This window comes from Nicotiana tabacum, chromosome 12, assembly GCF_000715075.1.
Source record: "Nicotiana tabacum cultivar K326 chromosome 12, ASM71507v2, whole genome shotgun sequence".
Taxonomy (NCBI): domain Eukaryota; kingdom Viridiplantae; phylum Streptophyta; class Magnoliopsida; order Solanales; family Solanaceae; genus Nicotiana; species Nicotiana tabacum.
In genome coordinates this window covers 1083719-1155807 of record NC_134091.1, presented here as the reverse complement: position 1 = coordinate 1155807, position 72089 = coordinate 1083719, and the positions used below count along the sequence as shown (strand labels likewise).

General features: G+C 36.8%; 2 protein-coding genes across 2 annotated transcripts; both read right to left on the bottom strand.

Annotated features, from left to right (window-relative positions):
* Positions 1–35616: 35616 nt before the first annotated feature.
* LOC107797579 (monosaccharide-sensing protein 2) lies at positions 35617–42411 on the bottom strand. The gene is made up of 6 exons (XM_075226011.1): positions 41916–42411; positions 41631–41752; positions 40508–41068; positions 38404–39347; positions 37407–37594; positions 35617–36287 (listed from the first exon to the last, which is right to left on the bottom strand). Exons 2-6 carry the CDS (start codon positions 41707–41709, stop codon positions 35843–35845), a joined length of 2217 nt encoding a protein of 738 aa, XP_075082112.1. The 5' UTR covers positions 41710–41752; positions 41916–42411; the 3' UTR covers positions 35617–35842.
* Positions 42412–61747: 19336 nt separating this feature from the next.
* LOC107786347 (uncharacterized) lies at positions 61748–65660 on the bottom strand. The gene is made up of 3 exons (XM_016607813.2): positions 64994–65660; positions 63656–63930; positions 61748–62705 (listed from the first exon to the last, which is right to left on the bottom strand). The coding sequence occupies exons 1-3, from the start codon at positions 65433–65435 to the stop codon at positions 61983–61985; spliced, it is 1440 nt and encodes a 479-aa protein (XP_016463299.1). The 5' UTR covers positions 65436–65660; the 3' UTR covers positions 61748–61982.
* Between the last annotated feature and the right edge of the window lie 6429 nt (positions 65661–72089).

The following is a 72089-nucleotide window of genomic DNA, read 5'->3' as shown; positions in this document are numbered from 1 at the left end:
TATTGTAAAGTGGCTTGTAATAGGTAAGATTACAAGTTAGTAAAGTTAAAAGCCTACAGGTGTAGGTCGTGGTTTTTGATTCCCTTGTGCGGGATTTTTCCACGTAAAAATCCTCTGCCTCATTTACTTACTGTTTTACTAAGTGATCTCAGCAGAAACTTGTAGAGGACCAGGTACTCTAAGACTTGGTGGACCCATCCAAACTATCAGTTAGCATATTTATGCTATTTATAACAAGCAATAACTGCCATGAAGGAAATGGTACACGAATTAAAAAAATGAGTTTTGTTGAAGGTTGTCGAATTTGGATAAAATATGGTCCGAGCTATAATACCCGATACTTATGGAATAGTACCATACAAGGTACCATATGACCACAATAGTATGATGTATAAGGTGTATTAAAAATAAGTAGTATTTTAAGTAAGTTGAGATAATTTTTAATTATGTGTGTAATTGGTTAATTATTGGGTAATGAGATATTACCTTATTAGGGATATATGTGATAATGACTAAATATGGTAGCCCCTCCACTTAAAATAAGTGACTAATGATCTTAATTGAAAGGTGGCATCATAAGTGAATACGTGTAAGTCATGTAGTATTTGGCTTCACAGGAATTAAAGAAACAAAGTAAGAGATCTTATAACAATTTTCCTAATTCAACCATTTCAAACAGACGTCCCTCAATCTAGTAAGTTTCTGTAAGAAATCTTATAACACCTTCCTAATTCAAACATTCAAACAGACGCTATAATCTAGCAAGTGTCAACAAAATTTCTTGCAACAAAACAATTCCAACAAGAATTATTGAAATTATAGAAACGTAGAATTTTGCGGTTCTAAAGGAGTACGGTGCAACCTTTTCCAAGAATATCATACGGATTTTTCCCTACTCCAGGTACGTTAAGGCTAAGCCCTTTTTTCATTTTGGCATGATCTCGTAATTACGCGAGTTTGATAATGAGACATAAAGAAAAATTCATATCCCAAAATTTACGTATATTTTCCTAGTCTTGTAAGTTATAATATTCTCCTTATTGGGACTTCATATTCAATTGAGTATTTCTTTTTTTTCAGTCATGAGAGTAGAGAATTTATTTATACAGTATTACAGTATTTTCATTACCATCGAGCTATAATCGATGGGCATTCCCCTATTGGGCAACCTCTGATCAGATGGTAAGTTATATACCGAGCCTACTATGGCTGAGCACCTATGAGAGAGCCCAGTTGATCGAGATACAGAGCCTAATATGGTTGAGCGCCTATGAGCGAGCCTACTATGGCAGAGCAGTTATATATATATATATAGGGCCAAACAACTATTTTACTTACTATATTGAGAGAGTTGAGTTAGTATCAGCAGGTAAGCAGATGTTCAGATTATCATTCAGTTTCAGCTTTCTATATATTGCCTTACATACTCGGTACATTATTTCGTACTGACGTCCCTTTCTGGGGGCGCTACATTTCATATGTGCAGGTTCAGACAGACAGATGGGTAGACCTCCTCAGTAGGTGTTTCCCGAGTTCAGCTTTATCGGTAAGCTCTCTGTCCTTCGGAGTTGCCGGATCTAGAAGTTTTGTGTACATCTTGTGTATGTATGTAGATAGGTTATGGGTAGGTTGGGGCCCTATTCCGATCACAGTACATCCATCAGTAGAGGCTTGTAGACATATCCTGTCAGTTAGTGTAGTATGTTGGGCTTGTAGGCCCTGTACGTATATTTTGTTGGCTTGTTAGCTATAGTAGTTATGATGGCCTTGCCGACCCAGCTTTATGTTGACATTTAGTCAGCATTAGTCTCTATTCAGTTTTATATTTTGCTTCGCAAATTGTCTTGTAATATGGACCCTAGCCAAAGTATGACATTATATGTCTAGAATTCTTGAGCCGCAAGTTGGTACACAAGAATAGAGAGGCACCGGGTGCCGGTCTCTCCCCCAGGCTCGGGGCGTGACACATTACTAGTTGCCTCATTAAAAACCTTGCTCGGAAAACCCAGTGGGATAAAATCTTAGCTAAGGAAAAAAGAGTACAACGTGTATTTGCCCCCTGATGAAAATATCACTTTATTTTCGAAGGCGATGAATTCCAAGCTTGTATAACTTCTCTAATATTGAGATCGACAATGACTTGTGAAGGAGTTTATCAAATTATCACTTGAACAAATTTGTTGAACAATGACCATGTCTGAAATAGAACTTTGGTGAAATATGTTTACTTTGTCTCCTTCGATAGTCCTTTCAATTGAGCTATGCATGTAGTATCGTCTTCAATGTAATTGAAATCTTATTGAATATCATAATATGGCATATTGAAATCTTATTGAATATCAGAATATGGCATTACCCCCACAGACAAATAGATTATTTGAACAACAAACTATGCCCTGCATTTGTATAACCAACAAAACCTTGACAATATATGTTAGAATAAATAAATTTATATCAAAGATTCCTTTTGTAATATAACACTAATCATATTTCAATATCTCCACATAGGAGTAAAACTTTATCTCGCTAGCATATTGTTATACTCATGGTTATAGCAAGATACATTAGTGAGCCTATTGCATTAGATACAATAACAAATCATGTATGCCATGATTGCTCTAATCCACATAGGATTTGCTGAAGTATTATTTAATAAGTTTCATGGGAACCTTAATATGCTTCAGAACAATTTAAATCCTTCAAGGATTTTCATTATACGTATATTAAATGTAGTGTCTGACCAAAATCTGAAATGACTGTATCCACCTCAGGAGAATATGTCTCCATATAATCAATGTCAGGATATATACAAATCTTCTTGTGCCGCAAGTCATCTTTATGCCTATCGACTTGATTTTTTATTTAACTTTTCACACAAGAACATATTTATACCTTCACTGGCTTTATACTTTCAGGTTTTGGGACTATCCGTCTAACTTCATGTTTTTCAGGTAAAGTCAATCTTTCTTGCGTATTTTTCATTTGGTCAATCATTTATCTGTCCACATTTCATGACAGATTTGAGCTCAAGATGCTCGTCAATATTAATAATATTGAGCGCTACATTATATCAATAATATCGTCGACGATCACTTTATAGCAGTTCCATCGTTACCCAATAAAGACATAACTTATTGAGATCTCTTTAACTCATTATTTTCAGGTACCTGAACCTCTCCCATGAGGTCTTATGAAGTGCTATGTCGTGGTGTTCTTCTAGAGCATTTGCCTCCTTATTCTGACCATCTTGATCATTTGCTCCTCTCCTTCTTCAAGGAGTTTTATCTTTGGAACCGATTAGTCTATTACGCTTCATGTGTGCCATAGACGCTGTTCATCAAGACTCTACTCTATTTGGGGCATTAGCAGCTGAAATATGATATTTAGCTTTGGGTCAGCAAATTTGCCTGGCAATATTTTGCAAATAAATTATCACTTGAACTTCAAGTTCACATTTTCTTGTACGAAGATCTAGGTATACTCATAATAATTCATTTCATGTATTACTTTTTCAGCTGCCCATTTTCTCCCCCTAATGTTGGGATCACCAACAAATATCTCCAACCTTCTGTGTGGACCTTGTCACACCTCCTTTTTCACCCGCGCCGCCGCAAAGGGGCGCAGAGGGAGTTTTTTCCAATTAAAGGACAATCGAAACGGGATTTATTATTAAAGGATCAGAGTCGCCACTTGGGAGATTTATGGTGTCCTAAGTCATCGGTTGAATCCCGAATCGAGGAAAATATTGACTCTGTTTAACAGTCCGCGCACCAGAAATCCGAGTAAGGAATTCTGTTAACCCGGGAGAAGGTGTTAAGCATTCCCGAGTTCTGTGGTTCTAGCACAGTCGCTCAACTATCATATTCGGCTTAATTATCTGATTTTATACAATTATGAACCTATGTGCAAATTTTAGCTTGTAACCGCTTTTATTATTATTACTATTATTTTAACAGAGAATTGCAACGTTGTGAAAACGTATCTCGAACCACGTCACATCAATGTACCCGTGGTTATCGACACATTTCGATTCCGTTGAGATTTGGATTTGGGTCACATAAATGTGCACCCGAATTTGAGAAGGTAAGATTATTAAAATGCGCGCCTAAAGCGATTAACATATTATTATTTTGGGGAAGGCCGTGAAGTTTGGCTAAACGGGCCATCCCACATTCTAAATATTTAAAATAACCAATTGTTGAGGGCCCCGCCGTTTGTACGTTTCATTTGGCGAGGCTCGTCTCATATTTTATTTAAAGGATATCCTGAAGCGACTAAGATTTTCCTATATTTTTCTCTAAAGATAAAGAAAGGTCCTAATTGGTTAATTTTAAGAGCTACTTCCCCATTTAAGAAAGAAACTTATGATTAATCCACTTCGGGCCTCCAAGGCCTACCCGTGGGACAGCTAGCATTCATCTCCAAATCCAAACACCGCTCTTCCGGTCAGTTAACTAATTAGCAATGATTACAATTATTAGCTTAGTAGCACATTACCATTAATTTCTAATCTCGTTTTAACTATTGACAATGGTCTATTACTATCAGATTGAAAACATATACCATAACATTATTATTACAACTAAAATATGTTACTTGTCTAAACTACAACACTCACTAATGACAACATTGTCTAAACTTACATAGATATACACGTTATAAAATATATAAAAGAGAATTTCATAAGAATACTTAGATATAAGCTTGATTCTTAACAAGATATGAATAACGAATGCGCTCTTAATCAACAACCACATTTAAACCCATACTTACTGATTTCAGCTCAATTTTATTAGTACAAGTGAAACTCATGAATTCCAAAACACTTTACTGTTTCATCTTGCAGCTTGCTTTTAATTTCAAAATTATACTGCAAAACAAAACTAAACCCATATGACTATTACATAATCACATTCCAAAGTCCAAATAGTCCCGGAATAGAACAGTCCAAACAACTTATAAATATCCCTAATTATACAGTCGTTTATTGTTCATGTAACAGGAAACACACAATTAATATCAAGTAGAATACAAGCATTTTATAGTTTGAACATTAAATCCTCTAGCCATTTCATTTCAGCTTCAATGAGCATACACCAAGATGATTCAAAGTAGTGTACCTGGAATCGAGAATAGCAGCAGCAGAAGAAGAAAGGCAGGTCAGCAGCAGCAAATAGCACAGCACAACAGCAACAGTAGTAGTCAATGCCCAGTAATATAGAACAACGAGCAGACCCAAGTGATAAACCAGAAATCCAGAAGTGTTTAAAGCCAAACAGAATCACCAGAACTGACTCAAAACCGGCCTGAATAAACCCACTAGAAAATCAACCAGGAAACCTCTGAAACTCTCATAATCAGAAATCAAGCTAGGAACATGCAACTCATCAATTGGAATTCTAATTTGACTTCGGGAGCACTAATGCAACATTAGGTTTTCTCAATCTTTATCAAGGTCAGGGAGTGTGTGACTCTCAAGCTCTCTCCCTTATTTTTTGTCTCTCAATGTCTATTTTTCTCTCTATATGTATGTCTATCTTTTGACCCCTTTCTATGTGTTTTTGACTCTAAACCCTTACTGCTCGTTCAAAAAAAAGTCCTCCTAATGTCTCTACTAATCTCTATATTTAAACCCAAAACCTCAGCCCATTTTCCAGCTCTAAGGAGCACTTAGTAAAGTATTTATGCCTATGATATTCCCTGCCAGCCCATTATCAAGTGTCTTATGTCCAAAGGCATGGGCAACTTATAATATTCAACTAATCCACCATGCTATTATGTTTACCAAGCCACTACTATTAGACAAAGTATTAGTTTAATGGTCAATTAAGTACCCTTACGGTCAGACCACTAACACTAAACATTTCAAGCCTTTTAAAACCCCAAAACACCCTCCTAGGGTCCCTGAAACTACTGTCCTAACCAATCCCCAGTACCTCATCAGCTATAACCAATCTCCTTAAATAGATACCTAAGCTGATTCCTAATTAATCACCAAACTACAACAGCTATAACCAATCCAGCCTATCAAATTCCAACAGTGATTCAATTAGAATTGAAGCAACATGAGTCAAATCAGGTTATTCTAACATTCTAGCATGTAAAACTAATCGACGACACTTATCTAATCGACTACACGAATTACAACACATACAATCAATAGCAAATAAGAACCGAATAGGCACACAGGTGATTCGAATTGTATTGATAGAAACAGGGATTCATAATAAAACTTAACTAATCGACGACACTCATTCAAATCTATTATATAGTTTTATCACATTCATTGACCATGACCAGAAAAAGTTTGACCAAATAAAAGGTCATTGAAGAAGGACAAAATCAATCGACAAACAGAATTGAAAAATCAATAAAACTAAACTAAACAAATAAACAGATATAAACACATACAAATGGGACCAACAGAAAAAGTAAAATACCTCAAGAACTCGGAGACTAAACGATCCTGACTTGGACTCTGACTCAGATCTTTTTGAGGTCGAACGGACCTTAATCGAGTGTTCTCAACTGAGAACACTTCGACTAAGGTCCACTGGACACCCAAATTCTTTTTCTTCGGACAAACTTCAACCTTTGGTTTTCTAGGGTTCTTAGGGGTTCGATTTGGGGTTCGAATGGTTATGGTCTGATTCGAACCAAACCAACAGTGTTTTGGTGACGAGGGAGGTCAAGGAGATGTCTGGTATGAGTTTGGGGCCGGTTGGGGTAGGTTTAGATTTTGCTCGAATCTTCGATTGAAGATTCGAGGAGCTGGAAGTTGATTCGAGGCAAGGGGTCAACGGATCCGTAACGAGGGTGGTCAGGGGGTGCCTTGGTGTGAGTTTGGGACTGGTTGTGGTGGGTTTCAAGTTTTGCTCGAATTTTCGATTGAATATTCGAGAAGCTACAGTCTAATTCGAGCAAAACGGGTAAGGGATTCGTGGAGAGTGTGGTTAGGTGCTCTAGGGGTGTTAGTTTCATGGTCATCGGCGTTGTTGCCGCCGGCTTTCAGGCGAAGGGGTTTCAGGGCGGCTAGGGTTTGGAGGGTTGTTTGGTTTGTCTTTGAAAGAGACGATGAACAGGGGTATGGCTTAGGGGGTGCGAGGTGAGGGGTTAGATTTATATACGGAGGGGGTGGTTTAATCCTGGCCGTTGGATCAAGCACGATCAATGGCCTGGATCAGTTCACTTAAAGGAAACAGTGACGTTTGGCCATTCCTCGAGACTGAGTCGACCTGGGTTGAAATGGACCGGATTATGGGGGAAGCCTGGGACCGTTAGATCAGAACAAATCAATGGCTTGAATTTATTAGCCAGATACGACGTCGTTTGGATATATCTGGAGATTGACGTTCGATCGAGTGAGATCAACGGCCCAGATTTTTCACGCCTGAACGGCATCGTTCCATCCGCCCCCAAGGCTGGCTGGGTTGGACCGGGCAAGAGGGTATTTGGACTGGGCCTAGACTGTCTTTTAAAATTGGCCCAGTCCGATTTTCTTCTCTTGTTTCTTCTTTTTCTTCTATTTTCTTTTTAATTCCTAATTACCAACTAAAAATCCTAATTAAATTATAAAGTTGACAATTAACTAAAACATTAACTCTTAATAATCTATCACACGAGATTAAACAACAAATAAGGATAAAATTACACAATTCAAACATTAAATGCAAAGTACATATTTTTTTGTGATTTTCCCATTTTGTAAAACAAACTTATTTGTTCAATTAATTCCTAAATTGTAAAATTAAATCCTAAATATACATGCAACCCATATTTTGTATTTTATTAATTAAAGTAGAAATAAACATGCACAGACAAAAATACAAATAAACCACAAACAACACAAAACCATTTATTTGAATTTTTTGGGAATAGTTCTCATAGGGCAAAAATCACGTGCTCACAGCTGCCCCTCTTTGTCTGAAAACACAACGAGTTTTCGTGCAAAGATAAAATGAGCGGATACGAGCGATTTTTGCCCGTTGGAATATTTCGTGTGAACCGAACCTTTGGTTCAAAGGTTTCCTACATATCCCTGGCTAGGAGGGAATCAGGTTAATGTAGTTCGGGAAGTCTTGGTAGCTGGGACTACCATGTGACCGCATTTTTGTTGTTACTGTTGCTGCATGCTGTTGCTACTGCTTTTCGATCTCCTTATTACACCGTGCTAAAAGAAAGCAAGAAGCTAGACTTAAACTAATGATTACAGAGTCTTATCTATCTTTGACTTGCTCTTGTAGTCTTCTTTCTGATTTCTGAAATGGGATTCGTGCTGGGGGTATTTTTTGTTGTAACCCTCCGCATTACTGACTTCTGGCTTGATCTTGAAATGTATTCCTCTTTTCTGCAGGCGGGCTCCTGACTTCAACTTGCATGTGTACTCCTTCAACTTAAAATTTAACAACCTCTGTTCTACAGGCGGGCTCCTGACCCCAACTACGAACCAAAACGTAATACCTCCATCCTCCAGGCGGGCTCCTGACCTCAACTACGAGCCAAAACGTAATACCTCCATTCTCCAGGCGGGCACCTGACTTCAACTACAACTTGAAAATATAACACCTCCATTCTCCAGGCGGGCTCCTGACTTCAATAAACCTTAAAATATAACACCTCCATTCTCCAGGCGGGCTCCTGACTTCAACAACCTCTTAAAATTATAACACCTCCATTCTCCAGGCGGGCTCCTGACTCCTTCAATGACTTAAAAATATAACACCTCCATTCTACAGGCGGGCTCCTGACTTCAACAGCTTCTTAAAATGTAACACCTCCGTTCTCCAGGCGGGCTCCTGACTTCAACAACTTCTTAAAATTATAACACCTCCATTCTCTAGGCGGGCTCCTGACTCCTTCAATGACTTAAAAATATAACACCTCCATTCTACAGGCGGGCTCCTGACTTCAACAGCTTCTTAAAATGTAACACCTCCGTTCTCCAGGCGGGCTCCTGACTTCAATAAACCTTAAAATATAACACCTCCATTCTCCAGGCGGGCTCCTGACTTCAATAACTTCTTAAAATTATAACACCTACATTCTCTAGGCGGGCTCCTGACTCCTTCAACGGCTTAAAAATATAACACCTCCATTCTCCAGGCGGGCTCCTGACTCCTTCAACGACTTAAAAATATAACACCTCCATTCTACAGACGGGCTCTTGACTTCAACAGCTTCTTAAAATGTAACACCTTTGTTCTCCAGGCGGGCTCCTGACTTCAATAAACCTTAAAATATAACACTTCCATTCTCCAGGCGGGCTCCTGACTTCAACAACTTCTTAAAATTATAACACCTCCATTCTCCAGGCGGGCTCCTGACTTCAAAAACTTCTTAAAATTATAACACCTCTATTCTACAGGCGGGCTCCTGACTTCAACAGTTTCTAAAAAATGTAACACCTCCATTCTCCAGGCGGGCTCCTGTCTTCAACAACTTCTTAAAATGTAACACCTCCATTCTCCAGGCGGGCTCCTGACTTCAACTACTTCTTAAAATGTAACACCTCCGTTCTCCAAGCGGGCTCCTGACTTCAACTACTTCTTAAAAATGTGTTTTATTGATGTTGTTCCTTCCTGCCTCCTGAACCATTTTCCTTTTATCTTGAATCATCTTCTTTTAGAAATGTTTCCCTCAAAACTGGTGTTTCATTCCTCTGAAAACTACTGGGGATAACACCGGTGTTTTATTCAAAAATATGTTATTTTCCTCCTTCAAAGACTACTTCCCTTAAAGCTAGTATTTTCACTTCTCTGAAACCTGCCGGGGATAACACTACTGGGGAATTATCTTTCTTCTATAAGACTAGCTACTCTCCTCATTTTAACAATGGTAGGGATGATACTGATTCAAAGGCCACTACCTTTAAAACTTTGGGTTATCTTGATTCTTCCAAGATTGCTTTCTTTAAAACTTGTATTGCCTTCTCCCGTAAACTGCTGGGTATTCCACTTCCTTCAAAACTTGTGTTATCTTTCATCTTCCCCAATGGGTATCTGATTTCAAGAAAATATTCGCAATGAGAGAAAATTTTCTGCCCCAGTTTGATAATCTTCTTTGTGGCCATGTCTTCCCGCTGTAAATAACATTTCCTTTCCCTGCTTCAAATCAAAGAAAAATTTGTTAGTTTAAAACGTGGTGAGTGGTCATGCCACTCCTGCTGGGGATGGTTTTTCCCTTTTTCCTTTCCCTGCTTTGCGTTTTATTGCAAAACTTGCTGGGAATGATATTATTTGCTGGGGATGGTTTTCTTTTTCTCTTCCTTCCCCGCTCTGTGTTGTCCGACCATCGCGGAACTTGGTCGATAAACTGTCGGAGTTGTTCCTGCATCTCGCAAATCTGCTGGGGATCCTCTTGGAGTTTGATCCATAACTTTTCCACTGTTGTTTTTTCTGTTTTTCTCCAACTTCCCTTGGAAATTTGGTCCTCTTGGAATCTAAACCCATTTATCATTTGGTCTTGCGACAAACTTCTTTTCGCTTCGTCGCCTTATCTTTGGCCTGTCCTATTCACATTTTGCTTTGCACCGTTTTGGCAACTAGTAGTAAGCTCTGAAAAATCCTTTTCAAAAACAAACTGCTGGGGAGGTAAAGTCTTTAAACCAAGAAATGAAAAAGTGATGATTTCAAAAGATAGAAAAAGAAGAAGTCTTTCTGAACAAATGCTGGGGAAAAGGGAAAGAAAAGAACTTATTTGAATGATATAACTGATCCTAACGATCATGTCGTGCATTCCTGATTAATCAACCCAGTCTATTTGTATCAATCAACCTCTCGGGCGGCCTCATGTTGCTGGGGATAAACAGGCACTCGACTCTTTGCCAAATGCGGATCCTTTCCGCCAATCTTGTCTTGTCGCCTCATAGTGCCCTTCGAGGGGTTTTCACTAATAAGACCCTTTCATTTCTCTCAACTCCCGTTGCCTTATGGTGCCTGTGAAGGTTTTCACCGATAAGACTCTCTCATTTTATTTTTCTCAACTTCCGTCGCCTTATGGTGCCTGTGAAGGTTTTCACCGATAAGACTCTCTCATTTTATTTTATTTTTTTAGCTGGGGATTGGAGTGTTACCTATGTGACTCTCTCTGCTGGGGATTCTTGCGGCTATCAATTCATTTCCAGTTTATGATCCTCTTCTCTACTGGGGATCAGAGTGTTATTTTCGACTTCCGTTTGCATGCCTTGGCACTTCTCGGAAACTGATCGGGAGGTCTTTTTTGGACATCAATATGGGTTTTTGTGTTTGGCTAAAAGAAAAAAGGGTAAAAGGTTCAAAAATAATTTTGATGGGTAAAACATTACAACTCTTGGAATCAACTCTCTTTCCCAAAATTATAAACACAACTTCTGCCCCAGTTTTTCTTGCTTGGGGGTTTTTTTTTGTTACACTATGACCGAGCCGTGAGGCGCCTACATATCCTTCTTTGAGGAATCAGGTCAAACGTAGTTCCCAATTCCTTTGTTTTTCTTGTGACTTTTCTTTTGTCTTTATTATCATTATTTTTCTCTTCTCTTTTTCTTTCGTTTTCATTATTGATTCCAAAGGAGGGGTATGAAGGAATAAATAAGGCTCAAAAGGGGAAGCAAAGGTTAAAGTGTTTGGATAGAAGAAAGAATTGCCTCCATCATTTCATTCTCCGATAAATGCCAAGTACAAACAAACAACAATAATCAAAAGAAATCGTACATAATATCTCTTAACTGCGTCCGAATTGATAGCCATGTCGACGCATTTCCCTGCGATATCTGTTAAGCATAAAGCGTCATTGGATAACACTCTGGTTACAATGAATGGCCCTTGCCAATTCGGGGCGAACTTGCCTTTTGCTTCGGCCTGATGCGGCAGGATTCGTTTCAACACCTGCTGCCCCACTTCGAACTTTCGGGGACACACCTTCTTATTATATGCTCTTGCAATCCTCTTTTGATACAACTGGCCACGATATACTGCTGCCAATCTCTTTTCATCAATCAAGTTCAACTGCTCCAAACGGGTTTTGACCCACTCGTCATCATCAATCTTAGCTTTAGCGACAATCCGAAGGGATGGAATTTCAACTTTCGCCAGTATTACTGCTTCAGTTCCATATACCAACAAATAAGGAGTTGCCCCTACTGAAGTACGGACAGTAGTCCGATAACCCAACAATGCAAATGGTAATTTTTCATGCCATTGCCTTGAACCTTCTACCATTTTCCGAAGTATCTTCTTTATGTTTTTGTTGGCTGCTTCAACTGCTCCATTCGCCTTGGGACGATATGGGGTGGAATTGCGGTGTGTAATCTTGAACTGCTGACATATTTCTTTCATCAAACCGCTGTTAAGATTAGCACCATTATCCGTGATGATCACTTTGGGGATCCCAAATCTACAGATGATATGGGAATGAATAAAATCTACCACTGCCTTCTTGGTTAGTGACTTGAAAGTTTTAGCTTCAACCCACTTAGTGAAATAATCAATGGTCACCAGAATGAACCTATGACCGTTGGTAGCTGTCGGCTCAATAGGTCCAATGACATCCATGCCCTAGGCAACAAATGGCCATGGTGCTGACATTGTATGCAATTCTGTCGGCGGAGAATGAATCAGATCTCCATGTATCTGACACTGATGGCATTTCCGCACGAAACTGATACAATTACGCTCCATAGTGAGCCAATAGTACCTTGCTCGAAGAATCTTCTTCGCCAATACATATCCGCTCATATGTGGCCCACAAACTCCAGCATGTACCTCTGTCATCACTGTCGTGGCTTGACCAGCATCTATACATCTCAGCAATCCCAAATCTGGTGTTCTTTTGTATAACACTCCTCCACTAAGGAAAAATCCATTTGCCAATCGCCGAATGGCTCTCTTTTGATCTCTGGTGTCCTGCTCCGGCTATATCCCCATCCTGAGGTATTCCTTGACATCATAAAACCATGGCTCGCTATCCATTTCTTCCTTTATCCTGTTGCAATAAGCATGCTGATCCCGAACCTAGATATGCAACGGGTCAACATGAATTTTGTCTGGGTGGTGCAACATCGATGCTAAAGTGGTCAAAGCATCGGCAACCTCATTATGAACTCTTAGGACGTGTCTGAACTCCACTGATCGAAATCGCTTGCTCAGATCGTGAAAACATTGTCGATATGGTATGAGCTTCAAATCCCTTGTTTCCCATTCACTCTGAATCTGATGCACCAAGAGGTCTAAGTCTCCCAAGACCAAGACGTCCTGGACATCCATGTCTGCAGCTAACCGTAAGCCCAAAATGCATGCCTCATATTCATCCATGTTATTGGTACAATAGAAACGTAGCTATGCCGTAACAGGATAATGATGTCCTGTTTCAGAAATAAGTACCGCTCCTATTCCAACTCCCTTCGCATTTGCGGCTCCATCAAAGAAGAGCTTCCAACCTAGTTCCTTGGTCATTTCCAACTCATCTATATGCACCACTTCTTCATCAGGAAAATACGTCCTCAAGGGCTCGTATTCTTCATCAACAGGGTTTTTAGCCAAGTGATCCGCCAATGCTTGGGCCTTCATGGCTGTCCTCGTCATATAGACGATGTCGAATTCTGTGAGTAATATCTGCCATTTCGCCAATCTCCCTGTGGGCATAGGCTTCTGGAAAATATACTTCAGTGTTTCCAAGCGTGAAATGAGATACGTAGTATATAATGACAGATAATGCTTCAATTTCTGGGCCACCCAAGTTAGGGCGCAACATGTCTTCTCGAGTTTAGTGTACTTAACCTCATATCCTGTAAACTTCTTGCTGAGATAATCGATGGCTTGCTCCTTCCTTCCTGTAATGTCGTGTTGCCCCAGTACACAGCCAACCGAATTCTCCAGTACCATTAGATAAAGAATTAACGGTCTTCCCGGCTCAGGTGGAACCAACACAGGTGGATTTGATAAATATCCTTTGATTTGGTCAAATGCTTCCTAACATTCTGTCATCCATTCTACTGCAACATCTTTCTTCAGTAGTCGAAAAATGGGTTCACAAGTTGCTGTGAGTTGAGCAATAAACCTGCTGATGTAATTCAACCTTCCCAACAGACTCATTACTTCTGTCTTGTTCTTCGGCGGCGACAAATCTTAGATGGATTTGATCTTTGACGGGTCCAACTCAATGCCTCGCCGACTGACGATGAATCCCAACAGTTTTCCAGATGGAACACCAAATGCACATTTTGCCGGGTTGAGCTTAATATCATACCTTCGAAGTCTTTGGAAAAACTTCCTCAGGTTTGCTACGTGGTCTTCCTGATGCTTGGATTTTATGATCACATCGTCCACGTATACCTCAATCTCTTTGTGTATCATGTCATGAAACACAGTAGTCATTGCTCTCATGTACGTTTCCCTAGCATTCTTCAACCCAAATGGCATTACCCGGTAGTAATAAGTCCCCCATGGCGTAATGAAAGCCGTCTTTTTCGCATCTTCTTCATCTATCAGAATCTGATGATACCCAACATAGCAATCCACAAAAGACCCTATCTCACGTCCGGCACAATTATCGATCAAGGTATGGATGTTGGGTAATGTAAAGTTATCCTTTGGGCTAGGTAATCGACACACACCCTGATCTTCTCATCTTTCTTCGGCACTGGCACCACATTAGCCAACCAATCAGGATATCGAGTGACCCGAATAACCTTTGCTTGTAGCTGCTTGGTTACTTCCTCTTTAATCTTCACACTTATGTCTGCTTTGAACTTCCTCAATTTCTGCTTGACGGGAGGACACGCCGAGTCAGTAGACAATTTGTGAACCACTAAATCCATGCTTAACCCCGGCATGTCATCATAAGACCATGCAAAAACATCTTTGAACTCAATAAGTGCTTTGACTAGTTCTTTCCTGATATTTGGTGCAATGTGGATGCTTATTTTAGTTTCCCTGATGTCATCTGCATCCCCTAAATTGACGGCTTCTGTGTCATTTAAGTTTGGCTTGGATTTCTCTTCAAACTGGCTTAACTCTCTGTTTATCTCTTCGAAGGCTTCATCCTCATCGTATTCCGATTCATCATCACAATCGACCTCTTGTACAATTAGTTCGGAATCAGATTGATTTTTTAGACTGGGTTGAAGATCCGTTGTGCATGCCATGTCATTAGAACCAATATAAAGAGAACTGTTCAGAAAGAGAAAAAAAAAAGAACAAAATTAGAACAAAATAAGAAAAGAAAAGCTTTCACTTCATTAAAAATACGGGATAACAGAGTTTCACACTTTTCCGAATACAAAACAAAACTGGATTACAACCCTGGAATAATCCAAAAACAAGAAAGAAAGTCCAGAGCCTACTACCAAGACTCCCTCCGGGTAGGAAGAGGAGTAGCTGTCCAATTGTTGATATTGGCCCTAGGCCCCACAAATTGTATGTCTGCCTTACTGGAACCTTCTCCAGCTTCTATCATGTTGACATCAGCGAACAGCCTTTTAAAGCCCTCATTCAAATCTCCATCTGGCCCAATCAGTGGTCCGAGAATTTTCGGGACCGACAACTTTCTGATACCTGCTCTGACAAATGATCTGGATAGGCGCGGGATTGGCTTGGGAAGGACCCAGACTCTTTTCTTCAACTTGCGGGCCCGCCTCACATCCGCCGTTATAGGCTTGAACCCCAACCCAAAAGTATCTAGATTTTTGGGCAAAGAAATCGGATGAACAATACCCTGAAGATCAGCCCCTAAACCTTTGCCTGGCACAAACCCGTTCTTTAGCATCTCCGAGGCTACCATGACAGTTCCAGCTGCGATTCTGGGAAGTGGAAGGTCCTCGCCTTCAGAAATTTTATCCACTGGAATCGTATCAAAAACTTGGTAAACCCACGGTCCCTTATCATCATCAGTCTCTATGAAGGGCACGATGGCATCACTTATGGCGCTTGCATTGTCTTCCCCATGTACTACGATCTCTTGCCTATCCCACTCTAATTTGACCATCTAATGTAATGTAGAAGGCACTGCTTTGGCGGCGTGGATCCAGGGTCGCCCCAACAGAAGATTATATGACACTGCCACGTCTAACACTTGAAACTCCATGGTGAACTCAACTGGACCAATTATTAACTCAAGTATGATGTCACCCACTGTGTCTGTACCATCACCATCAAACCCTCGAACATAGATGTTGTTCTTGTGAATCCGGTCACCATCGACCTTCAGTTTGTTCAATGTGGCCAAAGGACAAATATTGGCACTGGACCCATTATCGATTAGTACTCGAGTGACTACCGAGTCTTCGCACTTCACGGTCAGATAAAGGGTTCTATTATGTTCTGTTCCTTCCACGAGCAACTCATCATCCGAAAAAGTGACCCTGTTGACCTCGAAAATCTTGTTTGCTATTTTCTCCAGATGATTCACAAAGATCTTATCCGGAACATGGGCTTCGTTCAGAATTTTCATCAATACCCGGCGATGCTCATCTGAATGGATCAACAACAATAACAATGAGATCTGTGCCGGGGTCTTCCTCAACTGCTCCACAATGGAGTAATCTTGCGCCTTCATTTTCTTCAAAAATTCTTCCGCCTCTTCCTCGGTAACTGGATTCTTTGTCGCTACTGGATTGGCCCTTCTTAACTCTGCGGGAGTAAAACACCTTCCCGAATGAGTTAACCCTTGTGCCTCACATATTTCTTCCACAACTTCCTTCCCCTTGTGCACTACCATTACCTGACTGTAGCTCCATGGCACAACTTTCTCGCTGATTATCGGCAACTGCATTACTGGCCTAATAACAACTGGTCCTATGCATGCCCCCTTCACGGCTACTGGCCTGCTTGATATCCCTTGCACCGTTACTTTGACCGGCTCTGGATTCTTGGCAACATCAGACGAACTCTTCCCTATCGCCACCACTGTCTTACCTTCTACCCTTTCCGACTGTACTACCGCTTTTCCACTGATCAACTTTTCTTTCGGACTGGCACGAATTATCATTACTGTTTGTGAGGGCTTCTTGAGCTTCCCTCCTTCGTGCACTAGTTCGATCATGTGGGCTTCATGGTGTGCTGGCAACGGGTTCTGATTGATGTTAGGTGCCTCTGGCTCCTGGACCTCGATCCTATTTGTGTCAATAAGATCTTGTACGGCAGTCTTCAACTTCCAACACTTCTCAGTATCATGCCCGGGAGCCCCCGAACAATATTCACAGCTTACCGAGTGGTCCAGATTTTTGGGAAGGGGATTTGGAAATTTGGGCTCCACATGACTCAATAGGCCTAACTGCCTCAATTTGTGGAACAGATTAGTATAGGTTTCTCCCAGCGGAGTGAATGTTCTCGGCCTCTGCACCCTTTCATTCCTGAAAGTCTGATTCCCACGGAAACCCGGTCCTGAAGGATTCCTGTAGGCCCTTGGTGGTGGATATGTGTTTTGTGGAGATGGATATGTGTTTTGTGGAGGTGGATATGTATTTTGGGGAGCCAATGCGCGCCATTGCGGGCGAGCCGGAGGCTGGGTGTAAGTTTGGGCGTGATGGATAGAGAAGTGTGGATCTTGTGGTGGGTAGTAGGGCTGTGAAGGGTCGTATGGAATGTGTGGGTAATTTGAGTGATGGGGTCTAGGTTGGTAGTGAGGGGGGGACCTCTGGATCTGGACCAAGTACTTGCCTCGACCGTTGCGACATCTTTCCTTTTCTTCTTTCCGAGCGCATCTCCCGTGCTGCTCTGGATGGCCTGAGTGGTCGCTTTAATCGCCTAATAGCTCAAGATTTTGTTGGACTTAAGTCCCTCTTCAATCATACCGCCCATTTTTACTACTTCGTTGAAAAATTTACCAACTGACATCACCAAGTGACCAAAGTAAGTTGGCTCTAGAGTCTGTAGAAAGTAGTCCACCATTTCCCTCTCTCTCATCGGAGGATCAACTCTTGCTGCTTGTTCTCTCCACCGGAACCCAAATTCTCTAAAGCTCTCTCCCGACTTCTTCTCAAGTTTTAGCAATGTGAGACGGTCAGGGACGATCTCAAGGTTGTACTGGAAGTGACCTGCAAATGCTTGTGCTAGATCGTCCCAGGTGTACCACCTGCTCAGATCCTGTCTTGTGTACCATTCCAGTGTAGAACCGCTCAGACTCTGACCAAAGTAAGCTATCTGCAGCTCGTCTTTTCCCCCGGCCCCTCTCATCTTACTGCAAAATCCTCGCAGATGTGCCATTGGATCACCGTGCCCTTCGTATAGATCAAACTTTGGCATCTTTAACCCTGCCGACAATTGAATGTCTGGGAATGGGCACAGATCTTTGTAGACCACACTGACTTGGTTTCCTAACCCATGGATATTCCTGAAGGACTGCTCCAGGCTTTTAAACTTTCGAAGCACTTCGTCTTGCTCTAAGATCATAGCCGGCTTTTCAGTCTCTACCGGGATCTCGAAGTGAGTATTATAAGTATGAGGCTCGGGTGCTTTGAAGGTTGGTTTAGGGGGGTAATATTGGTTATCGTGAGCCTGAAACAACGACTCGCTGGATGATCTTTGCAGCGTGGCTGGTGGGGGTGCCACGAAAACAGGAACATTTGGTGGAAGAGGGTTCTGATTGGGTTGTGACGCTTGGGGATCATAGGCATTTCTTCCATGATAGTATTGGTGACTGGGGAAGCTTGTCGAAGGGACAGGGGTAGGGTATTCCGGCGTGTGTCCTGGTGGGAGAGTGGGAATAACGGGAGGGTTAGGCACTTTTTGTACCCTAGCTAAGGCCAGCTGCATTTCTTTCATCCCCTGTCTCATCTTATCCATTTCCTCCTTCAGCATTTGATTCTCCGTCCTTTCATCCTCGACACTTTGGTCTGAACTAGTCATGCTTTTTAGTATGGGCCCTTTGGATCTTGTTTGGTAATGGTAATCTGCCAGAACGTTCTAACAAACTAACTGGTTTCGAAATCTCTGGATCAATAACAAACTTGTTAGCGTTTAGAGTTTAACAAATATTGCAATTTCACGTTGGGGGATGCAATGTTCCTAGGCAACTTAACCATTTCTAACATGTCTTTGCTTCAACTGCATGCGTCATTCCGGCTTACTTTATTTGTGCCTCGTTTAAGTGTTTCTGAAACTTTCTTTATCTCTTTTCTTTCTTTTATTTTATTCACTTTGCCTTTTCTCTTTTTCTTTTTAGTGGTGGTCGAATCTTATGTAGATTGCCTACGTATCATGTCCCCGCATGAAACAGACCGGGCGTAGTTCTGCCCTATAAGCGCGAAAAGCAAAAAGATAATTTTTTGGAAATTTTTGATTTTTCATTAATAAACATTCTATTACAAACCAGACGCTTCTTAGAAAGGAAAATAACAGACTCAAAACCAAACCAAGTACGAACTCAATAACTACCGACATACTCTGATGCGAAATAAAGACAGACTCTAACAGACAACAGACTCTAAGAGAAAGAAAATGCAGATTCAAACTAAGAACTCATTAAGGTTTTAAATTTGGGTGCCCGCGGGGCATCATTCGGCCTTGCCAAGGGTTTAGGTGTAAGGTTTCTTTCCAGCTGCTCCAATTCATGCATGATTTGCTTCACAAATATCATCACCGCCGAGAAGAAGGTAGTACGGGCCATGTTTTCACACTCCCGACATTTCCTGGTGATAGCACGAGCAATAGTCAGAATCTTGTTCCTGATTCGGTCTTTCTCTAGGAGTAAGCGTTCTATCTGATCCCCTCTAGCCTTCAAAACCCGAGAATTATGCAGATGTTGTTTCCGTAACTACTGTATTTCATCTTCCATCGAGGCCATCAGATTACAGCAGTGTTTACTCTCGGTTTCAAAAGCCTTGGCTTGTTGAGCCGCCTTACTCTCTAGGGTGGTCACCTTCCTTTTTAGACTGACAATGGTCTTTTCATAATCTTTCCGTGCCTGCTGTAAGTACTGTGTGCGCTCTTTCGTTCTCTTTGGCCATTGTGCCTGGAGTTGTGCTATGGTATCCTCAGATTTCTTCAAATCATCCAGGCACTCACCGATTTCCTTTTTTAACCCTTTTATTAACCGCTCATCCGACCGAATCCTTTGTTGTTTGTCAGCATCTCTCCTCATCTATCGGATTTGGCTTTCAGTGCTTTGTTTTCTTGGGCCAATTTGCTCTTTTCTCCTCAGTCGGCATCAACTTGCAGACTATTTTCAAACTCTAGGTTTCTAATCTGTTGCCTCAGCCTGCCTATTCCTGCCCTGTAACTCTCTTCTTTAGCCAACCAATCCCACTGTTCTTGCGACACCTGGACGAACTCCTGGAGATGGGGCCTTTTGGTCGGTCTCCCAAACTCGATTTCTTTCCCAAACCAAGCAAGGTATCCTGGAGAAACCTCACCCTTGGACTGATCGCGTACACATGTATTGGCTATTAAGTATTGACACTCGCTCCAAATTTGTCGGACTGCTGCTTTAGGAAACTGTCCGTTGGGCCCGATCTCGACTACTTGGCCACTAAGATCTTCATCTTTCGGAACTATTTGGCATCTCCCCAATTGTCTCAAGACTCGATATGGGGCATAGGGCTGAATACTCCGGAGTCCCATCAAAAGGAAATGGGGTCCAGTGGCTGGCATATATATGATTTCATCCACAGGCAACCATCCTAGTGTCCACTGGATTTGGCTGGCGGTAAGGGTTCGAAAGAATGATGTCCACGCCATAACTCCCTCGGGTAGACCGACCCCCTTGATTCTGGTGTAGAACTCTTCTATGCAAGTTTTCTTCGAGGAACCATAACTCAAGAGCTGGGAACGGTGGCAGAGATGCTCAGTCATCCATATTTGTAGCAACAAGTTACACCCCTCGAAAAATTTCCCTCTGGCTTTGCAGGCTGTGAGAGCTCGGAAGATATCAGATACTATCATTGGCGCAAGAGTGCTTTCATTTTGAATGAGCAAGTTACTAACGACCCCGGCTATTTTCAGATCAATGTTTCCGTCTTTCCTTGGAAATACCAAAAGGCCCAAAAAGGTTATCATAAAAGCCACTCGTCTATGCTCGTCCCATTTCTGACGGTTACTTTTGCTGCATAACTTGTTACCCGGGTTGTTGAATCCTCTTACGTAACCGTATCTGTCGTATATGAAGCGCGGACTACAAAAACCTGCGGCCAAATCTGGGTTATGGACCGTCCTGGGTATCTTTAACGAATCTAAAAACCGATGCACAGTAACAGCTCTTAGAGCAACCAGGTACTTTTGCCTCAACGGAACTTCAGCATTTTCGATGTACCCGGCTATTTCCTCCAAAGTCGGAGTGAGTTCAAAATTGGAGAAGTGGAAGACATTGTGTGTCGGGTCCCAGCAGGTGACCAAAGCTCTTACGATATCCCCCCGAGGCTAGATTTTCAGTAAATCCGTAAGACCTTTTAGATATTTTTTGACCTCATCTTGCCCTTCACCACCCAAATCATCCCACCATAGCCGCAACTTGAAAGGGATTTTAGTCATTATTGAAAAAGGTTCATTTTGCATCGTGCTCATCCTGCACATTTATTAAGGTGATTAAGAAATAAAATTTATTTGACTCAACAAATTGACTATTTTTAATTTTTCACAGATTAAAAGGAAGATCCGACTCCGCACACGGCTTTTCAGCACTTCGGGAACGAAGATTTTAAAGCTGGGTGAGTCAACCGATCAAAAATCCAAAAATGACTAAAAGTGGCCGTTTATGCAAAGTCAGCCTTCCGACGTCCCTTTCGGGAACATTCGGCTATTCTTGCCAAAAACGGCATCACCCGACTTATTTAATTAAAATTTGACATTTTTTGGCTATTTTTGTAAAAGGGGAGGTTTGACCCGATGAGGGTTGCCTACGTATCTCGCATCTTGTGAGAATCAAACCGGCGTAGTTCGGGTAGATAAAACAAACTTCTTTTGAAATCAAGACTCTTTTCAATGGCAAATAAAACCATTTTTCATAAACAAAACCCCTTTTTTCTTCATTTTCTCAAAAATTCGACAGAGTTTCGACGCTATTTGGACATTGATGATTTTTTTCAAAACAGGCGATTGGCTACCTCTATCTCACTTTCCTCAAAGTATTCAAGAGTCGGCCAACATGCAAGTCCGAAACAACAAATGCACAGGTAGCAAGTTGGATGCATCAGGATGGTCTTTTGTCGTTTTGGTATACCTGTCCTAGACAGACCGAACCCCTGTGTTGAGCCTCCAAAGTTAAATGCACATGATGCAAACAAACGTTCCTACTAGGGATCCGGCGTGGAGCTGAGTTATTCTAGGTTCATAACTTGGGTATTTGTTCTAGACTGTGTACCCGAGCGGACAACTCGAGTCGAGGAGGGGGCTACGTACCGGGAACCAAAAGGCCATCCGGCTTAGTAACTTGTCCAGCCTCTTTCTTAATTCAAGTATTGACACTAACAGAATAGGGAGTCTCGACCAGCAAGCTCATCTCCGGAGGTAAGAAGAGAAGGGTTTTGGCACAGTTTATATACAGTTCAGATAATATCAAAGCGGTAAAAGCAACATTTAGCACATTAGGCCCAAACATGTAATAAAAATCAGATAAAGCCAAATATAACAATTTATCTAAGCTCGAATTCTGAACCCTGAACCAGAGATTCTGGGTTTGTTCCCCAGTGGAGTCGCCAGAGCTGTCACACCTCCTTTTTCACCCGCGCCGCCGCAAAGGGGCGCAGAGGGAGTTTTTTCCAATTAAAGGACAATCGAAACGGAATTTATTATTAAAGGATCAGAGTCGCCACTTGGGAGATTTATGGTGTCCCAAGTCACCGGTTGAATCCCGAATCGAGGAAAATATTGACTCTGCTTAACAGTCCGCGTACCAGAAATCCGAGTAAGGAATTTTATTAACCCGGGAGAAGGTATTAGGCATTCTCGAGTTCCGTGGTTCTAGCACGGTCGCTCAACTGTCATATTCGGCTTAATTATCTGATTTTATACAATAATGAACCTATATGCAAATTTTAGCTTGTAACCGCTTTTATTATTATCACTATTATTTTAACAGAGAACTGCAACGTTGTGAAAACGTATCTCGAACCACGTCACATCAATGTACCCGTGGTTATCGACACATTTCGATTCCGTTGAGATTTGGATTTGGGTCACATAAATGTGCACCCGAATTTGAGAAGGTAAGATTATTAAAATGCGTGCCTAAAGCGATTAACGTATTATTATTTTGGGGAAGGCCGTGAAGTTTGGCTAAACGGCCCATCCCGCATTCTAAATATTTATAATAACCAATTGTTGAGGGCCCTACCGTTTATACGTTTCATTTGGCGAGGCTCGTCTCATATTTTATTTAAAGGATATCCTAAAGCGACTAAGATTTTCCTATATTTTTCTCTAAAGATAAAGAAAAGGTCCTAATTGGTTAATTTCAAGAGCTACTTCCCCATTTAAGAAAGAAACTTATGATTAATCCGCTTCGGGCCTCCAAGGCCTATCTGTGGGACAGCCGGCTTTCATCTCCAAATCCAAACACCACTTTTCAGGTCAGTTAACTAATTAGCAATGATTTCAATTATTAGCTTAGTAGCACATTACCATTAATTTCCAATCTCGTTTTAACTATTGACAATGGTCTATTACTATCAGATTGAAAACATGTACCATAACATTATTATTACAACTAAAATATGTTACTTATCTAAACTACAGCACTCACTAATGACAACATTGTCTAAACTTACATAGATATACGCGTTATAAAATATATAAAAGAGAATTTCATAAAAATACTTAGATACAAGCTTGATTCTTAACAAGATATGAATAACGAATGCGCTCTTAATCAACAACCACATTTAAACCCATACTTACTGATTTCAGCTCAATTTTATTAGTACAAGTGAAACTCATGAATTCCAAAACACTTTACTGTTTCAGCTTGCAGCTTGCTTTTAATTTCAAAATTATACTGCAAAACAAAACTAAACCCATATGACTATTACATAATCACATTCCAAAGTCCAAACAGTCCCGGAATCGAACAGTCCAAACAACTTATAAATAGCCCTAATTATACAGTCGTCTATTATTCATGTAACAGGAAACACACAATTAATATCAAGTAGAATACAAGCATTTTATAATTTGAACATTAAATCCTCTGGCCATTTCATTTCAGCTTCAATGAGCATACACCAAGATGATTCGAAGTAGTGTACCTGGAATCGAGAATAGCAGCAGCAGAAGAAGAAAGGCAGGTCAGCAGCAGCAAATAGCACAGCACAGCAACAACAGTAGTAGTCAATGCCCAGTAATATAGAACAACGAGCAGACCCAAGTGATAAACCAGAAATCCAGAAGTGTTTAAAGTCAAACAGAATCACCAGAACTGACTCAAAACCAGCCTGAATAAACCCAAAATCAATAGAAAATCAACCAGGAAACCTCTGAAACTCTCACAATCAGAAATCAAGCTAGGAACATGCAACTCATCAACTGGAATTCTAATTTGACTTCAGGAGCACTAATGCAACAGTAGGTTTTCTCAATCTTTGTCAAGGTCAGGGAGAGTATGACTCTCAAGCTTTCTCCCTTATTATTTGTCTCTCAATGTCTGTTTTTTTCTCTATATGTATGTCTATCTTTTGACCCTTTTCTATGTGTTTTATACTCTAAACCCTTACTACCCGTTCAAAAAAAAGTCCTCCTAATGTCTCTACAAATCTCTATATTTAAACCCAAAACCTCAGCCCATTTTCCAGCTCTAAGGAGCACTTAGGAAAGTATTTCTGCCCATGATATTCCCTTTTAGCCCATTATCAAGTGTCTTTTGTCCAAAGGCATGGGCAGCTTATAATATTCAACTAATCCACCATGCTATTATGTTTCCCAAGCCACTACTACTAGACAAAGTATTAGTTTAATGGTTAATTAAGTACCCTTACGGTCAGACCACTAACACTAAACATTTCAAGCCTTTTAAAACCCCAAAACACCCTCCTAGGGTCCCTGAAACTACTGTCCTAACCAATCCCCAGTACCTCATCAGCTATAATCAATCTCCTTAAACAGATACCTAAGCTGATTCCTAATTAATCACCAAACTACAGCAGCTATAACAAATCCAGCCTATCAAATTCCAACAGTGATTCAATCAAAATTGAAGCAGCATGAGTCAAATCAGGTTATTCTAACATTCTAGCATGTAAAACTAATCGACGACACTTATCTAATCGACTACACGAATTACAACACATACAATCAATAGCAAATAAGAACCGAACAGGCACACAGGTGATTCGAATCGTACTGATAGAAACACGGATTCATAATAAAACTTAACTAATAGATGACACTCATTCAAATTGATTATATAGTTTTATCACATTCATTGACCATGACCAGAAAAAGTTTGACCAAATAAAAGGTCATTGAAGAAGGACAGAATCAATCGACAAAAAGAATTGAAAAATCAATAAAACTAAACTAAACAAATAAACAGATATAAACACATACAAAATGGGACCAATAGAAAAAGGAAAATACCTCAGGAACTCGGAGACTAGACGATCCTGACTTGGACTCTGACTCGGACCTTTTTGGGGTCGAACGGACCTTAATCGAGTGTTCTCAACTGAGAACACTTCGACTAAGGTCCACTGGAGACCCAAATTCCTTTTCTTCGGACAAACTTCAACCTTTGGTTTTCTAGGGTTCTTGGGGGTTCGAACGGTTCTGGTCTGATTCGAACCAAACCAACGGTAGTTTGGTGACGATGGAGGTCAGGGAGATGTCTGGTATGAGTTTGGGGCCGGTTGGGGTAGGTTTAGATTTTGCTCGAATCTTTGATTGAAGATTCGAGGAGCTGGAGGTTGATTCGAGGCAAAGAGTCAACAGATCTGTAACGAGGGTGGTCAGGGGGTGCCTTGGTGTGAGTTTGGGACTGGTTGGGGTGGGTTTCAAGTTTTGCTCGAATATTCGATTGAAGATTCAAGAAGCTACAGTCTGATTCGAGCAAAACGGGTAAGGGATTCGTGGAGAGGGTGGTTAGGTGCTCTAGGGGTGTTAGTTTCATGGTCATCGGCGTTGTTGCCGTCGGCTTTCAGGCGAAGGGGTTTCAGGGCGGCTAGGGTTTGGAGGGTTGTTTGGTTTGTCTTTGAAGGAGACGATGAACAGGGGTATAGCTTAGGGGGGGTGCGAGGTGAGGGGTTGGATTTATATATGGAGGGGTGGTTTAATCCTGGTCGTTGGATCAAGCACGATCAATGGCCTGGATCAGTTCACTTAAAAGAAACGGTGACGTTTGGCATTTCCTCGAGACTGGGTCGACCCGGGTTGAAATGGACCGGGCTATGGGGGAAGCCTGGGACCGTTAGATCAGAACAAATCAATGGCTTGGATTTATTGGCCAGATACGACGTCGTTTGGATATATCTGGAAATTGACGTTCGATCGAGTGAGATCAACGGCCCAGATTTTTCATGCCTGAACGGCGTCGTTCCATACGCCCCCAAGGCTGGCTGGGTTGGACCGGGCAAGAGGGTATTTGGACTGGGCCTAGACTGTCTTTTAAAATTGGCCCAGTCCGATTTTCTTCTCTTGTTTCTTCTTTTTCTTCTATTTTCTTTTTAATTCCTAATTACCAACTAAAAATCCTAATTAAATTATAAAATTGACAATTAACTAAAACATTAACTCTTAATAATCTATCACACGAGATTAAACAACAAATAAGGATAAAATCACACAATTCAGACATTAAATGCAAAGTACATAATTTTTTGTGATTTTCCCATTTTGTAAAACAAACTTGTTTGTTCAATTAATTCCTAAATTGTAAAATTAAATCCTAAATGCACATGTAACCCATATTTTGTATTTTCTTAATTAAAGTAGAAATAAACATGCACAGACAAAAATACAAATAAACCACAAACAACACAAAACCATTTATTTGAATTTTTTGGGAATAGTTCTCATTGGGCAAAAATCACGTGCTCACAGACCTATCTTTGTGCATTGTGGTAGAGAAATTAAATCATATAGCACATCCATATTTCTAGATGTAAACTATTTGTCTCCTGACCCCGAACAAATTGTGATAGGAAGAATTTATCATAACTTGTTGGCTAGATGCGTACAAGTGCTGTTGTATATTAAATAATACATCTAATACCAAATTTTCTTTCGTTCTCATAACCAATGGTTTAAGTATATTTGGAGGCATACAATTTCTACTAAACCAACTTGGATTTAAACCAGCATTATCATCACAATTTACATTCTGGAACTGTGCTCTAATAATTTGAGCAAGCAACCTTGCAAAAGCCAACTACAAGTTGATAACAAACGCACATGTAACCATGCAATAGATGCATCTATTAAAATCATATAATAATAATAATAAAAGATTCACATGGCATGTGACGGTCCCATATATATATATATATATATATATATATATATATATATATATATATATATATATATATATATATATATCCTTTTATTCATTCCAGAAATCAAGGGATTCAATCCCACCATTAACTGGTATATCATGAGAATAAGTAGTACAAGAGAATTCTTGAAGAATCTTCCATTTCTTCAATATATGCCAATGTGAATTCTCAATCAATTTTTCGCATCATAATTGAACCAGGATGGCCAACCGGCCATGTCAACTAATATTTGTTTCACTAAACCTCTAGTTTACTTGAGGCATGTGATTCATCGTCATGCTTATACTTGTGTAGTACAAATAGAAGAAAAATTAGATAACCTTTTATATTTACCCAGTATGATTATAGTTATATGAAGATATCTTCCTTTCATTTCAAAAAGTTTCTTTTGAGACTTACTACAATATCAATGTCATGAACAATTTCATTCATCCGGGTATTAACAAATTAGTTCTTCTGGAACTCTTAACTGATTTGTACTACAAGATCTTTTGTCACACCATCCATATGGTAAATGTCTTCTTCAAGGAGAAAATCATATCATAATAATTGTCATGGTCAAAATCATTATAAGCAAAATTATTTCTTGCTTTAATTTTGCCTTTAATAACTTTTTATAAGACATGACAAAATAATTTTTGGCGTACCACATATACGCGACCAATGACATATTCATGTAACCACGTAATATTTATTATTTTTATTTCTCTCAAACCTCCCTTAAAGGTGAGTTGTGGTATTTGTACAACCATATATAAGCACATTATTATGCATAATCTTTATCACATATATATTTTCACATTCACTTTCAGAAATGAGTCTGCATTTACAATGCTTATCACAAGTCACATTTTCAAGGAAGCGGTCTTCCTTCCGCAGAAGCGGTGGTCGCAGGTGCAGCCCAAGACCGCATATGCGAAAATCGCAGAAGGCAGTGGCCTTCATTTATTCGGGCTCTAGGCCATTTTTGCCCATTGTTCTCTTGGCTTGGGAGATTTTTAGAGCTTTTGAAGAGGGGGTTCCGTCATTCATCATGAGGTAAGTAATTTATGCTAGTTTTGAGTTAAATACATGATTATATACGGATTTGGACATGGAAATTTGTAGAAAACTTGGGGTTTGAGGGAAAACCTAGAAAATTAATATTCTTGGAATTTGACCACGATTTTGGGTATTGAATTAAGAGAAAATCACATATTTGAGTTCGTGAGTTCATGGGTAAACCTTATCTTCGAAAATTTTTGGAATCCCGGCACGTGGGCCCGAGGGCGTTTTTGTCAACTTTTCGATCGGGGTTAGGAATTGTTATAAATTGGATCGTAATGAGTAATTGAACATATATTAATGGATTTTCATAATTATTGGCTAGCTTTGGAGCATTTTGCATCGATTCGGGTCTTCGGAAGGGCGTGGAATGCCAATCATGGATCTTCGGAGCGAGGTGAGTCTCCTTTCTAACCTTGTAAGAGGGAATTGTCCCCATATGTGAGTTAATTGGTTATGTGCTCCTATTTGTGGGGGCTACGTACGCACAAGGTGACGAGAGTCCGTGCGTAGCTACTATTATGCTATTGTCCGGGTAGTCTAGGACACAAAAGCATGCTATACTTGGAATATTTGTAATCTTATCGGCATTTGAATTGCTTAAATCCTATCGAATTGGTAAATGAATTTCTAAAAGTATTAAACTTCATTTTCTTAAATTATTAAAAGAGAACTGGCTTTTATTTGGATAAATGTTCCCCGACAAATTCTTAATTGGTTGTTTGAGCATGTATTTCTATGTGTACATGCGTCACATGTATGATTCGCGAGCAGGGTGATTGTTTATTTAAATTTGACTGCGTCGCATGTATGGTTCGCGAGCGGGGTAATAGATGCATCTATGGTTCGCATCGTTCGACCCTCGGCAGTGCACATTTTACATTTCTGCTGGATCGGGCCGTACGACCTCGGCATGATTTGCGCATGCTTGTATTGCTTGCCTTGAAACTTATTGAAGTTGTTGTTGCATCTTCCTGGATTAAGAATATATGTATAAATGATGAAAAGAAATTTGGAAATTTCCTATAAAAGAAAGAATTGTTTATTTGCTTCAACCTATCGAATTATAATCATGTTTATAAAAAAATCCACGATTTAATGTATTATGGATATAACATTATTGGACCACTAGTAAGTGTCGAAATTGACCTCTCGTTTCTACTTCTTCGAGATTAGACGGGATACTCATTGGGTACACATTATTTTCGTACTCATACTACACTTCTGTGCATTTTTGTTGCACAGGCACATGCATCTCTAGTGGCCTAGTGAGCGTAGTAGCATGGTTGATACGGAGACTTAGGTGAGCTGCATTTCGGAGACGACCCGCAGCCAGCAAGTCTCTTTCAAATTACTGTATTTATTTTCTATCCAATGTTGTATTCTGGACGGTTGTTGTATTATATTATTTCTTAGAAATTGCTCATGCACTTATGACACCGGGTTCTGGGATATCTTTGGGTTTATTTAGAAATTTTTAAAGGTTGCTAAATATTTCATTATTTATTCATAGGAATTTACTATGTATTTGTTCAAACGTATGAAAGAAGTGATTTCGGAAATATTTAAAACGAGAATTTAATTAAGTATTTGGGTTGGCTTGTCTGACAGCGGTGTCCTGCGTCATCACGACCCTTAGTGAATTTTGGGTCGTGACAAAGCTTCTCGTTAATAACGTGCAACAATGAATACAATATATTATTCTACGAACAAAATCAACACTAAAATAAATTGTCAAACTAGTTAATTACCTTAACAAAGTTCTTAACGTGTTTAATATTTTTCTTCATCTTTGTTTTAAAATTAATATGATATGCACCTACAATGTCTTCAACTTTGGCAGATACCCTCTGCAAAGAAAAGAAAAGTAGTAAGAATTTCAGCATCATAATACATAAATATTCTTATTGAGGCTAAACACAATTCAAGAAGGGTAGCATATAATTTTGTATAGTAAATTAGTAGAACTGAAAAATATAATGAAATGAAATATATTATACTTATCCAGTATAATTTACTGGACAAAACAGCCTACAGATGGCAATCTTCCATTATAATATACTGGATGGAATGAATAAGAAGGTGTGAAACTCCTGAAACAAATAATGGGGTATAAAGAAGAAAAATAATCAAAGGGCATATTATAAAACAATAGGACAAATAATCATAAAAAAAATTAATCACAAAAAAAAAAATAATAATAGTCTAAACAGAATTCATCTAGTATAACATACTGGACAACAAGCTTACATTCAAAAGACTTCCTGTAAAATATACTGGAATCAAAAACCATACAGTATTAAAAACTGGGAAATAAGCCTTCAGAAAAGAGCTTTCCCATATAATATAAGCCTTCAGAACAGACTGGACAACAAGCTTAAACACGACAAACTTCGATTAAAAGGTAATGAAATAATTTACAGCAAACATAATTTTAAATGCAAGTTATTAGAACATAAAGCTAGTATACGATAGTAGAGATTAATGAAAAGCAAGACTAAATAAAATTGAAGAAACAACTACTTACATTGACAATGTCGCTAACATTAACTTTTGATGAAGGTTGGAGAAGATATGATTGATTCACCTTGAAAAGCTTAAAGTTCTATAAATTAAACAGAAAGATCAATTATTAGACTAAAACAAAATATATGAGCACAAGTATATATTAAAAATTCACATATTATTAACTTACACTTGCTTTAGTAAAGAAATCATTGAAAAGTGTGTCATATTTTGGACATCCAATGCTGGAGTAAGATAACATCCTAATTGGTCCCTGATCCTCATATTTTGAATATTGACGGAAATCATTAAAGACTTCCATTGTCCATACATTAAACAAAAATGGGAATCCACGTGCTGTATAAGATGCGATACTACCAATTGGTTTCTTTTTCACTGACCCAGTTGATAGAAGATGAGACAAATTATCAATAAACTCTTCAAAGCATAAACTGCTCCATGGAAAAGAAGCACAAAGTTCTGCATCGTCTATGATTTTCATAAAACGATCACTTATATTTCTACTATGCTCTTTACCCAAAAGAACAACTTCTAATATATAAATTTCAGCAAGCTTTACTGCATCTTCATCACAGACCACGACATCAACACTTACATCATCTGATGCACCAGCACGGAGTCGAGAATGCTTTTTTATAAACTCATACAAATTATCTACCTTCAAACCCTTCTTAACATCAGAGAAATACCATTCCTTCAAACGATTCTCTCAATCATCAATAAAACTATAATCAGATGCCTCAATCTTCAGGCCGGTAATAGAATGGAAATCATCTTCTGTAAATTCTACGTCATTCCCAAAAACTCCAAAAACCATTTTGGTTTTATCCTTGTAAAATACTTGGAAAAGCAACATACAGTGAGTCAACTTCCGAGAGTGACCCACCTCATTCAATTCTAAAAATTTCCCAAATACACCATTCTTTAATTGATCCATTTGAGTTCCACACAAAAACGATGAAATAGTTTTCTTAAAATTTCGATCGCCTTTCCAATAACAATTAGCAGGAAACCACTTCTTAAAATCATAAAATCTATCTCCCTCCTAAAATCAAAATACAACACATATAAGCAACATTTCATATAATTTTAAGATAAAAATTTCAATATTTCAGAAATACGTACCTTCAATATCCTACTTGAAGATTCCATTTCTATAAAATAATGAAAAAAAAAACATATAAAAAATTAGATAAGTAAACACAATCATAATCCAGTATATATATGAGAAATAAATTATAAACAAAACTCATCCACTAAAATGAACTTCATAAAGTCTACAGATTGCAGTCTTCCAGCATAATATACTTGCACAATAAATTACAAAATATGAAATTCCAGAAACAAATACTAGGGCACACAGAAAAAACATAATCAAAAAGCAAAGAATAATAATCATCCAATATAACATACTAGAGAAAAAGCTTAAGGATTATATACGGTAACAAAGAGCATAATATAAAACAAGAAGACAAATAATTACTCAAAAAAAGTAATGACAAATAAAACAAAATTTTAGTCTAAACAAAACTCATCCAGTATAATATACTGGAGAAAAAGCTTACACACAGCAGACGTCCCGTAAAATATACTAGAATGAAACAAACTTAACTATATAATAATATTCTTCCAGTATGTTATACTGGAAGATACCACATGACAAACTTGCAGTATAATATTTTGGACAAAATTTTACTAAATTTAATAAACAAAAAACATAATCAAAACTCACACAGTAGACATCTACTATTCACACACAACAAACGTCCCGTAAAATATATTGGGATGAAACAAAACTCAACTATATTATAATATTCATCCAGTATGTTATACTAGAAGATAAACATTCACATGACAATATTCCAGTATAATATACTGGACAAAATTTTACAAAATTTAATAAACAAAAAACATAATCAAAACCCACACCCTAGACATCTACTATTCACACACAGCAGACATCCTGTAAAATATACTGAAATGAAACAAAACTCAACTAGGTTTTTTGTCTAGTATAATATATTGAAAGTTTGTCATGTGACAACATTACAACATAAAACTAATAATAGAGTGATAAAATTACCAGAAATAAGACAAACTAATGAACAGAGAAAAAATCGTAAAAGTTAAAATACAACAAATATTTAAACCCTAACGGTACGAAAATCAAAATTAAACCTAAAGAACCATTAATAACAACGAAAATTCAAACACATTATTGTAAAAAAACAAAACTCACCCTAATTTTGAAGAAAATTGGACGAAAGCCGGACAAGATTCGATGAAAAGTGCTCTCTCAGGAAAGCGAAATCCGTACAATTGTTGTAAGCGATAAAAAGTAACTAAACATATGTTAGAAAGGTCAAGGGCAATTATGTCATTTACTAATATATTTTAAGTTAAAATGGCTAGAAATCAATTACATTTGGATCGAAACTGGCTACGCCATACAATTTGTAGGAGAAAACTACGCTCTATAGCCCCTCAAAATTTTAATAGCCCATATTTTCCCTCATTGACCCGAAATGTCCCCCGGGCCCAAACATATATTACATTTAATAGCCCGAAATCACTATCCATAAATTTTATAGTGACAATGTATTTTATATATTTTTTGTATACGTACAGTCTATTTTGTATATATTTTATATAGTGACAGACTATTTAGTATAAATTTTGTATAGTGATAGTCTATTGTATATAAATTGTATAGTGACAGCCTATTTTGTATATATTCTGTATAGTGACAGTCTATTGTATATAAATTGTATAGTGACAGTCTATTTAGTATATATTTCAACGTTATACATAATTATCTGAGAAAGAACAATCATAAAACTTCGACAATTCAAAAAGATAATTCCAATTAGAACAAACTAATTCAAATTTATCATTAAGGAGAACTCTAGCTATATAGCAATTATTTTACCTCTAACGTAGTCACGAGATGGCAACTCGAGCATTCCTTCGCACCAACGTCATGGGACTAAAAGAAAGAGGGGCGAACTGAAGACAGAATTTTCTCAAATTTGTTAACTAATTTAGAGTTTGGTCAAATATACACATTTATTATCATATACTACAATTGGGATCGAGTACGTGATAAATCTTCCCTTGAATGAAGTAATTACCGTAATTGTTAAGTTTTAGTGAAAGAATATCATTGACTATCTTTTTTCATCGTTTGGGTGCAGTGTGGTGAGATCAGCCATCTCTGTAGTTGGGTTTTACTCATTCAAGCCGTTGTTATTATTTTTAGGCTATGACTTGTATGATATCATTTTGTGGCTATCGGGTATTACAAGTTTGCCCGAATGGCTATAAATGAATTTGAGGAATTTTTAGAAACTACTATTGTTTAGTGGTTATTAACTTCCTATATAGCTACCATATACATAATTATTTCATATAGCTACTATTCAGTTGTTATGGTAGTGTATTCGTTGTATTCGCGCTGCTGTATTCATGAATACAGCAACAAAAAATGCCTAAAATTAAGGCAGTCCAGTAGTACGTGCCTGTACTCATGAATACAATGACGACAATCACCTTAAAAATAAGTATATACAGATATCTAATAAAGGAAATAATATCTATTAGCGTGATACACTCCTAATATACCTCAACAATCAATTCTAACATGCCTCATTATCAACCCAATTATAATTCGCTATTTTATATTCAGTGTATTCAAATGTATTTGTATTAACAATATTTTAGTTACTCCTAATACATGTTATTACTGTTGTATTCAATATATTTCATTGGTTGTATTCACTGTATTTTTATTTGTCTTCAGTGTATTTTACTACATTTTAAAATTAAATGTATTCACTGTTTGTATTCTGTTCTATTTTAATATTTATATTTAGTGAATTTTAATATTTATATCATGTATTCATGCATACTGAAATATACAATATGCATGAATACATGTGTATTCAGCTGTATTAAAAAAATAAAGATCTTCGAAATACATAAAATACATGCAAAAAAATATATTTATATAAAAATACAATGTGTTTGAGTGAATTTGTAATGTATTTGTATTATTGTATGTGACTAACTAGCAAAAAGAGAAGAAAGTTCGTCGTAGATGGGGTTTTCCAGCCAAGAAGAGAAAAAAGTTTGTCGGATCCGTACAACAAATTTATGATAAGAGCTCACCACATTGCTCATTTCCGTTCAAAAAAATCACTCGTTTCTGTTACATGGTTGTCTTCTACTCTATTCTAATGTCTCGTCGTCCATCAATACTAGGGCTTGAGTTGCTCGAAGAAAGAGAAGGAAGAGAGAAAGAAAGAAGAAAAAATCCGAGAGAGAATCTTTTGTTAATTGAAAGAAAGAAAAAAGAAAAACATAAATAGCTATTTCATGTCTCAATGGTAGTATATACCATAAATATCTATTTTATTTTGCTGTAAAATATAAAAGGTAACTATATAAAATAATAATTTTAATTTAAAATTAATAGGGTGTATACCTTTACTATATGAGCTAAAATTTCCAATGAATTTTGCTCTCGAATATATGGTTTTCTTCATAATGGGCCGGTGATCACGGGTTGAAAGTGGACTTGGAGCCCATATGTCAATTCATATATATAACCTTTATTTCTGTTTAAAAACATATTTCCTCACTTTGCAAGTCACAATATGAGCAAATGTATATTCCTACCTTTTGGAAGGAAAAAAGAAAACAATAAATTTAGAGATTCTACTATATGGACATTGTCATGCATAAAATGGGATACAACTTCTCAACTTATACGAATGAGAAATTCCAGAGCTAAATGGATATAAAATGGACAACCTAGAGAAATAATAAATCTTACTTTCGACAAGTTACTAAATTATCCATTCTCCAACTGAAGATGCCTTAAAACTACTCGTGCTTCGCCATAGCAGCTTGTCTTGCACCAACAGCGAAAAACTCTGTAATGACTTCTAAGGGCATGCCTTTGGTTTCAGGAACCCTCAAGAAGACAAAAAACCAAGAAATGACACATACAACGGCATAAATACCGAACACTCCAGCTAAGCCAATCGATCTGAGCATCACGGGCAGTGTGTACGTCACAATGACATCGCATATCCAGAAAACCAGAGCACATATGGCAATGCACAAACCACGAACCCTCGTGGGAAAGATTTCCGCGCAGAGGATATTTGGGATAGGTCCATAGCCAGTTACAAAGAAGCAAAAGTAAAGAATCACGCAAACAGTAGAAACTACAGCATGAGCTACACTCCCGAGGTTGACAGTGTTACCGATGACCAGCAAGATGAGGGATAGTATGAGCACTGGGATAGTGTACAGAAGAAGTGTCCTGCAGTTCATCATTTAATGACACATTAAAAAACCAGAAAAGAAAAAATAGAATGATGAAGAGTTTGTATTTCTTTACTATAATCCAGTAGGTATGAGCCACCAAAGCATTTAATTTAGAATGACAAATGAGATATTGGAACCAGCTGAGCAAAGAGCGCCAATGCAAAAACTGACAAAAGCCTTGAGATAGTGGTTAATGTTATAGAATTATGGTCAAATAAGACCAGAGCTACACTTAATCGGCTAAACCCTTGAACACCCTTTTAATTAAAAACCTTATGTTAAATGGCACAATAATGTCAGGAAGAAAATTTTGCCCTTTCCACCTTCAACCTTTGAAGCCACTGTTGGAAATTATTAGCTGTAATCAAATACTATCGAATAGTGTTCTTTCTTTTTTAGATTATTTAAAAGTTAAACTCGCACTTAATTGAACAAACAAGAATTGCTTAATCAAACACCACATGGTAAGTTCGATCCCTACTCTTAAGAGAAAACAGTTCCAATTTCAATAGCCTTAGATAAAAGTATCGGAAAGTTGTCAGAAAAAATATGGCTAACTACTTGATTCCCCCAAGAAATGAAAACTTTCCCCCTTCCTAGTTTATTTGACAACGTTTGACTGGCATGAAATTCAAGATGTTATATGGCTTGTATATGCACAAGTAGTAATCAGAAAATGTATTAACGCAATACTAGTTTAAAAGTTAGCTTGACAAAGAATATCCCATCTACATTTAAATTGGATTAGCTATTGAATTTGAATTCTTGAAAGGTGTAAAACTTTGCATAACTAATATTTTTTGTGGAATAATATAACATCTTTCATCGTGTAAATTGGGATAGAGAGAATACTACTTGTCACTAAATACAACTTAAAAACCAACCAATTCGAAATTTTGGTCTCATTGCAGAGTGCATGGATTTTCCCACCGTGGATGTATATGGCTTTAAAAATCTGAGGATACTACAAAAACCAGTACAAAGCAAAAATATCTTCTGACATGCAATTCAACTCATAGCATATATTGCATGGTATTTCCAGCACCACATTCTGAGGACATGATCAAAAACACCCTTAATTTAAAACAGAAGAAAGGAATTAAGAAGAGATTACCTTCTGCCAGCAACGTCCATGAATCGCATTGCAATAGCTACAGAAGGGAGCATCAAAAAGTTTGTTAACGCACTGATGAGGAAGGATGCTGAGTCTGATGCAATGCCAAAGCTAGAAAGAAGAACTCCTACACCTGCCTGCTCAAGAATTTGAGGAGTGTAGTACATCACTCCATTTATACCAGAAAACTGCAGAACAAAATATTACATTGGTAAGATGGCGAAATTCCGTGACTTGATGTCCAACGAACAGCGAGCAATGCCTCAAGAATTTGAGATTAGTTAATTACAAAGTAGTTCTCCTTATAAAACTATATAATGGAGAGAATGCAAGGAAGAGACTCTGCAAATGATAACAACAGAAATTACACTAATGAAGAAAAAAGATTCATCCCGATCCCATCGACAAAGGTGAACTCAGTGGGAAAAAGGACAAAACCAGAATATAAAAACTGCAGAACTATTGGTTGTGTGGTATTCAGACAGATACGCATTGAAGTCTTCCCTTAAACCTTAATAAATTAGATGTATTAAGGTAAGCTCCTTTTTATCTGTTTCCAGATAATTGATGAGAGGATTTACTGTGTAGTTTGATCAAGCAACCCTTACATGTTCCTACTCTGACCCCCATCTCGAAATATACTTATGGTTAAGCAGGAAACAGAACGCTTAACTGCAAAGATGTACTCCCTCTGTTCTATTTTATGTGACATTCTTTCCTTTTTAGCCTGTCCAAAATAATAAAATCTTTCTATATAGCCAAATGAATTTTTAGACTACAAGTTTCAAAAGTCTTTCTTCCTTTCTATCTTAAATTCTGTGCCCAATCAAATACCACCATATAAATTGGGACGGAGGGAGTAGCATATTTAAAACTCGAAAATAAGTCCATTTCATCAGCATTCAAGGACTGCATGCTGAAACTTCAGGGCTATTAAATTGAATCATAGTAAAACAACCAAAAGAAGCAACAGAATGAGAAAAGCATAGTACTCCACCTGTTGCAATATTTGAATTCCAATTCCAACAATGAGCGCACTTTTGACTCCCGGTTCAAGAAGAGCAGCCCAGCTAGGACCTTTTGACGCAGTTTCAGATGGATGGACCATTGCTGGTCCAACGGGATGCTGACCCATAAGTTCCTTGGAGTAAAGTGCAGGCTGACTTACCAAAGCAGCAGCCTGTATGAATTCACCATCTTCAGGAATATCACCACCAGGAACTGAAACAAGAGACCCACGCCGAGAGCCAGGGACACCCTCCTGATGCAAATATATCCTTTTGAAACCTCCTTCTTTATTTCCATCTTCACCTTCTCTCTCAGACCATTTCCATGCCAACTGCCAACCGCCACCAATTCCCATGCTGCCTACCCCTTCTCCAGCATTGCCTTGCATGAGGCTGCTATGCCGCCTCACACTCAAAGTGCTGCCATGGGGAGGAGGGACCATGTTTTCAACGGCAGTTGTTTGACGTGATATCAATGGACTTTGTAGATTGTCATCAGAGTCTGCACCGATACCATCTGATGGATAACCATCACCTTCTCTCTGCAGACTTTCCTCATCCCAGTGATCGTCTTTGATGTGAGGATCCATGGTGCTGATCATGCTGCCGAAATTGGGAAATAGCATGCTTCTCATACTTCCAGTATCAGGGAGCTTTTCATGGATGCTACCAAATAGAGTCACAAGAGGATCCATAAGAGGCACACTCTGCTGCACCATGCTCCCTTGCCTGGACACAAGAGCGAGACTACTCTGTGCAGGAACTGGCCTTGCCACCCACGAGAGGCCTTCCTCTGGGCCATACAACTTGATATGATCTTTATCAGTAGTCAGCTCCTGATCTTCAGTAAGCTCATTAGCTGGACCAATGATATACTCTTCTATTGATGGATCATTACCAACCGCCAAACCTTCAACAAGCAATGCCATCTCCCCTATGCACAGAATAATCAACAAAAAGTCAATATGATGAAATCAGTACCTTTAACAAAATAGGATTCACCAGATGAATATGAAAGAACTTATAAGAAGAGTAGTCTACTGATTAGAGAACAGAAAAAGAGAGCTTTATTAACCCCAAATAAATAAAACCAACAAGGAAGGAGCCAGGGAACACGAGTGGCAGCATATGTTGGTAGAACAACTACATATTGTGTACAGATCTGATTTGGTATAGCATATTGAGACATGTTTATGTGGTCATGTGGTGGACCAATGATATACTCTTCTATTTATGGTTCACCACCAACTGCTGAACTTTCAACTAGCAATGCCATCTCCCCTTTACACAGAATAATCAACAAAATCAATATGATGAAATCAGTGCCTTTCACTGAATAGGATTCACCAGATGAATATACAAAGAATTCAAAAGAAGGGTATTCTAAGAGAAACTCTAATGGGAAGATAGGGGAATGAAGTTAATTAATCTTCACAGTCGCAAACACTGAATCCTCCCACCTCCAAGCTAGGTGGCGAAGAATGAACCCACAAGATGGTTGCACAAATTGCTAACCTAGCACCCTTTCTTCTTCAAGAAAATCAAAGTAGAGTGATAGAATATGGGCTTCCCCATGGAAGAATGATATACCCTTCTTTCCTACTAAACAGAGTTGTACTGCTAGTATGCAAAACCTTGCTTTGGGTGGGAGGATGTCACATGAATACATATTCAAACATGTTCCTGGAAGCGTGAAGAGAAAGATAATATGTGTACACCATACCCCTGGCAAGAAATGGATGTGTGGCTCTAACTCCATTTTATCAATGTTCCCAAAGGGACGCTTTAACTCCATCACTAGCAAAAATTTAGTCTTGTCTATATTGTACCGGTCACAATTTATTCAAGCCAGCATGAAGCACATGCGTCTTGAGTCCAATTACATACAGACCAAAGCATGTTGTACAAGCTTTTTCTAAATAGGTTTTACTTGTCAAATAGAAAATACAACATCAAAGCATAAGGAAATAGAAAAAGCCCAGATGTTGCTTATTGTCCTTGAGAAAGCATGGGACACAGTCAACACTTTCCCAACATTTAAATAGCCAGCTGACACAAAAGGAAATTGTTTCCAAGAAATAGCAGATAGCATACCTGAAACATCCTCCATGCCACGCAATTTCTGCAAAACTTGTTTTGCCTCAAGCATTCTTCCTTTACTGACTAGCCATCGAGGAGATTCAGGCAAATAAAGTACAGTTAATACAAAATAGATAAGAGAAGGAACTGAAAGAACACCCAACATCAGTCGCCAACTCGGCGAGGTCATCAAGGACATTCCAAAAATCATGCAGTAGGCCAAGAACATTCCACCAGAACCAGTGAACTGCGGAAGTGTATTAAGTGACCCTCTTATTTCCGATGGAGCAGTCTCAGATATATATAATGGGACCAGTGTAACTGCTAATCCGATCCCAAACCCATCTAAGAGTCTAGCTATAAGCAGAACATAGACATTAGGTGACCACAACATTATTAAGCCACTGAGGAAATAAAACATGGATGACAGAATAAGCATAGGGCGACGACCAAAGCTGTCAGATATGGGTCCAGAACAAGTTGTGACAAGCGTCGCTCCAATGAGTGACATAGCAACAACAAGTCCTTCCACTGAAGCATCCAAAGTAAGTTCCTTCTTTATGTATACAACAGCTCCTGCAAGTTTAAATAGTTAGAACACCAAGAAATAATGCACGACTCTTCTAGTACCTTAAGTCTAAACATGTTTGAGAAAAGAATGCAACTAGGACAGGGGCAGAGCTAGAAGCACGAGTGCAGATTCAGCCGAACCCAATAGCTTTTGATACAGTTGTTAAATATGTACAAATATTAAATTTAGAACCTAGTTATTCGTACTTAATTCGCCGTTCTAAAATTCAGAACCCATAAAATTAAAATCCTTTGCTCTACTTCAAAACTAGGAAGACATAGATTAAAAAAACACAGTGCTAATTCTACACGTATTTGAGAAAAGAATGCAACTAGGAATACATATGGATAAAAAATAGTAATAAATAATATGCAGGAACATGTAAAGGACTTTAGTAGTAAATTCACAATGAGAAGAAAACAATTTAATAGCTGCAATAGCAGAAACACTTCATTGAACTATCTGACAACTTCAATAAAATAACAATCATATAAATGTTATTTCCATCAAAACAAATTTAATTAATTGGAAAGATAATATCAACAACAATGAGTAAAGAATGTGTACCAGCAATAGTAGCATTATCCCAACCCTGCAAAAAATTTCCAATGGTTGCGGCAAGCGCAACTAAAACAGCACCATTCATCTTTTCCAACACTGCACACAAGTCAATCAATTTTGAACTATACCTGTAAATTAAAAACAGGGAATAACTTAAAACTCAATTTCCACAGATCTAAATACTATCAATCTCTAAGAAAAACTAAAACTTTATGTACATAGGAAAGAAGTCATTAGCATTGATAGTCTAAAAATACAAAATTGAGGGATCTAAAGTAGAAAAGATTGTACCTTTTGAGAACAGATAGAAAGAGGGAATATTCTAACAGTGTGGAATTGAAGCTAAAGCAGAACAGAAAAAAGATTTTCCTATATTAGTTAAAAAAAACAGGACAAACAAAGAGTTTGGTTTGTGATACTTTTATTGTAGGACAAGTGGGGAAAAAAGACAACTGAAACTAACCCAACCGCCTTTCAACATATCTTCAGACAGCATTAAAAAGGGTTTTGTCTTTGTAAAAAGTTTGTCAAATTAGAACCCACCCCAGAACCTTAAAACTGGAAATATCTTCAAGAAAATTTTGGTATTTGTTTTTTTCTTCAGGATTTCAGTAGAAAGAGAGTAGTGGTAGTAAGCTATTAGTGGGGAAAGAATAGAGAATAGAGAATAAAAGAAAAAGGAAGAACAAAAAAAAAATCTGAAGAATAAAAAGGAAAAATAAAGATTAATTAAATTGGGAGAAGGAGACAAAAAAAGGACAAACTAAGGTTGACCCTTCCAGGTTCTAAACGGATCCGAATTGTGACCTCAGAATTATAGGACTCTTGACTCTTCCCACTTCATGAAAGTTTAGTAGAAAATAGGAGTAACTTAGATATCCTTCATAATATATTATAATGTATTATTTTAATAAATATAATATTTAGATAGATGATATCGTTTATCGTCGTTTCATGATGTCATGCATCGCTCGTATAAAAAATAAGCTTATAATATTACAAAAAAAAAAAGTAAGATACATGATAAAAATATTACATAAAAAGTAAAAATGAAGGATAGAATATGATTATTTAATAGTAATAAGAAAGGGCAAGATAAGATAAAAAATAAGGTAACAATATGATCATACCAAATCGGTCATTATATAAAGTGATACTTTTCGTTATTATGTAACAATGAATTTGACGATACGACATAATAGAATTTAAGTAACAATCAAAATAAATATTATGTTTAAAGTAACAATATGATACAATACAACATATAACAATCATCCAAACAAGCTGTTAATGTTGTTTGGGAGAAGTTGTTTGTTATTTTCAATTAATAAAGTACAATCTAAGATCAAGTTAAGTACAAAATGGTTAGGAGGCAAAGGTACAATCTTTAAGTTAGAGCTGTCAAAACGGGCTAGCCCAGCCCTAAGAAGATCGCGGGCTAGGGCGGGCTGGCTATTCAATTTTTTTAGAAAAAAATATTTCTCCAAATCTTTAGATATTTATTCGTGATATAATCTCTTGATCATATGAGCGACTTCTCATTATTTAGAGTGTACAAGATTCTTGATATTTGACAAGGAATATCATAATTGAAATGTAAATTCTCTATATCTCTAGCTCTTCTTTTTTTAACGTTACATAAATATTTTTTTTTTTTGTATTTTTCTTTCACTTTCCTTAGGTTTAGGAATTGCTTCAATAAGTTTATATGTTAAGATTTTTTAATTTAGGTTTAACATTATTTGTCGATTTCATTATTATAGTCCATAAAAATTTTAAAATTCATGAAATTTGCTAGTATTGTCACTTTTCTTTGGATATTAAAACTTGACATTTTTCTATACTGAAGAGCAATTTAATAATTAATAAAATATTAAAGTAACCAAACTAATCATTGGCCACTTAAAATAATATTTTCTTTGGAAAAAAAATATTATTGGCCACATAAAACATTCTTAGTTCGTTGTTAATTAAACAAAAAAAAAACTAATCTTGTCACACTACATGCATATCAAAAATACAAATTCTAATTGATATGGAAGGGTAAATGAGCAATTTAAGGTTGGAAAATAGGGATTATAGTTAATATTTTTTTAGTTTTTACTTTTTAAAATATTTAAATTTGAATATAAATAATTTTTGGCCCACGGACCGGCTCAGACCCAGCCTCGGTCAAGCCTCAAGAGCCAACGGGCTGACTTGGCTCGAGCTTATAAGCCTCAGTTTTAAATGGGCTAAAAAAATCGCAACTCAGCCCTACCTAATAATCGAGCTAGGTTGGGCTGGTCACGGGCCAAATCCATTTTGACGGCTCTATCTTTAACCAACAAAAGTTGTGTACATAATTTGCCCTTGAGTATTTTACGCATTTCACCTCTGCAATAAATATTGTGGCTTTAGGAATCACTTTGCTTTTAAAAAAAATGTTTGTAAAGTGGTTAATTATGTTTCAATAAAGAGTTGGATTGACAGGTAAAAAGGGTTTTATATTTTAACATATCATAAAAGTTAAATCTTTTTTTTAATAATTTTTTGGAATTATTATATACATTCCACGTTTAGTTCTAGACATTCCTTCCAAATTTTCTTTTTAACAAAGTTAAATAGGAAAAGAAATTAAAAGATTTAGATATTCTGAAAAGAAAAACTTTCTAATAATTTAATATCCCAGAGGTTATGAAACTAATATTGGAGCATATATATAATAATTAAGGAAGAGAATCATGAAACCAAATTAAATAGTTATGAAATTGATACAAGTGATGGGATGTTTGCCAATACAAAAAGAAAACTTTAAATTGATGATTGTATTTGTAGGGACGGTTGTCTAATGGCCGTTGCTTATGGCCTATAATATTCTACGCTAAAGTAAAATTCCATTATAATAATAATTATTACTATCATAACCATCTTATTGATGCTATTTTGGCTTTTTCTTAATGAGAAAAAGAAAGACCATATTTTTACTTTAATCAACAACTTTTTTTCCCTCAAAATTTAATCAGATACTTCGAGCACAAATGAACTTGTGCCACTGATTTCTCATATGATAAGTTTTTTTTTTCTCTCTTTTTTGTGTTTTAAATTCAACAATTTCCATCACCTCCTCCTACTTTTGTTCCTTTCATCTCTATTTTTTTGTTTTCTTGTTTCTTAGTGTTCTTGTTAGTGTTGGTATTATAGTTCAACACTACTGATGACTGATGGTATATTCCTTTAATTTTTTGCTTCATATTTTAAGACTTCACTATTAAAGAAAATGTTAGAATAATGATTACACTTCATCTTTTACATTTTTCTTTGTACGAGGTAAGAAAAAAAAAATTAAGTAAGAATAATTAGAAAATTAATAAGGAAAAATAGAACAATATATTTTTTTTCAATTCCTGATTTTCTTTAGAAGTATTTTGAGATTATCTATTCATTCTTCAAAAAATATAGGCGAATTTGGATGAATAATTGACTGCATAATCAAAGGAATATATAAATTGGACAGGAGAAAGTGTTAACCGTACATGTCTTCTTCAGGGAATAGCGTTTAGGGTTGAGTGATATAAATTAAAGCTCTTAATGAAATAACATTTGTGACCAACTTTTCTCAGCCAAAAAACTTTTTCTTGCTCACCAACTCCTTGATTGGATCAAGCATATTATCAGAGTGGACATTAATCCTGTTACGCTTCATCCAAGTGTGAATGTAATTACATAGATATTTGTATACTTTTTCTTGCTTTCTTGAGCCGAGGGTTTCCTGAAAATAGTCTTTCTGCCCCTCGGGGTAGAGGCAAGGTCTGCGTACATATTACCCTTCCCAGACCCCACTTGTGGAATTATACTGGGTTATTGTTGTTGTTATTGTTGCTGTTGTATCCAATATTGAAAATATTTAGGCTGTGTCTTATACTTTGTACACGGTCGAAATCAGTTATGTCCAATTTCGTGGGCTTGAGGGTCACTTCGAGAGCAAGATCAAAATAGACCAGGCACGGGCCCGATGGAAAAGTACAAGCTTCGAAGATCGAAGTGGTCGATGAACACCGAGGCTAAGTATAACCGACCTCGAGATAATACCGTTATGGTTCCATAACAGAAAGAGCGAGATTCCCGCAATGGCCCTAAGATCACAGCGTAAATTCCGAAACGGATTTGTGCTAGACGGTTAGACAGTTGTATATTAAGATTCTTTACTACAATTGAAAGTGTATCTTATTTAGGACTACTATATTATATAAAGGGGACCTCAATCATTTGTAACACATCAATCATTGAGAATAGAAATACACATTTCACTTTCTTGCTTACTATTCATGTGATTTGCCTTATTATTTTATTGTTCTTGCTAACCCACCTTGAGGCCGCCTTAGCTCGAGGTTGATACTTGATTATACACTGGTTTGACTTGCTCTACTCTTTAATTTATATATTAGGTTCCTTGTTTATCAATTAGTATTGGATTAAATCACACATCTTTAAAACCACAATACAAGTTTAATTGTTACTCGGATTTTAGGGTAAACAGTTTGGCGCCCACCGTGGGACTAAAGATAATAGTGATTATTTCAATAATGGTTCTGATAAAACACGTTATTTTCACACTTGTTCTTGTCAAGAATTTTTGTTAGGTCAAAAGATGTCAAACTCACAAAACACACCCGTACATGGCGATGATGGTCTTGGATTTCATGGGAAAACAACAATGTAGTTTCTCCGGGAGCCGGTGTACCACCGATTAACCCTGGGGAAGTGCCGATTGTACAACCAATCGACGTTAGTTCACACATTGCTTTGAATGCGGACTTAGGCGCAGACCCTGGAGGAAGTATATGCAAGGAAGTTTGATCTGGTGGCCAAGGAACACAGGGTATAAGAGACGGAGGAGTTAGTCTCCACGTAATATTCGAGATGCTAAAGGATCAACAGGTTGCTGTCGCTCAACTTCAAAGTCAACATAAAACTCCAAGTGTGGTTGAACCAGAAATTACTCGCCGAACTGAGCTGGTGCCGGAAAGATCGAACGGTAATGGATCGGAAACTGATCCCACGATTATAAAGATGCTCGAAGAGCTCACGAAAAGAATCGAGTTGGGAGAGAAAAAGATTGAAGATAATGACAAGAAAGTGGAGACATATACCTCCCGTGTTGATCAAATACCGGGGGCACCCCCGATCTTAAAAGGTTTGGATGCCAAAAAGTTCGTATAGAAGTCGTTTCCTCAGAGTGCGTCTCCAAAGCCCAATCCTAAAAAGTTACGTGTCCCCGATATACCTAAATACAACAGGACAAGCGATCCTAATGAACACATTACTTCATACACATGAAGGATTAAAGGAAACAACTTAAATGATAATGAGATCGAGTCGGTTTTGTTGAAAAAATTTGGGGAAACTTTGTCAAAGGGAGCAATGATTTGGTATCTCAACTTGCCACCGAATTTCATCGATTCATTTTCTATGTTAGAAGACACATTCGTAAAGGCACACGCCGGGGCCATAAAGGTTGCTACAAGGAAATCAGACATTTTTAAGATAAGACAGAGGGGTGATGAAATGCTAAGAGAGTTCGTATCCCGATTTCAAATAGAGCAAATGGAATTACCACCAGTCTCAGATGATTGGGTCGTGCAAGCTTTTACACAGGGGTTGAACGAGCGGAATTCGATCGCGTCACGTCAGTTGAAGCAAAATCTGGTCGAGTATCCAACTGTAACTTGGGCAGATGTACATAATCGTTATCAATTGAAGATCAAGGACAAGGACGACCAGTTGGGGACGACCAGGTCAAGGACGACCAGTTAATAAGAAGAAGAAGAGGATTTCCTTACTTCTCGTACTTTTGTTGTTCCCGAAGAATCAGATGCAACCAAGTCAACGGTCAAGGAGCTGGAACAGGTGATACTGATCGAGCATCTACCCGAACAAAAGGTATACCTGGGAACGGGATTAACCCCCGAACTAAGGAAAAAACTCATTTAATTTCTTATCGATAACATGGATTGTTTTCCTTGGTCCCATTTAGACATGATAGCGATCCCACCGGAAATAACAACACACCGGCTAAGCCTCGACCCCAGATTCAAACCGGTGAAGCAAAAGAGAAGGCCCCAGTCCGAGGTGAAGCATGCATTAGTAAAGGATGAGGTAACTAAACTTCTTAAAATAAGGTGCATTCGGGAGGTAAAACACCCCGAGTGGTTAGCAAATGTAGTTGTAGTCCCTAAAAAAGGGAACAAACTTAGAATGTGCGTAGACTACAAGGATTTAAACAAGGCATGCCCTAAAGACTCTTTTCCACTGCCTAACATCGATTGCATGATCGATGCCATGGTTGGCCACGAGATCCTTACCTTTTTCAATGCCTATTCTAGGTACAATCAAATTCAGATGAACCCGGAAGACCAGGAGAAGACCTCGTTTATCACTAATTATGGAACATATTGTTACAATGTAATGCCTTTGGAGCTAAAAAATGTAGGAGCTACATACCAACGCCTAGTTAACAAAATGTTCAAGGAACAGATAGATAAATTAACGGAAGTTTACATTGACGATATGTTGGTTAAGTCCCTGCGGGTAGAGGACCATTTAACTCATTTGCAAGAAACATTCGAAATCTTGAGGAAGTACAACATGAAGCTTATCCCAGAAAAATGTGCTTTCGGGGTCGGCTCGGGAAAGTTCCTCGGCTCCATGGTATCAAATCGGGGAATCAAAATCAACCCCGACAAGATCAAGCCATCGAGGATATCACTATCGTAGATAGTGTGAAAGCCGTACAAAGGCTAACATGACAGATAACCGCCTTGGGCCGATTCATTTCGAGGTCATCAGATCGAAGCCACAGGTTCTTTTCCTTACTCAAAAAGTAAAATGATTTCGTATGGACCTCGGAATGCCAGCAAGCATTGGAGGAATTGAAGCGATACTTATCGAGCCACCTCTGTTTCACACTCCGAAGGTAGAAGCTGTACATATATTTGGCAGTGCCCGAAATAACAGTAAGTGGTGTACTACTTCGAGAAGAGCAATGTACGCAATTCCCTGTCTATTATGTAAGTCAGACTTTAGGAGATGCTGAAACTAGATATCCATACTTAGAGAAATTGGCACTTGCATTAATAAGCGCATCTAGAAAATTAAAGCCATATTTGCAGTGTCACCCCATATGTGTGTTAACCACTTATCCTCTCCGAAATGTTTTACATAAGCTCGAGTTATCGGGCCGATTGGCCAAATGGGTTGTCGAACCTTGTGATGTACTCAAAGTTAAGTGGTCCTTGTGTATCTTGCTATTATTTCTTTGCTCAATTAAGAGAGGGTATTATTAGTGATAATTGGTCACTTGTGTCTATAGTTGAGGTTGACTAGGAGTCTAATTATTAAGAGGGAGCATTATTGGTGAAGTTAATTATACCTTTGGCATTTTGTTTTCTTCTAAAATATTAAGACCTTCAAATTATAGCAAGTGAAACTTAAATTAACCAGGATCACACATTAAAGGACGTGTAGAAGATATAGTTAAGTGAATAGAATATTCTTTTTAACCATTTAAATTTTTATATAAGACGGTTATACACGTCAACATTTGACTTATCATAATGGCTAATTCTTAATTTCCTTTTTAGTCTCGACCTTAGTAGATCCTTTAACCCTTTGGACTAAACTAAACAAATTAAAACTTAAAAGCGATATTACATACTAATCACTTAACCATATCTTGAATCCAGTGGCTTGATGTTTACCGTGTGTAGATAAATTTTTACATTTCTGCTCTTAAGGACTAACCTTTCCTTCTCGCTTCTTCCTATAGAAGAGAAGGTAAGGGGCTCTGTTTCTGTATCCGTTCCATATCAGTATTCATTGTTAAGATCTTTCGTTAGAATCGAATGCTAACTGAATCATTCCAATAGTTCCGAACAAGTCCTGCATCTTAGAAATATTGATTTATGTAACCATGATTTTACATTAGAGCATTTCAAAACATATTTCAATAATTAATGAAAGTGATTAGTTAAAATTAAGCACATGCTAAATCATATTGTGCTAATTTAATTTCTTCTTATTTGTTTAAAAATGATGATGAATTGCAGTTTCTTTGAGTGGGACTACAACTACTAGCCTAAAGGTCCAACATTGTGGTTGTTGGCTGCTAAATTAGTGGGGGAAATTTTCAATCCCAATATTCCTTCTTCCACTTCTAGAAAAATTCTAAAACCAAATTGTTCTTCTTTAACAAATCAGCCAATGGTGCGGCCTTGGCTGAGTAGCCACTAATGAACCGATGATAGTAGTTAACAAGGACAAGGAAGGATCTCAAATCAGTTACCTTTATAGGTGCCTCCTACTCTTGGATAACACGTACCTTTAGCCTCGTCCATGCGTAGCTCACCATCGATAATGACATGGCCTAAAAAGTGCACTTTTGATTGTGGAAACTCACATTTATCCCTCTTGATGTATAGCTCGTTCTCTCGCAAGACTTGGAATACTTTTCTTAAGTGCTCCATGTGCTACTTCAAGGTGTTGCTATAGATGACTATGTAGACTACCACGAAATGATCAAGGTAGGGATGAAAAACCTTGTTCATAAGGGTGCAAAATATGGCCGATGAATTGGTTAAGACGAAGGGCATCATCAACCACTCAAAGGCTCCATATCTCGCCACACATGTTGTCTTTGGCTCATCCCTTTCTGCAATGTGAACCTAGTAGTAACCTTTCCAAAGGTCCACCTTGGTAAATTACTTAGCTTGCCAAGTCTATCAAACAAGTCTGCAATGAGCGGGATCGGGTACTTATTCTTCACTGCGACCTTATTAAGTGCTGGTAGTCTATGCATAAACGCATCGATCCATCCTTCTTCTTATGGAACAATACTAGCGCGCCGAAAAGCGCGTAGTCCTGACGGCCACTCGACTTTTTGGAATCTTGAGTCTTGTAGTATTATTGTTGTATCTCCTTTACTTTGCCACGATCTCCCACACCTTTGACATTGTTAACCTTTGATTCTTTGCCTTTGCCTTGGTCGTGCTTGTCATGCCTGAAATCCATTAATGATTCGGCTTCCACTATGGCTTGGTCTATATTCATGACTTGCCAACATTGCAACTCTTATTTAGCCCAATTTTGCAAGCCGTCCATAAAGTGTAACAACAAGTCATCATTGGTCAGGTTGGGGATTTGAAGTATAAGGGTAGTGAACTCCTTGACATAGACAAATATGCTCTTTGTTTGTTTCAACTCTCTAAGCTTGCGCCTTGCCTCGTACAAGACATTGTTTGGAAAGAGCTGTCGTTTGAAATCGGCTTTGAACTGATCCCACTTGCTAATAGTACAAAGACCTTTATCCATATCAACCATCTTCCTTCTCCACCTGTCACGACCTGGAATTCCCATCCTCGGGAGTCATGATGGCGCCTACTCGTAGAAGCTAGACAAGCCACGAACTTAGAAATATGTAACCCTTCTGTTTTGATCCTTTTTACAACTTATATTAACAAGTGATAAATATCTAAATGACAGCGGAATATGAGATTTAAGCGGAAGTCTTAATGAATATAAAACCAAAAAGTTTCAAAAGTCAACACATGCCTCTATCCAGAAACTGGTGTCACAATATCCACGGACTACTAAGAGTACTATATACAACAGTTTGAAGGAAAAATAACATTGTTCATCTCGGATCCATGAGATAACATAACATAATAAAAGATAGAGGAGACGACGGGCCTGCGGACGCCTGCAGGACTACCTCGGAATCTCTGTGGACTGAAGGCTGGCTCCCAAGCTACTGATCCAATTTTGCTCTGGTATCTGCACAGATTGCGGAGTGTAGTATCAGCACAACCAACCCCATGGGCTGGTAAGGGCCTGGCCTAACCCCGGCGAGGTAGTGACGAAGCTAGGACCAGACTCCAGATAAATCTGTGCAGTTATATAATGTATGGCGGAAAATAAACAGGAATAAGCAGTTTAAAATGGGAGGGGGTACATGCTTCAGGGTAGCATATCAAGACCAACAGAAACTTAATAAAATATGAAAGGACAACTCAGTATCTACAACAATAAAATAACAATACTGTTGCGGCGCGCAACCCGATCCCTTATCATTTAACATTGTTGCAGCGTGCAACCCGATCCACATATATATAGCTGTTGCGACGTGCAACCCGATCCAATATAATATCTGTTGCGACGTGCAACCCGATCCAACTATACAGTCAACAATAACCATAATCAACCATCCCGGCAAGGGATCAACAATAGACTACACTATCCCGGCAAGAGAACTCAGCAGTACAAGTATATACGTCCCGGAAAGAGAGAATCAGCTATAACCAATCTTAACTCAACTCCTACTCGTCTCAATTACCACCATTTCTCAATCGTAAGTATATTCCACGATAACAAACTAAGTCTTTGCTCAATATCAAGGATTTAATCACTATTTCAACAATAGTAACATTCAAGAATACAACAAGTATCAATTAAGACTCACGATCATGCTTGACACCAACGTATAGATACTCGTCGTCATGCCTATACGTCGTACTCAACAATAAGCAAATAGCAAATAGGACTCAACTCATAATCCCTCAAACTAGGGTTAGACCGAACACTTACCTCGATGCCACAAACACAGCTCAAGATTCAATTATAGCTTTACCCCATGATTCCACCGCCAATTCGCTCATATCTAGTCACAAATTATTTAATTACATCAATAAACGATAAATGAATCAATTTGAATGCATGAAAATGAGTTTTCTAAAGTTTTACCCAAAAAGTCAAAAATTGCCCCCGGGCCCACATGGTCAAAACCCAAGTTTCGAAACAAAACTCGATTACCCATTCCCCCACAAACCCAAATATATGATTTGTTTTGAAATCGGACCTCAAATCGAGGTCCAAATCCCCAATTTTTTGAAAAACCTAGGTTCTACCCAAAACACCCAATTTCCCCCAATGAAAATCATTGACTTGAAGATGAAATCATGTTAAAAGATGTTAATGATAGAAGAAAAATAGTTAAAAATTACTTACAAATTGATTTAGAGAAGAAAGGTCGTTTGAAAAATCGCCTCTTATGTTTTTGGGGTTTTGAAAAATGAAAAATGACTGAAAATCCCGTCTATTTATATCTCTCTCAGACCCCCTGTGCGGACCACACAAAGTCGACTGCGGCCGTACAGCAGCGCCCTGTGCGGACCGCACAAAGTCGACCGCGACCGCACAGCCTTCACTGCGCACCGCACAAGGTCGACCGCGGACCGCACTGGAGGGTTCAGAGACCTGCAACTTCTGGTTTTAAGCCTAAAATATCCCGAAACTCACCCGAGCCCTCGGAACTCCAAACCAAGTGTGCATACTACTCAAAAATATCATATGGACCTATTCGTGCGATCAAATTGTCAATACAACATGTAAAAACATGAATTAAACCTCAAAACTTAACATTTTCATCAAGAACTCTCAAAGTCCATAACTCCTCAACCGGATGTCCAATTCACGTCAAATAAACTCCGTTTTTCATCAAATTTCACGGAAACGTCTTAAGTCATATATAAGACCTGTACCGGGCACCGGAACCAAAATATGGACCCTATACCATCATGTTCCAAGCAAATTTCATTTAAATTTTCCTTAAGCAGTTTCAGAAAATAATTTCTTTTTAAAAATTCATTTCTCAGGTTTGGGACCTCGGAATTCGATTCCGGACATACGCCCAAGTCCCATAGTTTCTTACGGACCGTTAAATTATAGGTCTAGGTCCGTTTACCCAAAATATTGACCGAAGTCAAATTAACTCATTTTATAATCAATTTTTTATCATTTTTCACAGAATTTCATATTTTAGCTTTCCGGCTATGCGTCCGGACTGCGCGCGTAAATCGAGGTGGTTCTAAATGAGGTTTTCAAGGCCTCAAAACATAGAATTTAATTTAAAGTAAGTGATGACCTTTTGGGTCATCACACCACCATAGCATGGCAATCTCTGAGAGGTACAACACTGCAGTGTTGATCATGGCCTCGTTGTCCCTCACTTTGTTGTGCCTGAAGTAGTTCTCCAAGTGCCAAAGGAAGTTTTCCACTTCTTGTGCATCACGAACACCTTTGAACACTGGGGGTTTGGGAGCCTCGATCTTGGCTTCCCTCGTCACCACAACATTACTGGCTGCCTCGGTCACGCCAGCATTGACATGCTCATCGAGTGACTCTATCTTTGCCTTGATAGCATCGATAGTACTCAAATCCTCCATGAGTCTGCACTCTAAGGTAGTGATGGTTTGCCTTAGTTCCATCTCGGTCTGTGTATGTCCCTACAAGTCATTTCGGATACTCTCAATTTCTTCAAGAGTGTGCCCCTCAAGAACTCTAAGGGTGCCTTCCACCTTCCCCAAGTGTTGGCCAAAATCTCCACGGCGTCCATCCCTGCTTTCATCTTCATCACCCACTTTTTACCGAGCGAGACATCCTCGGACAAGACCTTCACTTCATCCTTGCTCGCCTCAGTGGTAGATAGTTCTTGGGATGTAAGCCCTTCGTTTAACACAACCTAGGGTGGAACCTCCTGGCTCTTGTTGGTGGCATTCATCTTTTTGCTACGGCCGCTCTTGCCAGCAGCATCCTGAATGATGTTGGCTTGGGTGTTGGCATCGTTAATTTTTCCATCGTTTGTCATTCCCTTAGTTGCAACCTTCGCTGTGATACTACGTTGTCATGTCCTTAGTCATTAACTAAGTATACGTGCGGCACTTAACAATTCGCTCACGATCTTGCACAAACATATTTTTGCTATGCCAAGTCAGCGTTACTACACTCAAAATCGCTAAGAGAATGGTAGAAAGAACACAAGAGAATTATTAAAGGAAGCTTTGTATTAGAGAGAACTTGAATTATTTTCTTGGTGAATTTACAAATGAATGGCCCCCTTTATATACTAGTCTCCTTGGGGCTAGTGTATAAATATTAATTGTTACACAAGTTCCTAATATTTACAAGATAATGACTTTCTCTAGAATTATCTACAAGCTAAGAAGATTCCAAGGATTTCTCTAGCAAATACATAGGGATCTAGGGTCTTCCAAAAGAAATGTCTATACTTCTCTAGAATCCTCTTACAAATGCTAGCCTTCCTCCTATGTAAGCTTCCACATGGCATATATTTAGCGCCTATGTGGCATGATGACATGGCGGTTCATCACATATGTGCTCTTTCCTTTAAACTGTCATTATTAATTAATGGAAATAATTTTTGTGCGTGTCAATAATCAATCTAGAGGGGTTGCTCTGATTGTAAGCAACCTCCACCTCCAACCAAGAGGTTGTGAGTTCGAGTCACTCCAAAAATAAGGTGGGAAGTTCTTGGAGGGATTATACTGGGTTGTTATTGTTGTTGTCAATAAACAATCTAGCTATGAACTCTAATGATTTTTAGTTCAGACTGCTATGTCACCTTCTGATTAATTTGACAAAGTTAGGCAGGTATATTGCCATAGTGCTTGCTTTTGCGCTGTTGTCAGACAGTGAATTCAGAATTTTAAATCCACAAAGTGTGAATTTCTATTTTACCAACTATTCTTTTGTGACAATGAGCGTACATGTAACATATGTAAATTTTAGGCATGAATTAGCACCTGTATTGGGGCTCCATGCGATGATCTGGGCTCCTATTAGCTCCTTTTAAGGGCCAATTGATGTTCGAAAGTATGTATTCGAAATTGCAGAAATAGACACTTTTTGAGGTCATTTTAAGCTTTGATCCCTGCTCGTCCATGGGCAGAACTTTAGGTCAAAGTCAAAAATGTTACCTATACGGAAAGGAAAATGCAACACTTATTAAATTTGAAGTTTTGCCTACGAGGCAAGAGGGAACAAAATTTCAAGACCATCCATTTTGAGGGATATTTGTATATTTTGCAACGGTAAATTGCTTCCTCTTGATTTTCCATCTGAAACTCGGATAGTGAAGCATATCTAGGGGTGGACATAGTTTGGGCAAACCCAAAATCCAAACTGAAATCCGAATTTTTTAGATTTTTGATTTAGATTTTCGAATTACAGATTGGATTTCGATTTTTTTGGATATTAGATTTGATACTTCAGATTTTTCGATATACGAAAATTCGAATTTTTTATATTTTATATCTAGTCCATTATTCATATGGCAAAAGTAATAAGTCCAATACTTTATCCATTGGATATTATCTCATATATTCAATACTAATTATTAAGTTATTATCAGAATATTTTCTATTTGGACATAATTTTACCATTGCTACATTTTATCGGCCTTGTTAATGTCTTTGTATTCTTTTGATAATAATTTTATTACTTGAATACTTTATTTGGACGAAGCAGTGAGAGTGAGGAACTTTTTAGGTAACTTAACATGAATACTTTATTTAGATTTTCATTTTTGTATGAAGAAGAAATATCTAAACTTATAGGCTCAAAACTGAAAATCCGTAATATCTAATCCGATAAATCCAAAATCGAACTTAAAAATCCAATCCGGTCTGAGCTTTTTTGGATTGGATTTGGATTGTCATTTCTTTAATCAGAAAATCGAATATCCAAACCGAATTTTTCATATTCAATCTGAGCTGCTCGAACGCCCATCCCTAAGCATATCCATTTTATACGTAATTGATTGAGCTTTTGAAACATATGATTTTAAATATGATAAAATACTTTTGTGGCTATAAAATTATGTCACTAAGAGTAAAATGACAAACTTAGAGTTGAATTATATATATATGGGGGGAGGGGGGGGGGGGAGAGGGGAGGGGGGAATTGAGGAAGAGTCCGAAACTTTTTTGGACAAAAAACACGTTTCTAATGCTAAAAAAAAGTTACATAACTAGGTAAAGCGTAGTACTATACTGCATTTTACTTTAACGGAAAGTTAGCCATTAAAGTAAAATGCAGTATAGTACTGCGTATTACTTAAAAATTATTTTTTTAACTAATTCACAGTACTATACAGCGTTTTACTTAAAATCTGGGCCCAGTTATATTTTATTAAAGCAATTCGCAGTACTATACCGCGTTTTAACTAAAACGCAGTATAATATTGCGTATTGCTTTAATAAAATAAAGCCTCTTCTTCTTCCTTGGACAACGACAGAACCGACGAACCCCATTAAAAAAGTTTCGGATTTTGATCCCCCCCCCCCCCCCCCCCCGCGTCAAAGTTAAAAAAAAAATTTGGGCCCCACCCGTCACCGAAAGAGCAAGGAGTGTAGGTCCCACACACAAGACAAGCTTTGGATTCCTTCTTTTGGGTGCAAAAATTCGATTTCAATCAAATTCAAAAAACTTAAATCGAGGTATTTCGATTTTGTTTATGTCGAAACTCGTATAGTACATGCATATTTGTCTTGTTTAATATGTTTTCATGTTAATTTGTGTTATGTTTGTGTTTAAATTTATATCTTATTTATACCTGAATTGATTTATTAGCTTTGGTACAAAAAATTATTAAAATTTGATAAATTATTTGTATTGTTAAAAAATTAATATTATTTGTTTTGTTTGTTGTTCATATTTGTATTTTATGTTAGTTATTTTTATATGTAATAGTGACCTTATAGCGTAGTAAAATAAATAGCATTTTAGCGTAGTAAAATATAAAGCCTTTTAGTGTAGTAAAATATAGAGCCTTTTAGTGTAGTAAAATATAGAGCCTTTTAGCGTAGTAAAATATAGAACCTTTTAGCGTAGTAAAATGTAGAACCTTTTAGCGTAGAGTTTATGTAGTTTAAATATGTAGGAACTGCAAACTCTATCCAATTACACTTTACAAAATTAATTATTTAATTTATAACAATAAACTTACAAAAGTAACATATTAATATATGTTGTAAAATTAACTCTAATATCGAGCCTGAAACCCATACATAATTATTCAGTCCAATTTTAAACATAATTAATTATTTAATTTATTAAGCTAACAAAATTCTAAAAATGTTGAAATTGACACGCATAATAATTAAGGATAACTTGGTGCTACCGGGCCTCAAATATCGAGCTTGGAACCCATACATAATTATTCAGTCCAATATTAAACATAATTAATTATTTAATTTATTAACCTAACAAAATTCTAAAAATGTTGAAATGGACAAGTATAATAATTAAGGATAACTTGGTGCTACCGGGCCTCAAATATCGAGCATGGAACCCATACATAATTATTCAGTCCAATATTAAACATAATTAATTATTTAATTCCTTAAACTAACACACACAATTAATTTTGTTTAAATTATAGTAGACGACATGGACTTTCCTCCGCCTGCGCATCCTGGACCTGCCGAGGATCAACTACTAGTGTTGCAGGGCGACCATAGGTCCTCCTTTGTATGGGAGGGACAACTATCGATGCAGGCTCTCCGCCCCAGGAGACCTGACGATTTGTGGGAGTTCATCGTGAAACATCCTTTCCATGCCCGCATAGTCGCGCACCTAAATGCTACGGGCTTCTATACGATTTTTGAGCTTGGACGGATGCAACTTGATTGGTCTCTCATCACGGCCTTGGTAGAGCGGTGACGACCAGAGACGCACACTTTTCACTTGCCTACTGGAGAGGCCACTATCACGCTGGAGGATGTTCAGGTTTTGTATGGGCTGCGTGTAGATGGACAGGCCGTGGCACTACCCCAGTACATTATATCCATGATGCATGCACAATTTTTGGATATGATGGGGCATTTTACTGGTTATGGACCTCAGGGTGATACTGGGGGAAGTCACGCTGCTTTGTCAGCCATCAGAGATCATATGGTTGTTTTGCACCCAAACATTATCGGTGAGACGGAGGATCTCCATATTCAGAGGTACACGCGGTTAGCGCTGCTCCTGTTTTTCGGGTGTGTCTTGTTCTCGAACACTTCGGGGAGTCACGTGAGTATGCGCTTTTTCCATCATCTTCAGCAGCTAGATAATTTACCCCAGTACAGATGAGGTGTTGCTATTCTCGCATACCTGTATAGGAGCATGTGCCGGTCGAGCATGGGCCCAGCGGTGGACATATGTGGTTTTCTGCCCCTCCTACAGGTGACAATATTTTCGAATACTCTGTTCATTACTCCGAATTCTATCAAGACAAGAGAAATCAAGTCCACATCCAAGTTGAAGTGATTCTCATTGTATGTGTTCATTTCACATCTGTGCTCGCTAATAAATTTACCCACTTTCCACAAACTTGATTTCTTCTTGGTGGCACGCAACATCCAGTGACAACCCATAAAATCTCTACGGCATACAGCCTTGTATTTCTCAGTAGTTGACTCACTTACCGTCATCTCACGACACTCTCTTATACTGTAGATTTTACAGCCCTAATTAGGCGAGCTTTATCGGGGAAATACATGCCCTTTGTCAGAACAGCTGGTCTAGACTCATCCCATATCGCTAACCGAAATTCATCATCATCCCTTGTGAGGGCATCCACGTTCGGCATGCTTGGCAAATTATCAAGGTAGGGAATATTCCACTCATGAAATGGCACGTGGGACTCATACACTTTTGGTCCAGCGGGAGGTGGAGGAACATGCTCCCTCGTCAGCTCAGGTTCAACATTCACTTCCTCCTCATCATCACCCTCATCATGGAAGGGTGTGTCATTCCCAGACTCATCCGCATTGTTGTCATAATCACTATCATCTTTCTGACTCTGCGCATCCGCTAAATCACGAGTAAATACGTTGTCTATGGGCAACTGTGTGAGGTCAGGAACTTTAAGAAGCTCGTTTTCACTGCACAAAAAGAAAAAAAATGATAAGTTACCCAACTAGATAAATACTTTAGATATAACTATATCACTTTACTTACAAGTCGTACTGTTTTGACGTTTCATGATGGATATTTTCTTATTGGTGATGACTCCCGGATGGACCACCGTGGTCCAATACTCCAGAACTACGCATATTCCAACTAGGGGCGGGGTCATAACTTGTAAAATTTATATTCGGACGACACCCCCTATGAATAATATGAGTGTTAATACAAATGCAATTAAAACATAAAATAAACATCGCTAAAGCGTAGTAACATTGAAGTTTACCAGTCGTCTTGTTGATTATATAAAGTCGAAAAATTATTTTGTGGCTGCTTATTCGCCGGTGATGACAAGTTTAAATCAAGGCAAGATCTTTCATCAGCAATCTGTCCGGCAAAAAAATTGCTCCAGAATAACCACCAGATGACTGGGGGTTATCCCTACTATGCACGCCCTCATTATTGGGAACGTCTTCCACCTTGACGTACATTTTCAATAATTTTATTACAATAAATTTCCTGTATTCATCCGGAATTCGCAAAAAATCTTTAAGTAAAACGCAGTATAGTACTGCGAATTAGTTAAAAAAATAATTTTTAAGTAATATGCAGTACTATACTGTGTTTTACTTTAACGACTAACTTTTCGTTAAAGTAAAACGCAGTATAATACTGCATTTTACCTAGTTATGTAACTTTTTTTTAGCATTAAAAATATGCTTTTTTACAAAAAAACATCAAAAAAGTTTCGGACTCAATTGGGGAAGTACCTCTTCTAGGATATAATAGAAGACTTTTTTTTGTTTTGATAAGAAGGTAATGTGTTTGGGGTATTTGATCTCCTTGACTTTGACTGTAGTGTTATTGATAATCGAGAATTTTTTTAAGACACACTCAATATAATATTTACACCAACTTCTAACGACACATATTTTATTCTGCATTCGAAAAAGAAGATCTAGCGAGGATTGGCAAAATTATTTGAGTAAACATCACCATTTGCCTAGAAATCATTGCCGGAAGTGACGGGTCGGGTCCCATATACTCACCCATTAAATCTTCCTTAAATCAAATGACATCATCAAAAGCCAGCCAACAGCTTCCATCTCATCAATAGTCATGAGTCATGACCCGAACCTAACTCTTTAGCTAAATCTTCCTTTTTAGACTCATTTTGAGTTGGACCACTCAACTTTTTTTTTTTGGGAATTAAAAAAAAAATCTTTAATTCTTCTGCTCTCTTTCGTTCCATTTATGTAATGCTATTTTACTGGTAAGAATTATTATATGTAAACTTTTTAAGTTATATAATACTTCCAGCCTTTTTGTTTGTTTGTCAATAGTTTGACTTGACATAAGTATAATTAAAAAAAAATTACAAATGTATGATTTTAAATATATCTTAAAGGGTAAAAAAGGCGAACGACATTTCGCTAAGGGTCTTCGTGCTTTTAATATAGTATAGATAATACTTCCGGCCTTTTTGTTTGTTTGTCAATAGTTTGACTTGACATAAGTATAATTAAAAAAAAATTACAAATGTATGATTTTAAATATATCTTAATATTTGTGTGACTATAAAACTTTTGATATTTGAGGTTTTAAATAAATCATAGCATTTATGTAGTCATAAACGCTTTCGTTAAAAAATATAGGAATGTGCTAATCTTTTTGAAATGAATTAATTAGAAAATAATAATGTCAATCTTTCCAAAACAGAGGAAACAAGTATAATATCAAAATGCTAGTATTTGAAATTTATTAAATATATAAGGCCCTGTTTGTCCATAATCAAATGAGTTTTTCAAAAAAATTCTCAATCACAAAACTGCAACATAATTTCAAATTCCAATTCCGATTTTTTAACTTAACGTCAAATACTATTTTTTTTTCTAAATTTACAATTTTTATGTCCAAACACCGACTAAATCTATCACTTCAAAGTTTGAATTTTGAATTGTTCAATTAATAATTATTGAAAAGAATAACATGGTGATAAACAATTTGAAATATTTCAAAAAAGAAATGTGTTACAAAAATTTAGACGTACGTACGAGGTAACTACTTTTTCAAGTCTTCAGCTCTTCTTACTAGTAACTCAAAAAATTCGACCAAAACCATGGCATCCCATATACTACTTATCTACTCCATATTTTAATAAGGATTATTCTGAAAACTTGAATGTCCGAATAATCTTGGCTTGTAATAAGTATAACTCATATGTTACTTAATTTCTAATATAAGTCTCCTTATTAGCAAAAAAACTCAAAATTCAAATAAACATAGTTAAAAAAAAAACTTATAAATACCCAAAATACGGAATTTTTTTTTTATATAAATATTCCCATCAATAGATCACAACTTTAGTCGAGAAAAGGAAGATATATCTTACATAGCGGTATTACCTAGATGCTTAAGGAGCAAGCAACATGTTTCAGAATATAAAGAGCAGCCTGAATTACTTTTATATACTTAGAGGATAGCTATTCATAGATAAGGATGATATAACAGGAGTAATAATTAATTACCATATCATCCTACAGTAGAATTTATTAAAAACAAAATCTTCTATTTTTAGAGATCAAGAGGCCAAGATTCTGCAGCTATTTTGATGGGACAATGCATGTGATCCAACACCATCTGAGACTGAGTACATCCACCATTAAAATGCATCCCTTCTATGCCTACTAAACTCCAATCTGTTGAATTATTCATACCAAAATTCGTAGCCATAGGGTTTTGATCATTGTAACAACCAGAATATGGTGAAAAACTGGCTTCTGTTTTCATTGTTGTGTTAGCCTGCATGAGTGGGACTTGATGTTTTTCATTTTTCTTTGAATTGCTAACGAGGAAAGATGATAGTGACGAGTTTTTGTTTATGTCTTCTTTGTATTTTTTTGTGCTTTGGGATGTAGAAAAGGAGGTAGCAGAAGAAAGGACACTATTATTTATTGGGAAGAGGTTTGTTTGGGAAACATTAATGGGGTTGAAGAGGGATTTCATAAGGTCGTTTTCTTGGTGGTGAAATAGATAAAAGTTGTGCAGTGATTGCATTGAGTTTTGTGATATTTGGAATGATTCTTGCCAATGTGTAGTTGTTGTGGTTTTTGGATTTGGTGTTTCAGCCAATATAGGATTTGGAGCTGCTTCTGCTGATGTTGCTGTGTTAAGAAAAGATGATGATGGCCATGTTTTCAAGCTTGTAGGGTAGCCATAGTTTTGTCCTGCAGCTTGGTATATTGGATTTTTCTTCTCCCCTATTTTGTGTAGTATTCTGCATATCACCCATTCCTCCTGCCAATTTTATTACAACTTTTTAACAAATTACTCTACAAAAAGAACTAGAATTAACTAGGAACTTCATCGTTAATCTGTCGCTAAATCACTCATAGAAAACATAATTTCTTTATAATTTGTCGCTAATTTCCGTTTAGTTACAAAATTTGCATGTCGCTAATTTCTGATTTTAATAGTGAAAGGACTTAATAACCACATATTTCAAGCGACATTATATTATACTACTCTTTTTAATCAAAGCACCTAAGTGACGGGTTATACTACTCTTTAATTCACTCGTAGCTAACATAATTTATTTATAATCATTGCTAATTTATGTTTAGCTACAGAACGTGTCAGTGGTTAATTCCCGTTTTTAGTAGTGATAACACCTAATAACCACATATGTCAAGTGATAGTATACTAATCTTTTTAGTCAAAGCACCTAATAACTCTACAGTACATATTTTAAGTGACATTGGTTAGGGAATACCCTTGAACATGAAATTAAATAACCATTAAAATTTGTACATAAAATTCCAAGATAATTTTTAATTTTCACTATGTTTTCTTAAGAATCAGCAAAGTGAAAAGAGTCGGCAATTATCTTTAGGGTACTATAACAACACCTTCTCATATCCATCTATCCATCAATCAAGTCAACATCACATCAATTAATATCACGAGACTTACTAAACAAGTCAACCCTAAAAAGGACAAACCCTATAGATACGTACAATATAGCCCTACAAGTAATCAACTATTACTCTCACGATAATCGAAATATGTCATCGTCTAAACTGAAATAAGATAATATGTCACATATTTTGAACAAAAATTAAAAATAAATTGGTTATTTATTATGAACGAAAAGCGAGATGAGCGTGCTATTTTCAAATCGATAGATAGCCTGATCTGTTCTGATAGATCGAAAGAGATAGAGAGAGTAATAAAGATTAGAAATTTACCTTAGAAGAGTAACGGTAGGAAAAATCGCCGTCAAGACGATATTCATGCATAACCCATTTGGTTTTCTCACCCTTTGGTGCTCTTCCTTTGTAAAAAACCAATGTTTTCTTCATCCCAAGGAGTGCTCCATTTGTTGCACTGTACACTTCTCTATCTTTTCCTGTAGCTTTCCAATAACCAGCTCCTGTTGCCCGGTTTGTTCTTAGTCCGGTTGGGTATTTTCTGTCCCTTAAGCTAAAGAAATACCATTCTCTTTCCCCCATCTTTGCCACTTCTGCAATTTTCACTTTCAAAATTACTAAAACATACCATTAAATTACTATAATAGTCGCATTCATATAATGTGCGCAATAATAACTAGCTGGTACACATATTTTCTACTGTATTTTTTAGTTTCAATGAATAATCATAGAAGTAGATTTGACACATATTAATTGCTTTCTGCAACAACAGGAGATGCATAGGCGGGATCTCTACGAAGGGGTTCAAATTTTTTTTTTGTAGCTAGTTGAAATTGAACCCATGACCTTATGTAGATTTTGAATCCCTTTGACCACTAAACTATACTTTTGGATTGTGTTAAGAGCATTCAAAACTTAATATATAGAGATAAAAAACAGATTTTGCCTTATATATATATAGTATAATTTGGGTGAACACCCTTGCGCCCCTAAATCCGCTCCTGCCTACTACTATATTCTATGGCTAGGAAAGGGTTAAGAATCAGTGGACAACATATTTCAAGTACATGTCTTACTACTGTTAAGAACTTACCGAAGCTGGTAAATCATAAATGACAGGTAACAAAAGAGAGAGATGTCTGAAATTTATAGGTCCAAAGTAGGACATGTATTATTAAGAACTTAACGTAGCTGGTAAATCATAAATGACGTGAGGTACGTATTAATAGTGGAATTTCACAAAAAACTTTCTTTGTGAGATATCATATGCACATGCAAAAGAAGAAGACTAAAGTATTTTAGACAAGAATCTCCAATTATTAATGTATTTTAGACTAGAATCTTCTCATATTCTCATTATATAATTTTAAATATTACTAGTAGTAAATATTTCTCGTGACAAAGCAATGAAGAATATCTTAAAACAGTAGTACGTCTGCCATATATACTACGACTACATTCCATCACATGTGTTTACAACAGACAAATTCCAAAACTTTAAAACCATGTTCAAGACAAGGAGTTAAAAATAAAAAAATAAGAAAAAGACTTTTCATCAGCTTCCTTTTGAGTTACTACTATTTTTTCCTTGTACTTTTTGGGACATGAACAAAAGAAGAATTTAATGAAGGGAATGTGTGTGTGTGTGTGTGTTACCTGGAAGTTCCCAGGGCTCACATCTGTTGAGATCAACTTCAGCAATCTGAATACCACAAAAGGTGCCGTTAAAAACCTTAGAGGCAAGGTAGAAAGTGATAAGCTCTTCATCAGTAGGATGAAACCTAAAACCAGGTGGTAGACCTTTCTCATTATTCATGTCTTCTCTACTTAGTTCACACAATATTTCTTCCATTGACAACATGATGAATGATGGTATTAAGTGATAGTAGTACCTGGTTAGGAAGTGGAAGATTATATATACAAAAGAGAAAAGAAAAGAAAACAAATTAGGCACTGAAACCAAAGTGAGAAAGGGAAGTAAGAGAAGAGTAAAGAAAGTATGGAACAAGTGGAGAAAACAAGGATTGGATAGAATTAAGAGGAGGGGGTGGTGGTGATGAGTATTAATGGGATTGAAAGGGACTATGAAACCCCACATGAAACGGGTTCCAAAATAGGTAAATGAAAAAATGCAGAAAATCAGATATTTAGGAAAACGAGAGATTTTGGCTTTGTCATGAGGAGTGGAATTTCTTTGGTAGAGAAAAGGGGGTTAGTAAATGCAGAAGGTTTTGGTTTGGTTGAAGAGATTTATGCGTGCGTGTGTGAGCATGTTTTTTTTAAACATAGAGGGACTGTTGCAGTCAGAAATTTCAGATGATGGGGTTAATCAGAAGGAAGAGAAAGACACATATAATAGCACACTAGGAAAAGGACGCTATATATATGTGGGGTGATATCATACCTTTACCCCTATCTATCTCCTATAACTCTTATCTCTTCTGATCCCAAAGATTTGCTTTTTATTAATTCTTCTCTCTTCATTGTAATTTGTGATGTTTTTTTCTTACTTCTTAAACTGCTCATTTGAAGATTGTATATGATATGATGTATCTATTTTTAATATAATGTCAAAAGGATTAAGTGCTTACTGTTTTATTCTTATTTAAAGTTGGAATATAGTTTGAAGGACTCTTTCTTTATCTCTTTCTCTCCTCTTATGTGATTATTAATTAACATCATTTCTTCACATATTCTTGATTTGAATTCCAAATGACAAGAAAAGCTTGTCCTCCTAATACAAAGATACATGTAATATTTACCAAAGATATATATATAACAATCAAGTACGTTAACAGCTTGTTTGGATGGTTGTTACCCATTGTATTGTATCGTATTGTTACTTTAAATATAATGTTTGTTTTGATTGTTACTTAAATTTTATTGTATCGTATCGTTAAATCCGTCGTTACATAACGATGAAATGTGTCACTTTATGTAACGACCGATTTGGTGTGGTCGCATCGTTACTTTGTCTTTTTCTCTCAATCTCACCCTTTATTATTATTAAATTATTTTATTTTATCATTTACCATACTTTTTTATATAGTAATTTTACCTTGTATCATTATTTTCTTTATAATATTGCAAGTTTATTCTTCATATTGCTGGTGCGTGATATCATGAAACGTTGACAAACGACACAATCTATCCAAACATTGTATTTATCAAACGATACAGTACAATACAATACAGTACGATACGATGCATTATGAAATGATGCGTAACAACCATCCAAACAAGTCGTAAGAAGAAATGAAAATCGCCGAACCATAATTTATTGCTAGTACAATTTCATCAAACTTATTAGATCTCGTTTGGTTATAGATTTGAGCTTTTTTTTTTTCAAAAGAAATTGAAAATATTATTTGTTCATGAAATATGATCATTTTATAAAAAAAATTGAAATAAAATATCAAGTTCCCAAAAACTTGTATATATGGTTGTTTTTGGATGAAATTTTTTCTTCCACTCATAGAATTTCAACTTTTTTTTTCAAATGAAATGTATGTCCAAACACAATTTCAAATTTCTAAATTATTTTTCAATGCAACTTTAAAACACTTTTTTAAGTTTCAACTAAATCTATATTACAAACGCTAGCTTCGTCTTGTCCGCTTTTTTTTTATTTTTTATATATACATATTAGAGTGATAGAGGTAGTTATTTGGTGGGAACATACAATTTAACTCCCTAAAATATATAGTGATACACGTGCGGTGGTGCTAAATACAATTGCAGTAATCACTGACTGTTAAAAGGAAAAAGGATAAAGGAAGGGGCTCTAACATACGTAAGCCTAAGTTAACTACAATTGGTCTGTATAGACTATAGTAATAAGGGAGAAGTTTTATTTTGTATAAAATTACCCTTTAAACGTATCTTATACAACCGACACTAGTTGTATAAAATGGTAAAAATAAATAAATAGAGGTAATATTCTGTATAAAAATGTTTACATTATATTACCCTCATATGAGGGTAATATGTATGCAGACCTTACCTCTACCCGAGGGACAAAGAGGCTGTTTCCAGGACAAAATAAATGAATTTTGCCCGAGTAATAACAGGGATCTTTAAATTCTAGCCATTAAGCATGTATACAGCTGACCCTCATTTACTACATTCCTTTGTTGTTTTCCTTGGAAGCATAATTTATTTTCATTAAATGACTATTAAGTTGGAATTAGCTAGGCTTTATGATGAAAATACCTTTGGTCCAACTGTCTAAGATATCGCTAATTAATACTCCCTCTGTTCCAGTTTATGTGAACCTATTTCCTTTTTGGTCTGTTCCAAAAAGAATGAACCCTTTCTAAATTTGGTAACAATTTAGCTTAAAGTTACAACTTTACCCTTAATGAGAAGCTTTTATAACCACACAAATACTCTGGTTCCCATTTGAACTTGTTTAGGACCACAAATTCCAAAAGTTTTCATTTTTTACTTAAACTCCGTGCTCAATCAAACAGGTTCACATAAATTGGAACGGAGGGAGTATATTATGTCCAAAATGGATGAGTAGGTGGGCATATAACTGCCTTACTTTTGAATATGTGTCAAATTTCAAGGTACACAATACTAATAAGTGAAACTTATGTTGTTCGGGCTCTCTAAAAATATCAATGGATGTATAAAGAATCCTCCAAAAATAGTACATTTTGGAAAATCCGACACGGACACGGATACAAAAGAATTTTGGAAAGTCGATGAAACATAGAGTGAAACCTTTTGAATATTTTGAAGTAGTAAGTAACTTGAACTTCTTCTTTTTTTCTTTAAACTTTTATTTCACATGTGAAATAAGAAAAGAGTGCATGCATCAGAGATCCCAGTTAATATTAAGTTTTTTAAACGTTATGTTTCCTCTATCCTATAGCTAAAATATAATGTACTATTTTCGAAGATTAAAAATGTTGGGCAAGGCTCAAATCTACGTGTTATAAATGCTACATTTAAAGAAAGAAAGAAGGGATAGAATATTAGAATTTTAAAAAAATGTAACGAAGTAAATACATGAAATCGTAAAATATAGAGTAGTGTGGGTGGGATCTAATATCTGTAATGAATTTTGAAATGGAAAATGTCGGGTCTGAGTACTTCATCTTCAGCGCCGTCCTCAATATTAAAATAACACTATGGCCTTTGATGGAGACTAGACGCCTTCACATACTAGTACAAATAAAGCGACCTCTCTACACTCCTACTCACTACAATATTACACATTTATAGCTATGAAAAATACCGTAGTTAAATATGAAAATTTTCGTGGCAAAACACTTTAGTCATAATATTTTTTTCCGTAGCATTCGCAGCAAAATGTAGCGTAGCTAAAACTCAGCTACAAACTTTATATAATCCGTGGCTAAGAACTAATACTTATTGCTACGGAAATATACTTATAGCAATAATGGTAAAAAGTTTTTGCTACAAAAAATATACTTATAGCAAGTAATTTTATTCTTTTGCCACGACGAACAAATTTGTAGTTATCTTTATAATGTAGCCACGAAATATTGTGTTGTAGCAAAAGATTTAATTTATTTGCTATGCAAACTCAAATTTTGTGGCTATTTCTAGAGCTTAGTCTCGTGGCAATAGTACTCATGTTTAGCTACAATTTAAAAATTCCGTAACTATAAATTGAAGTATTTGTCATAAACCTTTTCATATTCATTATTCATGTGCCCGTCGACCTTGATGCTTTTATAACTCCTCCACAGGTGCAACAACAATAGAAAAAAAAAGCAAATAACTAAATGATATAATGAAGTATTATTTATATAAAAAAATTAAATTTTATTTTTAATATGAATATTACCTAAAAGAAATCACATATATACTAAATTACTAATATAAAAAGATAGTAATAAAAGTCTAATAAGTTACTTACTATTAGATCTGTATCATTTCGTTGTAGACCTTGTGCTTCAAGTATCATTCGAAATTTTTCTTCCCATTGTTTATTCATGTCTACGTTGACTATTCATATCTTTCTTGATTTCTTCAACTTGTTCCTTAGCTTCCCTTTTAACTTCTTTCACATGCTCATTTGCCTCTTTTCTGATCAATTCTAGTTGCTTTATAAGTTGTACTTTTGTTGGTCTACCACCAAAATATTCACTGATATTTTTTCCGGGGCCATACGCACGAAGATATCCATTTTTTCGGCCCGAGTACTTTTTCGATGATATCATCATCATTTAAAGAAATTTCTCTTTCTTTTTGCTGCTTTTTAAATTGGTTAAATTGGTCCTACAATCAAAAAATGCAAATCAATCAAATATAAGTACAAATGTGTAATATAAAAGGAGATAAAAAGAAAAGAGAACGCATTGACATTGCAATAACATCTTGTTGAAAAGCATCAACTTGTTTTTCTTTTTTTCTCTTGCGGGATTCTATAAAAACTTCAACACGAGAAGGAGCTTTTCCATTTTTTTGCTCATGCGGAAAAATAGTCATTATCATTAAATGAATAAAATATGTGAATATAATTCTTCTAAAAATATTATTATAACTGTTTGTCTTGTTTTGTGTGCTCTTCTCCTAAATAAAAATTGAAAAAAATATTAAGAACATTGGTTACTAAAGAAAAGCCACTGATAAAAGAGAGCTTAATATGCCCTTGGATTTACTTATAAAAACTAGCAAATCGAATATGAAATACAAAGACAATAAAAATATCGTGCTCTTATATAAGGAAATGTTAGTGATAAAAAAGATCTTAATTTTATTTGGAATCCAAACCATGGATCACAAAAATAATAATTCGGAGTAAAACAGTTTTAGTCATCTCAAACACGCCCATAATTAATTTTCCTAAATAAACTTGAGATCCTCAAAATATGATACACATAATAATAAAAAGGCAGAAACAAATTAATTTACAATTTAAATACATGAAAGTCGGCATCACTCCAAAGATTGACCAAATATTTCCATTCATCTGCGGCAACAAGTTTAGGCTTGTTTCGTAGGCGAAGTTGGTAATTTACTTTTGAATCAAAATACTTCTTTTTCAACTTGTACCTATAGTCTCTATAGAGATCACTCATTTTGCCAAGAATTGCGCTTTTTCTTTCCTTGGGAACATCAAAATTAAACTTTTTGTACATAAAAAAAATATAATCAAAGTTTATAATCATATATTCTAACAATTGCTAAATCATAAGAAATTATAAAATATTATAAATTATTAATTTGTTAGTTTTTCTTACCAAGACAATTTCCCACATATGGTCGATCTTATCTTGCTCAATCTCTTTCCAACCATTTACTTTTAAAGGGCAACAAGTTCGGCTTCTAACTGTTTGTCCCAAAAATCAAATTAATTTGCTTGCATTCTCACTGATAGCTTGATGATCTTCATCAAATTCCACCGGTAATTTTTGTCCCTCCTGTAAGTTAATTATTTTCACACACCGTGTAGGACCTCTAGTTTTTCTTTTCACAGCGTTGTAACCTACGAAGGTTAAATAAATAACGTCAAGTAAAAATATCGATAGAAGTAATTAAGATCAATAAAAATAGTGATTACCTGCTGAATTTGCTAATTCATGTGCTCCTACAACTAATTTCGTCACCTCTTCGGACTCATTACCCCTAGAACTATTTTCTCCAAGAGAAGTACTCATAAAAATATCATTTTTCAGCAGTGTATAAATCTCAATAGGCCTTTCTTTATGGATTCTATATCTAACAAGCATATTTTTAATATCTTGATCGTCATGACATTCAACTAGACCATCATAATCACTAATAATTCTATCGCCTCTCAAATAAAAGAACTTGTCTCCCTTACAAATATTGAAGTTACAATACTCTATTAAGTCATCCAATAGGTCAAAGAAAGATATAAAATCAACATCAATGTTTGTTTTCTTCAAATGACCACCTACATATTTTCTAGAAGGGGAGAATACAAAATGGCCACCATAGTGATAGCTAATTTCTTTCTCCCTTATCATGTCCGCGCTTCCTAAAAAATTATTGAAGATGAATTAGCTAAATATGAATAAACAAAGACACAAATTTATATAATGAGAAAAAAAGATTTAATGACAAATTCAATATTGCACAATAATCATATTACAATTACCGGGATAAACAAGTTCTTCTACAGGTTGCGTGAGCAAGTTTTCGTCAATAGACGGCTTCTTAGAACTCTTAACAGATTCCGAGTCACGATTATCAGTCAAGTGATTATTTTTTTTTCCAAAAATCATTCGTACCCATGTCTGGTTACAAATAAGAATTTGTAAGATACTAAAATAAATTATCATAAATACAAATATAAATGATATTTTCTTTAAGTACTTAATAGCCAACTTTAAGAATTGAATAAAACCTCAAACTGTATACTTATAACATGATAAGTACTATAGTAACATAGTTTATATATCATTTGAACTTTCAGAAATATTGTACCCATTGTATAACCACATCTTTTTAATTAGTACACGGTATCTAATAGTGAACTTTAAGAGTTCAGAATTTTCGGACAAATTCTTCATAGTGCTTTAAAATAAAAAATCAAACAGACATGTAAGGAAACAAATATAGACCAATCAACACACACTTACACCCCAAAATTTCAAAAATAACAAAGAAGAAGAAGTAAATTTCATATATTTATGATAGGATAAAAAGAAATCACTAGGATTCCATTTCTTAACAAAGTTGAACCAAAAAGTAAGAAAAGGGATATGTGCCAATAATCTAAGAACAAGAAAATTTGCCTAAATCTGCA

What these genes read in the sequence shown, in the direction of transcription:
- LOC107797579 (XM_075226011.1), bottom strand. Translation starts at nt 41,709, where the DNA reads ATGAATGGTGCTGTTTTAGTTGCGCTTGCCGCAACCATTGGAAATTTT. An exon ending in GAATTCAAATATTGCAACAG is followed by an intron (nt 37,595 to 38,403) that starts GTGGAGTACTAT and finishes TTTGTTCTGCAG; the next exon opens with TTTTCTGGTATAAATGGAGT. An exon ending in ATGGACGTTGCTGGCAGAAG is followed by an intron (nt 36,288 to 37,406) that starts GTAATCTCTTCT and finishes GATGAACTGCAG; the next exon opens with GACACTTCTTCTGTACACTA.
- LOC107786347 (XM_016607813.2), bottom strand. Translation starts at nt 65,435, where the DNA reads ATGTGGGGTTTCATAGTCCCTTTCAATCCCATTAATACTCATCACCAC. An exon ending in TGAGCCCTGGGAACTTCCAG is followed by an intron (nt 63,931 to 64,993) that starts GTAACACACACA and finishes TGAAAATTGCAG; the next exon opens with AAGTGGCAAAGATGGGGGAA. An exon ending in CCTACCGTTACTCTTCTAAG is followed by an intron (nt 62,706 to 63,655) that starts GTAAATTTCTAA and finishes TAAAATTGGCAG; the next exon opens with GAGGAATGGGTGATATGCAG.